Below are 70092 nucleotides of genomic sequence, written 5' to 3'. Positions count from 1 at the left end.
CCACCGGAGAATTTCAGGAATTTCCTCTGCATCTGAAAGAACAGTCACTCAAAACCAGCCTTCGTGTCACAACTGCAGGGTGTGAAAGGACCTTTGTGCTCTCGGGCGGCCATGCGCACATGTCTGCGGAGTGGGCTGTGTGCCTCTGGCTGCCCACCTGGGCCCCGGCTCCACTGGGGGTTCCGGGTTGTCAGGGGGCCAGTGAACACTCCCCCAGGAGGGCTGAGCGCCAATGTCCTGCAGTGACAGGTCAGCAGTGGTGGCTGCAGAGCCCAGACCTATGTCCCACATGCCTCTCATCACATCCACCCTTCTCGGCAGGGCCTTTCCCATGTCAGGGCCCCTGAAACCCTGTCATCCGGGACCCTCCAGATCCCCTAAATCCTCCACTCTCCAAGCTGAGCCCCACTCCCGGGGAGCCTGTCCCTCTGCCTCCCTCAGGTCGGAGGAACGCCCTTCCTGGCTTTCCTGGGCCAGGGGCTTCAGGGCGCTGGTGACTGGCTGGGCCTCCTTGCGTCCTTCCAGCCCCGACCCTGCAGTGCCCCACTGTAGGCGCTGAGGATGGGGCGCAGTGATGGGGCTGACTGTGCTGACGGCTGGTAAGTGTGACTCCACTCACCGCCCAAAGGGCTGCCCAGCCATAGGACGACTCACCAGCAAGCTGGCAGCTCCAGGACCCGCTAGTGTGGGTTCATTAAAACCCAAACGAGGGGCCTGACCCCACCAAGCAGTCTGGAAGGTGCTGAAGGCAAACATGCTGGGTGGGGGTCTGGCAGGAGGTGGGGACATGCCCCCCATGCCACGCCATCTCCAGGGCCTGTGGCGGCTGGGCGTGAGTGAACTGCCTCCCACTCGCTCAGTCTTGGGGCTTAAATGAATAGGTGTCATCTTGTAATTAAAACAAGACGAAAAACAAAGTAAAAACCACGATAGCAGATACACTGGGTGCTTTAAATGGATTTGTGTAACATACAAATAATGTCAGTGGGCTCATTTGACTAGAATGCACAGTGGAACAGGACGCGACGCCACGGGGAGGTTGGCCGTGAGTCTCCTCCCCTCCCTCACGCCAACACCTTGCACGTGGCCGAGCACGGTGACAGGTCTGTCCTCCTCGAAAACTGGGCCACGGGCTCCAGCCTGACTGCCAGGCTCCATGGGGATCACTCAGTGTGACGGCTTCTGGGCATGCTGTGGCCACTGACGCCTGAGTGTGTCCCTGGGCTGCGAATCTGCCCGACCACACTCCACAGACAACATTCTGTCAGGTGCACTGCTGGGGGCACCCACCATCGGCACCCGGAAACGGCAGAAGCTAGGGACAGGGCCATGGGCCATTTTGTAGTTGTCCCACTCGTGGGGACTGAACAGGACAGTCAGCATGTCACCGGCACCCTCTTAGCTTCGTGGTTTCCTGCCGGGTCTGAAGCCTGTGCAGAAGCCCGCGGGCACGGTCCAGCGCCCTCTGGCGCCCAGGCCAGAGCAGTGCGCAGGTCCCGGGAGCTGGGATTTGAGAACTGCTGTGACCCCCAAGGGTCTGACCTGCGCTTGCCAGCGGCTGTCGCCAGCTGCACTCAGAACTGCACTTCACCACTGTAGCTGCATATCGACAGCAGACACCTGGAAGGCAGCAAAGTTAAGCCAAACTGAACGCGAGTTCCATTATTTTCCTGAAGGGTGTGCAGACATCTGGGATACTCATCGTCCAACAGACAGAAATTCCATTCCTCCTGCGGGTCCTGCCCAGGGCGTCCCCTCCAGTCCCACGTGTGTCCATGACATCCCCTATCTGTACATACTTGCCTTCGTCTCAAAGGTTTATCCTCAAAACTCAGAAGCGTGGCAAAAAAATAACCACGGTTAGAAACGTTTACACCCGGCCCCGCTGGGAGGTTCAACATGAGGCACGCGGGGAGCTGAGGCACCTTCTCATCCGCTGGCGGCTGCGCATGGTGCTGACGCATTCAGGGCCCCATGTCCCCACAGTGAGGGGCCTCTCCTGTGCTGGCAGCTGAGGGGATGGGCCGACGCTGGAGCTGGGCTCTGAAGCCCGAGCAGCGCTCACGGCTGTGAAGAGGCTGTAAGAGGTGGCATCTGGCGGTCAGCGCGGGCTAGTGCACCCAGGAGCCCTCCCCGCGGTTCTCGTGAGACTCGTGGGACGGGAAGCTTGCAGACGAAAACTGAGGCCCTGAGATTGCCGGGGACAGGCTGCCACGCACGTCCCGGCCCATCTCTGCCCGCAGCCCTGGCACAGAGCCGCCTCAGGGCCACACGACACCGGGCAGGATGCAGGCAGGATGGCTCGCACGCAGCTCAGCGGCTGGGGCGCCCATACACCTGTGAGCCGACAAGCAGCAGCAAGGCTGTCACCCGGCTGCCTCCGTGAGACACGGCGCCGAGAGCTCAAGGTCTGGCAGAGGCTGGTGAACGCGGGCCAGCCTCCCTCAGGCCCCCGGACGCCCTCTGACCCCTCCTCATGGCCGGTCATTCCCTGCTGCTCACACTCTCACGATCCCCAGCAGGGCCCCAGCTGCGTTTCTAGGCTGAACTCGGGCTTTCACACATCAACGGTTGGACGCCTTCTCTAACGCCTGGTGGTGCTGGCTGACACTTCAGTTGTGGCGGTACTGTCATGTGTGTCTAGAGCAGGGCTCATACTATTATTTGGGTGTTTTATTTAATTTTGCTTTTCCGATGAAAATTACTGAAAAAAAACCCCAGATGTGCTGATGTTAGTGATAAGTTGAATGAGAGGATAATGGTCACAAGTGCTGACCAGGCAGGTGCCCACTGGACTTAAACTGGCCAAGTGGAAGTTCAATTGTGAAAAAACAAAAATGAAGAACGTGAAATGCTAGAAATGTGGCTTCAAATTTTGTGTCTAAAAAGCAAGGTGAGGTGATGGGAGAAACCGTGAGCTTTTAGAACTACGGACTGATAGCCCCCAGAACCAAAGCTACCGAGCGTGCCGCCTGCAGGAAGATGTGGTCAGGCTGCGTGGCCGCTGAAATGTCTCCTGGACGCTCTCCATGAAGCCTGAGGCCAGGCTGCCCTGCCGCCAGGCCCCCAAAGACACTCCATCTTCCAGTCTCATGGGCAGAGCTCAACCAGGAAGGTGGAGCCAGGACAGGTCACTGTCTGTGTCCCACAGGGGCACAGGAGGGACACTTGCCAGCTAGGCATTTATGACATTTAAATGTTTGCAGGACTGAAACCCACTTGAAACACATACGCCCACTGTGGACTTCGCATGCGTTGGTCAGCTTTCAGGACAGCAGTCATGCACCGTGCAGCTTCCACAAGCTCAGCAAGCACGTGGGGGCTCCTGCAGCCTGAGGGGGGACCCTGGGCCCACGTGACAGGAGTGTGCCTGCAGCCTTGCAAGAGCGGGAGGGGAACGTTATCCCGTCCTCCCTCTGACACGCGTGGCCCCGGTGAGGTAATGCACACATTTCTTGATACCTTTTAGGTAACTGCGACATAAGGGACTGTAATTAACCCACAAGCTTCTTTTTCAACCTGGCGTCGTCCCGACTAGTGGGGTGAAGGGGAGCACGTTGCCATCCCAGCCAAGTGTGAGCATGTTGCCCACCTGGCAGAGGAAGTCAGGACAAAATTCACCTCTGGAGACACAGTCATCGCTGAACACGGCATCACAGGTGAGTCATGAGCATCACGTGACAAACTGTGCCCCAGACGACAGATCACATGGGCGCAGGGGCCATGCCTACGAGCGGGTCTGCATGCAGGACCGTCTCAGGCCTCCTTGTAGAGCTGAGTTCAGAACGCCACCCAGCAGGCGGGTCACCAAGCTGCCACCCCGACACTGCAAGGACCTTTGCAGAATTTCAAACGTATCACATACAAGCTGCCCCCAGACCATCAGGAGAACCCTTTATTCTGTTTATTACTGCTTCGCTGCAGAGAGGAGCCACAATCACAGCTGCTGCCTGGGGTAATGGTGCTGCTGGGCCGGAGAGCCACAGACGTGGGCAGGAACCGGTCGTCTCTCCAGCGTGGCTGCCCCGAGGCTGGCGGACCCTGCAGAAGCACCGAGAGTCTTCTCAGTCACTAATGGAAAGCTCAGAAACAGTTCTCAAGAACATCTAAGCTCCGTCTGCTCGTGTCACACACATTTCAACACTTTCTCACATGTCACGTGCCCTTTCCAAGGGGACCAGCACACACTTGCCTAAGTGCTGCCTCTGCAGCAGCCCCGAGAGGCTGATGGGTGGCCTGGGTGCGGGGCCTGGACAGCCTCCAAGGCTGGGTGAGCCCCCTCCTCCTGCTCTGCCAGGTGCCTGGGGGGCCAGACTCTGGGCCGGCCCTCTGCTGGGGAGCCTAGTAAATTCAACAAACAAAATGATCAAGGCGTCAAATGACTTTGCAACATGATAAGGCAAACAAGGGGTACTTTTTAGTTTTAAAGGCCGTGTGTTGATTCCAAAAACACATTCCGAGTGCCCAGGAGTGAGGTCTTGTGCTGTGCCGGGGCTGACGGCCCCCGAGGCGGCAACTGCATGCACAGTGCCCACCAGGAGGCCTTCTCTGTAAGATGGCTGCCCACTGCCAGGCCCGGTGTCTGCTGTCAGCGGACCCTCCCCCTGGAGCATCTGTGCTGATGACGACAAAAGTCAAGAGTTACAATCAATGGGCACCAAACGGAGGGCGGGTCCCCTGGGGGTTTGAGAGCACCCAGTAGGGAGGGTCAGGTCCCCTGGAGGGTGGGGTGAGGAAAAGAATCACAGCCTTGTCATGGGAGCAAGCGGGTCGGGCAGGTGGGTGGAGGGGGACGGCCTCACGAATCAAGCAGCAGTGGGCACAGGTGTGGCTGTGGGTGAGCTGAGGAAGGACTTGAGGCCACGGGCTGGGTTGCCAGATGGCCAAGTGCGGATGTGGCGTCGGCATCGAAGCCGTAAGGGGTGTTAGGTGGGGGTAAGTGGGGAGCGTCCACCTGTAAAGAGGCCACCTGACCGCTGGTGCTCAGACAAGGGCCGTCCAGTGTGCTTCCGCAAGGGAGACCCCCATCTGCGACAGCCGCATGATCAGTGGGTCGTGGTATGCTCAGGGGTCAGCACACGGCAGCCCACGGGCCACACTGGCTGCTGCTTTTGTAATCGTTTTAGGTGGACACACATGTGCCCATTTGCTCACGGGCCACCTGCAACGTTCTGTGCACACCTGCTGCTCACAAGCAGCCTGTGGGCCCCACCCTGCGAAGAAGCGCTGAGGCTTCACGGGGCAACTGCTCAGTTCTGTGTTAGCTTCAGAAACGCAAACAGAAGGCGGTCTACACAACATCACCTCGGAACACGTGAAAACCGGTTAAAAGGCAACACATGAAGACACTCAGAGCATTACTGCTAATGAGGCAGATTGTGAGAAATTTGTTTCTCACACTTTCCACATATTTAAGAAGCTGCATGCCGGGCCTACCTGAGAGTCTGTGACACGCTAGTGTGACTTGGCGTCAGGCTGAGGTGCTGCGGGCCTCGGTGGGACACGCTGCCTGTGGGACAAGATGAAACTGATGCCCTGCTGCATTAAGAAGGCAGCCCACCTGCAGTGTCTCTTCACTCTGTGGCCCTGGCCCACTCCCCTGGCCCCGCCCACTGCCACCCTGGACCCGCCCACACCCACACCCACTCCCTACCCTGTCCCGCCCACTTCTCCCAGTCCCTGCACAGCCTTCACATTCGTCCCCCCTCCAGGAACACCCGTCCACATGGCATAAGTGTGCAGCATGCGCATCTCACAGCTCAGCCCTCTCTCTGTGCGTCCAGACCATTCAAAGCACCCTAACCAGTGAGCAACCTGATACCAAGGCCTGGGACAGGGCTGCTCAGGCCCGCTGAGTTTCATTCAGCCTGACTTCTGTGCTGTGGCCACGGGGCCTCTGCCTCCACTGGGGGTGGGCTTGGCTAGGGAGGGACACCCTGGCATGCAGAAGGTGCCCCATAAGTGCCTGGAGACCTGCACTCTTCCCTACGGACACAGAGCCTGCACTTTCTGCCTGCTGAACTCTCTTGGGTTTGTAAGAAACTTCTTTGGGGTGTGAATGGTCCCCAGTATGTTTTAGGTGCATCTGAGGGCAAATCTAGAAGACACTTCTTTTTATGCCTGAACTCCTTTGCACCCAGTTTTGCAGAATTTTAACAGAAGGCAGGAAGGAGGGGAGACAGCATTTAAGTGAGGCTCCCTCAGTGTCCTGTCGCGTCAGCCCTGTCATAGCTGAAGAACCTTGAAGAACCTGGGTCACACAGGTGAGTGCCTTCCTCCTGGCTGCACAGCACTGAGCAGCCATGGGCTGTGTGGACCCATGGGAGGCCCCTACCCGTGGGTGCACCCCTGAGCCTGCAGGTGACCCTCAGGAGAGCCAGCAGACGGCTGAGGACTCTGGAGGCAAAGCGTCAGCAGGCCGTGTGAATCCTGCTTTATACGTTCTGCACTTTAGTGTGGCTTGACATCTGGGGGCCTTGCTGATCCCAGAGACACGGTCCCCACCAGGGCTGGGGGTTTGCCTGCGGGCACAGCCGCCCAGAGCCTGTGATTCAGGCCACCTCCTCCATCCAGCGTTCACTCTGCTCGCACCACCAAGGTAGCCGTGCACCCCAACACCCCTAAACAATGCAAGCCAGCCACTGCCTTCCCAGGAGAGCCAGTCAGGGTTCTTGCCTACACCGCTCCACGCGTGCCCTGCCTCCCTGCGTGGCCACCTGCTTCCTGGTTCGAGGGCTCTGAGTAAACATGGCCGTCGTCTCCTGATCCGTGGGCCTCCCCACCCGACTCACAAACCCAGCATTGTGACACCCGGACAGGACCACACACAGCACTGTGGTATCTTCTGTTCAGCGATCACGTGCTCAGTGCTATGGGCGAGGGGGTCTGCTCAAACGGTTCCTTATTTACTCTTTACAGTAATTTGTAAGATAACTGTTGTCAACAGAGATGAGGAAACTGAGGCCTCACCAGGTCAACTCACAGGGGTCGTGTGGGCAGTGCTCTGGGGCCAGGTGTGGCCCTGGGCTCTGGCCACCCCATGGATGTCAGGCTCTCCGTCAGGGGAGGCCAAAGACGGGGGAGCCTCTGGAGAGCTCAGGGAGTCACGAAGGGGACGTCCCATATACAGGAGGCCAGAGCGGTGCTCCACGGCTGCAAGATTCCCTATGCCTGGGCCTCCGGTTTCTGCTCAGGAAAGCAATGCTACCTGATGCATGTTAGAAAAGTTTTCACCTGAAAATTAAATGAAAAACATCTGACATCTAAGAGGGTAAGTTTCGTTATCTGGAATACAGAAAACCCCACCTCCCGAAGGGCCAGGCACAGGGTCCATGGGTTGTGGATGAGGCCATGTAGCTCAGATGATTGACTGTGCCGATGGCTGAAGGACAACCCTCAGGTAAGTTCTGACGTGAGATCAGACATTTCTTCCAGGGGACGTATTGCAACACGGTTATCAATTTGGAGTCCGGTTACAGGGACTCTGACTTACCCATGCGTCCGTCTTGAGGTGGACTAATCACAGAGATTCTTGTCGGGCCGGCTGCTATCTCAGGCTAAGAACACAAAAAGAAAATGGCTGATGATGTTCCAAAGCCCATTTAGGACAGCGAGACTCACCCTGCCTACTAAGAACAGCCGCTAGTCAGCCTGACACATTTCCGGCTGACCCCGGTTTGCCTGGAACGTAGGTCTCGTGACGACGGGATGTTCCCCTACTGGGCCCCCACTGTCCCACCAGCGCCCACAGCACTGAATGGACAAAGGACTGAATGCTTTTAAAAGTTTCAGAAGCAAGAAAAAGCAAACTGAGCTCTTGGCTGATGTCAGGAAAATTAAAATCCTGAGTAAATCCTCATTTGTGCTGCAGTCTGTCACCTGGAAATTCAGACGCTGGTAACCAGCAGGGGGCGGTGTGTGCAGGGTCCTGCTCCGAGCCTCGCACACACCAGCACCAGTGTCACCTGGCAGTGTTCACAGCCCCATCCCCACCAGGGACCCCAGAGCCGGAGCAGGAGGGACAGGTCATTCAGCCCCAGCCCCCTCTGGCCCCCGGGGCCTGGGGCGGGAGACGCACACACAGGCGCTGCCCCTTTCTGGTGGTTAGGCTGCCGTCCCCTCATGTCCACAGCCTGTCCTGCCTCATTCTCAGGCCCCGCCAGGTCTCAGGGTCCCGTCCTACCTGTGCCTGCGCCCTGGCACACCCACCCCGACAATCCTGGGCCCACCCGCGGCGGCCTCACTCCAGGGCTGTCCCCTCATGATGTCCACCTGCCACGTATGTCCACTGCAGGCCAACTCTGACCAACAGGCGCAGTGCGTGAAACCTCAACGGAGAAAACTTACTTCCACGTCGTAAGAACAGAAGTAACTACTGTCAGATCAGAACCAGGAAATCGTGTGCCCCCATGCTAGCTCCTCACTTGCAGGCAGCAACAGGCTCTGTGCCTCCCACCTGCTCTTCCAGGACCCCAAGCTTGGCGCCGGGTAGCGGGGAGAAGGGACCAGCACAGGCTGCTGTCACGAGGCCTTGTGTGGCTGCCAGCTCGGTGTTCTTGCCCTTTGTCCCCAGCAGCCCACCCTGATGTGAAGCCCGCGGCTCTGGCCACTCACCTGTGACAAACTCTCTGGGGTGGGGACCCCACCAAGACCATTGAGAGAACGCTATTTCTGGGGGCCCCACAGCAGGTCAAGGACTGGGAGCCCTGGGCTCTGCTCCAACACTGCAGGCTAGTCCTGCCTGTGCCATCTGGGCAGTCTCCCGGGGACTCTGCTTGGGGCTTCCAGGACACATGGTTCATTCAGCCCATTGGGGGCTCACAGCAGCTCTCCCCAAAACATTTCTATGCACCCACTCCTGGGCAGATGGAACTCGGGAGGCAAACAACTGGCTGACGAGTTTTCCTTGAGAACCTGCGTTCTGCTCTGGCCCAGGGGTCCGCACGCCATGGCCCACACCCCATTTCTGTTAGTCAAGTTTTACTGGAACGCAGCTGCACCCACTGTTTCCACACTGTCAGCCAGAGGCGAGCGGCTGGGGCAGACATCCTGCTCCACAGAGTCTCAGCCACTCACGGTCTGGCCCTTGATACAGACACTTGCCCACTTTGGAACTGGAAGTTCATTGCATTCTGGTCCCTCAGCTGCGATTTCCAAGGAACACCAGTGACATGCAAGTCACTTCAGCCTGTCAGTCTTTAGTCTCTGAAAAGAGGCCACACGTGGGCTGAGGCTCTGGTCCAGCCTTGGGGGCACAGATGAGCCTGGAGCTCCAGGGGAGGCCCCCTCAAGAGCTGTGTGTCAGGCTTGCAGGCTAGTGGGTGAGGGCTTGGCGCAGGCACCCAGGGCCAGGAGGGCTGCGTCGCAGCCACGCCCGAGTATGGCGGGAAGTGGGTACTGGCTGGCAGACATGGTGCATGGGCACTGTGGGGAGGTGAGTGGGGCTGGGGAGGAGGCTGCCGAGGGCTGGGGGCTCCTACCCCAAGCTGCACGCTCTGCATTGCCGCCACTTCACACCAGGCTCCAGGTCCTGCAGAATCTGGTTCTAGGAAGCTGCCTGGTTGGGAGCGCCTCTCACTGGCAGGTTGCCAGGGGCTGCGGTCGTGTTTGTCAAGTGCTCGTATGAGGTGTGATCAAAATAGGTGAATATTTAAATTTAAAAAAGCCTTATTACAGTAAAAGACACATTGCCATTAATCCCCCTCGCTTCGAGCACACTCACCCCACCATTCCTGCCACTTTCTGAGGCAGTTCTGGGAGTCGTGTTTCGTGAGTGTCTTTAGCAGTGCTGTCATGGCCGCCTCGATGTCCTGAATCATTTTGACTTTGGGGGAAAAGCCAGAAGTCATACGGAGCCAGGTCCGGTGAATAAGGTGGATGAGGACACACCGTAATGTTTTTATTGGACAGAAATTGTCACACCAGAAGCGATGTGTGACACGGAGCGTTGTCACGATGGGGGATGATTTACAATTCACTTTAAAAACACACCTTCTCTCAACCGTAGCTCACACCTGACTGAGTGCACTGAACCAGTTGAAACTTGTCACACACTGTTACTAAGGTTTGACGTGCCACTTCCCATACTGATGATCCGTCTTTCCATTGGATGGCACTCGGCAGCAGCATTCACCGTATTCTGTGATCACACTTCGTAGCAGTGCTTGCAAACAACAAGCACTGAGAGGGCTCAGAGCCACGTCTCCACTAAGTCTGTCACCGGCACTGATACAGGTGGGTGCGCGGCTGCCATGGAAGCCTGCTCCCGCCCCGTACTGCCAGGTGACCGACACTGGGCTCGGCCCGAGTGCGCAATGCTGGCTGGGCCTGGCTGCCCTGCATTTTGGCCGTGGTTCCTCTGGTCTTGCTTCTCTCCAAGTTGAAGCTATTCCCTCCCATTGCTGACCCACCTTTACCTGACAGGGTTTGTCCTAGTTTCACCCAGCACCATCTCCACCGCTTGTCCAGGCCACAGGGGAGAACCGTCGTGACATGCACGGTGCTCTTCACCAGCGCTGGGACATGCTGGGTGATGCACATCCAGGAACAAGCAGCAGGCGCACTTACCCTTCTCCTCGGGGAGGGCGTGAGGTCAATGTCCATGGACTCCACTCTGTCAAGTAAAAGTGAGACACTCTGACTGGGCCTGGGCCTTCTCTGCAAGGGAACACGTGCATAGCGCCCCTGAGCAGACACCCACTCCTCTGTGGGCATGGGGCCCTGAGCTCAGAACTGCAGGCCCCATCACTGTCACTTCCCTCCCTTTTACTGAAAAACCAAACACAAACCCCCACACAGAGCACAGAGCACAGCCCCAGCTCTGGAGCCTCCGTCCCTTGAGGGCCCACACGGTCTTCTCACCCAGAGCCTCTAGTTCTGGGTTCGTCCAGCTCCTGCGACCCGCCCACAGCTGCAGCATTTCATTTACTCACCTCAACACTGCAGGCCCACGCGCTCTGCACAAACAATCCCAAGAACGGCCCACGCGCTCTGCACAAACGGCTCTGCGAACGGCCCACACACTCTGCACAAACAGTCCCAAGAACGGCCCACACGCTCTACACAAATGGCTCCACTAACGGCCCACGCGCTCTGCACAAACAGTCCCAAGAACGGCCCACGCGCTCTGCACAAACAGCTCTGAAACGTTAGTCCCTTCACTTGGTCAGTGGCTGACAGGGAAACGTGATTTGGGCGTCCCCAGAGGACAGACAGGCAGAAAGAACAAGGACAAAGGCAAGAGGAGAGTGACTCGGTCACCTTCCGAGGCATGCTGAGCACCACAGGCCGCGCTGCCAGGACTCGGGACCCACAGGCTCTCAGGCGGCCTATCACTGGCCCTTTTGTGCTGCATGTGTCCCCAATTCCCATCATTTCAAGAAAACACAAAGATGGAGGAGGGACGCACTCTAGGGGCCGTTGGCTAGGCTGGGACGGAGTCCCCAGTGGGGCCGCCAGCACAGTCACCATCTCTTGTCCTTCCCTTGAGCTGAATTTGGTCCTGAGCCACCATGACCACACATCCAGTGACACCACTGCTCCAGCCCAGTCACATGGGCACTCCCCAACCAGCCACGATGTCCACAGGGCAGGGCTGTGATTGGGCAACTGTAACGACACCCGACTCTGGGACCTCCCACAGTAAGAGCTGGGGCTAGGCATTGCCCAGCATCCAGTAAGTGCCCAGAATGTGGGGACGTGAAGAGGAGAAGGAATGGGAAGGGACTGTGTGAAGCAAAAGAAGGACTAGTGCATTATCATTGTCGCCCAAGGAGCCCCACAAACTCCCGGACCAGTCGTACGGGACGCACACACCTCTCGGAGGCCGGCGAGTTGGGGGGCAGGAGCAGGCATCTGTTTGGCTTTGCCGAAGGGGCTGTGAAACACACCTCAGAGCTCAGCATGTGGGCTGCCGCTGGCAGCACCATCTTCATATCCTTCCCCGGCAGGCACAACTCCACTTACTTGAAACTGGGTTTTTGATTGTGCTGAAAACTGTTTCTTGTGACGATCTCATACTAAACAGATGGGAAAAGGGGTTAATTAAACCATGAAAACTTACTTCCAACCAATTCATTCCAATTGAAAGTACGAGGGCCGAGACAGGCAGACGCTCTCCCTGGGCTGCGCCCGGCCCCTCACCAGCCTCATTTACCCCCCACATGCTCACTTCCCACCCTCAAAGCTCCCTGAGGACAAGCCCCAGGCCTGCCAACCCTGCTGAGGACACAGCAGGCGCTCAGTAATGACTGACCATGCTGGCAGCGCTGGGGCTCAGCTCCTCGCAAGGGCACTCGCTTCTCCTTCCAGTGACTCAGAAAAGCTGGGTGTGTAGGAGGGTAGCCCCCCAACGACACCACCATCACAGAAGCCGGCACCTGAGGACCATGAGTGGGGTTGCCTCCCGCTCCTGGGAGCAAAGCGCAGGCCACACCAGGAGTGCATGCAGTGAGTCCCCGGGAGGACCCAGTGCTGATCGCCACCACGCTAGACACACTCCACCTCGAGCAAGAGCCGAGGAAAACACGGATTTCAGGTATAGGAAATAAACTGCCCGTGAGACACAAAAACACACAGGCAGCACGGTAGTGAAAAGGACCAGGAATGTTTTAGAAGTGTAATAAAACAGCAGTCAAATCAAGGCTCGGTGGATGTGTGAGCAGCAGAGCTGAGGAGCCGGGCTGCACACTGATCTACAGGTCTGAGTGCACAGCCCTGCAGGGCTGCTGTTCGCCCAGCTGGCTGCGTGCGCACCTACCACATAGGCCCTCTGAATATTCGATATTCGGCACGTTCACAACAACAGAAATGATACTGTGTGCCCTTGACCACCGGCATGGCGGAATGCACGTGACGTGACACCGTGTTCACTGCTGTTGTCTTAGCCAGCCCGGCACAGACGGATGAGCGGCCAGGCTGCCAGCACCCCCCTTTATAACCGCTACCCCCACAGCTCTTCCCCTCACCCCAGGAATCACGGGGAGCCCACCAGGAACCATCCGTGCTTTTCCACTTTTTCTTTTTCTCCTCTGTTCTTCCCTTGGCTTCCCACCACATTTCTGCTGTGAAGGAGCTTTCTTCTGCTCCCTGGGTGTGGCCCGTGTGGGAGACGGGTGAGCAGACACCTGCATGCGAGCTGAGGGAACCCACCTGTGCAGCTGCTCCATCCGCAGCACAGACTTCCTGAGGGCGTCTTCCAGCTTAGAAATCTAGGTACAGTGAGGGGACTTCAGTTAGCACACAGGCTGTGCCAAGTGACAGTGTGAGCAAAACGTGCAGGTGCTCTCATTTCTTAGACCCTGAATCAGGACGTGGCTCACGTGGTTTGTAGTGCACGTGCATCACATGAGCCTGGCACGCAGGTCCTGCGGGAGCTGAGATGAGTGCCTGCCAGTCAACCTGGGGGGTCTGCACGAGCACCCATGAGCCTCAGCGCACCAGTCTCGGTGGCCCCGTCAGCGTATGGGCCCCAGTGCCAGCTGGCAGCTGTGAGACCTGCAGGCCCTCACCTACAATGTCTGACCCTATGTTTGCCTCTGGACAGCATGGTTACCATCTTCTTCTCTCCGGCACTGCTGTGAGGACTGACCGGTAGGTCACACAAAGGCTTGGTCAGGGGCCTGTGGACATGATCCTGGGCAGGGGTGGGGGCAGATGGCGCTGTGGCTGGGCGGGGGCGGACCGGACAGCTCTGTGGACACTGCCCACAGGGATCAGGGCTGGGCACTGATTCTGCCCCTTCAGCCGATCTCTGAGCAGACCTGCCGCCTGGAGCACATGAGGGGAGACGGAAGGAGCACCAAGCACTCAGCCGGTCAGGCCTACGGGGCAGTGCCACCCTGACACCGCAATGTCCGACACAGATGTGGTGGGGCCACAGGACTGACACCAGTGGTGGGACAGCTTCCACACTTGAGAAGGTGGCTTCAAAGCCAGCTGCTGACTTTACTTACTCCATGACCTTCGAAGGTCTTACAAAAGGACCTTTCTAGAAAACAAACACACTGGTATGTCTGAATGGAGAAGTCTAAGCTGCCTCCTGTGCTACAGGCCCTGACATCACTTCTGGCCGGGTGAGGAGGAGGGTCCGTGGGGCATGTCCTGTAGAGGGTGTCTCAGGCGTGGCCCATGAGGGGTAGGCCCTGTGGGCTGTCCCGTGGGCCGTGTCCTGTGGGGGTGTCTCCAGGGGGGTGTGGCCCCAGCCACTCTGAGCTGACCTTGCCCCTTTGCCCCCCACCTGGCTCTCCCGCCTCCTCTCCATGTCACCATCCCACCTGGAGGCCTAATCCCAGTCAGAGCTGAAGCTCCGATGAATGTCTATTTTCACTGAAGCTTTATTTTCCTTTGTTTAGTTTGGAAATCAAGGAAGGAAAATGTTTGTCAGGTAAACACCAGGCACCTTGAGCTTCCTTGTGTGAGAATCAGCCAGAGCACGTTAGTTGCTAGTCGCTGTTTATGAGGAAGTACCAGTGAGTTTGGGGGACAGCAGTGACCCCGACATAAAACTGGCTCAGTGACCAATGGCTGGGCCCAGAGCAGCAACAGGGCCGACAGGAACCGTGCAACGGGCTGAGGGCCCACAGGACAGATGTCGTCCGGCGGCCCTCCACACTGAGACACAGCATCGGGTGACAAGTCTGACAGGAAATCAAAAGGTCAACACTTGAGGCAAAAAAGGGACTGAATTTACCTTTTCTCTGTAGAAGGCTAACAGTCTCTTCCTGTGTTTTTCTTGAAATTCTGAAATCTGAGAAGATAACAGATGTCAGCTGCTAACACTGGCACATGGCCGTGCTTGCACCCCCCTGCCCGCCTTCCATGATGTGGGTGCTGCCTGTGCCCAGAACAGGCTCTAGGATCGCAGCACAGTGAATGAATGACGCAGGGAGCAGGGCCAAGATGGCAGTGCAGTGAATGGATGAGTGAATGGCACAGCAGGCGCTCTGGAAAGCAAACACAAGCTAAAGTAGCATGTTCCACGTAGTTGGCAGAGACCCGGGGGCTGCTCTGTCTCCCCTCCGTATGCCTTAGGTGGCGCTCTGGGCCCGGGCCATGGGAAGGGACACGGCCCACAAGGGTCAATCACAGTGCACTGTCCCTTTGGCAATAGTGACTGGATCACAGGATGGCCTCCTGACCAAAAAGCACCCATGAGAACACCCTGAAACGACTACACGGACCAGGGCCAGGGTGGGTGGGATGAGCCAAGGTCGACAGTGATGCCGAGAGGCTGGCTGAGCCGAGAGCTTCCGAGAGCCAGTGACCGAGCCTGGGTTCCCAGGACCAGCTGTGCCTTCCATTCATAGGAGCCCAGCTTGCACGCTGGCAGTGCATACAGGCTGGACTGGGCCGGAGAGCACGCGTGACCAAACAGTGAGCGCTGACACTTCTCATCAGGGACGTTTTCAGGCAAAGAAATGAGAAGACCCTTCCGTGGAGTAGAGAACGGCCATCCCCCATGGGTCTCCAGTACCTCTGCTATAGCCATGGCCACCTCCAGAAGGCCTGGTCAGCAGTGACCAGCGCCCTCTCCACCATGTCCCGACCTCCTGGCTGCTGTGTGTTCCTGGGATTCAGAGAGTCCATGGGCACAGGGCAGGCCCCAGGTTAAACAGTCTTGGCCTCAGGCCGGCTTTATGCTCTTGAAGTTGCTGAGGACCCCAAAGAGCTTTGTTTATGTGTGTTTCAGCTGTCAATGTTTATCTTGCTAGAAATTCACACTGAGAGAAATTTAAAATATTTATTATTTAATTAAGAAAAACAATGAACCCAATAGGTTGACAAATAATGAGCTGCTATTTCCCATGTTGTAAGGTCTGCGGAAATGGCACTTGGCACCTGTGAGATGACACGGCATGACCCAGAGGCCTGGAGGGAAGTCACTCAGCAGCACCTCACGGTCCTCTCTCTGCACACCTGCGCGGGGCACGTGGTCTCATGGGGACAGTGGGCCCTGCACAAGGCCCTGGGGGGCGCCTGCAACGCCATGTCCTTGTCCAGACATTCCAGGTGCAGGGCTGCTGGTGTTCTGAATGCCGTGGGTGAGGCTCTCCCCCAATTCTCAAACACAGCAGCTCCGGGACTGGCTCCACTGTGACCGTTGCAATGACGTCGGTCCACATTCCTGCCTGGCTCTCATCTTATGTGAATGCTGTGTTCTAGGGCATCTGTGTGTCCCCTGCGGAGCCTCCAGGACGAAGGGTTACAGCCATGGCTCCATGGGCACTGAGCCGGAGAGCAGCCTCCCAGAGGATGGACAGTCTTGGTGGGCTGGCTGACCATGGCTTCCAGACGGACCCGCCCACGGACCAAGGATGGTCCCCTCAGCCTCTGCTGGCTGCTCACCTCAGGGCCTCTTCAGGGGAGTGCAGGTGGGAGGCAGTCCGCGGCACGTTAATGGAGGAGGGAAGCAGGTGGGCAGGGCAGAGGCAGGGACCCTCCCGTTCTGGGCAGCTTCCTGGACAGCCTGGAGGATGTTCAAGTCAGCCATGGGGGGCAGGACCAGGGGTGGCACTGGGGCTGCATTCCTTCACAACCTATGAGCTGGGGTGGGGTACAGCGGGCAGAGCGCGGAGCAGGAAGGGCTCGGGGTGTGTGTGTCAAAGGCCACAGCCCGGTGACCCTCAGGAAAGAACAGCTTCACGAAGCAGCTGCTGCCCAGAATCCAGATGGGCTGACCGGGGGGCCTGTCCAAACCCGAGATTCTAAGGTCCGTCCTCGAGTCATGAGGATCAGCAGGGCATCGGACCAACGAACACCGTGTGTCAACCATGGCAAGGACAGAAACGGTAACCACAGAGCAAGCAGACAGGCCGAGCAGTGGAGACGGCACAGCACACACCTAGGTGTGAGCCCACTTACCCCGGGCCCGCGACCCCATGGCACACCAACCTGGGAGGTCTCCTTGGAGTACTTCTTGCACAGACTGTCTATACCCGCAAACAGCGCCTGGATACCCGAGTCCGTCTGGAAGAGAGAGAGAGAGGCGTCTCCATTTGCTGACTCTGACCACGCATTCACGGCCACGTGTTCTAAATTGAACTGAAGATCCGGAAGGAACCCAGGACAGGAGTGACCAGCGCGTCCCACTGTCTCCAAGAGGCACTGGGGGATGCCTGCCCCCTGGCTGCCTGGGGCTGTGGGGCGAGGGCAGTGCCACCGCCCAAAGACGGGAGGAGGCGTGGCCTGGCAGCCGGTGGAGCCTTCTGGGCCACGTGTCCTCATCTGCCAGGCAAAGGCTTGAGGCCAGGGGTGAGCGCCAAGCACCAAGGAAACACTGAGGTCACAGCGTGCCATCGTCACATGCACGGGGAGCACGAGGAGCTGAGGGGGAGAGCAGGGTTTCCGGGTGGTGTCCACCTACTTACAGACCCGGTGAGACACACACTGGCCACTGCGTCCCCAGCACTGATGTGGGAGGGAAGGATGAGGACACAGCAGGACCAAGTAAGGACACTCTGGACCCAGAAGACGCAGGACAGCCTCATGCCCCTTCCCAGTCCGGTCCTGGCTTCAGAACCACAAGTGTGACACAAGCATCAAGATGGCAATTTGGGCCCACCCATTTAACCTACTTGTGCTCCCCAAATTCCACGCAACGACAGTGAAACTAAATTTGGGGGAAGTAGCCCCGTGGTAAGGAGGAGGAAACGCGCCTGAATGGCCAGGGCCTTAGAGAGACGCCTGGAGGAGAGCAGGCGACTCTGGCTGGTGAAGCGGCTCCAGGATCCCTAGGCCGCAGGGTCCCTAGGCCCGGCCACTGAAGGCACAGGGGGTCTGGGTCTGGGGCCAGAGAGCCCTGTTCTGCACCAACTTGGCCTGCCACGCTGGGCCCTGGCTGCACCCTTTGGATCCCCCACCCCAGGTCACAGAAAATGGGAGAGCACTCCCAACAGAGCGTGGCCGCCTGGTACTCAGAGGTGGAGAGACAAGATGTCACGTGCGATGCATTACACCTACACAGACGCACCCAAAACAACATGATTAGCTCTCCATCCAGAAACAGAAGCCAATGGAAATGCTGTTGCTAATGAACCAGGTCCATGGCCTCTGTGAGGGGGAGCAAGTCATTGTGCACGTGGGAGACCCCGAGTGGGACAGAGGTGGTGTGACTTCACTCTACACTGAGAGCCACCCCGAGCGGGACAGGGCGCATGGAACAGACGGCCAAGAGTCTCCCGTCTAATAACTGACGTCACCTGAAGCCCAGCAGGTCACTACACCCTCCACAGCCAACCGGTGAGAAACCAAAGCAAATGGAGCAAATGGAGTGATACCACCCAAGACATAGAAAGCATTCATTTTCAGTAACGATTCTAACCCCGGGGAAGATATGCATTTGCAATAAAGGCAAGCAGAGCAATGCTGCAGAATTTGTCACCAACAGGCCTCACCAAAGGACCTGACAAAAAGAACTCTCTTCAGGGCAGAAAAGGACCCTCAGGGACAGCTGGGGACTCAGGGACGTGGGAGCCCTAAGGAGCATTAACTGAATGGAGCAGTAATGTCAGTGGGGTTTAGTATAGACAGAGAACAAAACACACACAGCAGTCGGAGGCCAGGTGGGAGGAGGTACGTGTGGCCAAGCACCTGGGGCCCGGCTCTGCCGGGGGGCCCCATGTACACAGCCTTGTAAAGGCCGTATGCTGCAGTCTCTCTGGTCACACACATGAGTGCTTCCTGGAGCCGAGTTACACACTTCTAATTTGTGTACTTCTGTGCACTGTACTTCAATAAAAGTCAGCAAAAATGGTAACTAAAATACCCAAATATTTCCAAACTAATCAATATATACATGGGTCACGGGTCATCAAGTAGAAATTTGAAATGATTTTGAAGTGAAGTAATGAAAATATAACACAGCTGAACATACGTAACACAGGCAAGGAGGAACAGAAGTGAAAGGTAGGACCCTACGATACACATGTTAGAAAGGAGAGGCTGAAGTGGATGCTGAGCACCATCTTACAGAACAACTAAACCAAAGGAGAAACTAAAACGATACGGACGATTAAAAAAATGGAAACAAATGTCAACTAGAGATAAACAGAGCCAAAAATTAGTTCTTTGAAAGACACTAATAAAAGTCCATAAACACTTGACAAGACTGTTCAAGAAAAGAGAGAGAAGGCACAATAACCACTAGTAAATGAAAAAAGGACCTCATTACAGACATTATGACACTCAAAACACCAGAGGACTGCAAACACGTTGATGACAAGATGCTGGAAAATTCAGATGAAGTGCACCAATTCCTAGAAAAATACAACTTACTTAAATTGATCTAAGAAGAATCAGGAATTCTGAACAATCCCATATTTTAATAAAGAAATTCAGACCCTAAAGAAGTTCAGAACCTAAAGACCTTCTAGGTTCAGACAGCATCACATGTGAATTCTCCCACACATTTTTTTCAATAAACCCCGTCTTCCAGAGAAGAGAAAATGAAGAGAATTCCCACCTCCTGTCATGAAGCCAGCACAACCCCGATTCACCAAAACTTGAAACGGGCATGAAACGGGGAAGCAGCCAGTTGTCACATGAACACAGGTGCAAAACATACAGGCTAGGCTGCCTCACAACCAGGACGTCTTTATTCTTGGAAGCTAATGTGGGTTTAAAATTCAAAATATAAGTGCAATTCACCTCATTAACAGAATAAAGTAGAAAAGTCAAATGCCAATCTCAATAGTTACAGAAAAGCTATATGATAAAAACCCTTAGCAGAAAACCTATAGTGTGCATAATACTTCACAGCAAAACACTGCAAGTTCCATCCTGAAATCAGGGAGAGACGCAGGATGTCTGCTGTCGCCACCATTTCTACCCCACCTGGTACCGGAGGTCCAGGCCAACGCAGGAAAGAGAAAAAGGCAGAAGGACAGAAGGGGAGGAATGAAGCAACTGCACATCTAGAGATGACACGACTGTGAACAGAGTCCAGAAAAACCTATAGAGGGCCGGCAGAGGGGCGCGATGGTTAAGAACTGGCTTAGGACGCCAGAGGGCCCCGGTTCGGATCCCATATGTGAGGATCAGTGACACTGCCCTCCACAGCTAAGATGCTAAACAGCAGCTCAACCTGGAGCTGGGCTGCTGTGGGCAGCCTGCGACGGAGTAGGCTGCAGCCCCTGTGGCAGTCGGTTGCCATGGGCTACCGTATGTAGCCGGCAGCCAGCATGAGCGGCCGGCAGCTGCAGTGAGCGGCCGTCCAGAAGCTGGTGACTGATCTGCCTCACCCGGGAAGAGCGCAATGATGGTGCCAACTTGGGCCAGTGAAGCAATGTCCTCCACAACTAGACTGAGAACAAAAAGGAGAGCAACTTGTCTGTTCCCCTTCCCCCAATTCCCAGCAATGTTCCCATCCCCCCAATTCCCCAATAAAAAATCTTTAAAAGAAAAGAAAAACCTATAGATACATCAACAGAAAAGTGACTTGTGCAAGGCCATCGGATGTACATGAACGAGCAAAGTCCACTGCATTTCACACACCAGCAGTAAGCGCTGAAGAGATGGACTCAAACACGCTGGCAGCACCCACTCCGGACTGTGGCTGCCTGAGGCTAATGCTGACGGCCTCCTCGCAGAAAACCGAAGTCCTTGCTGAGAAATCTGAGCGTACCTGAGTGAACGGCGGCATGCGTGTGCCATGTTCACGGGCTGGGAGAGCCAACAGCACACAGATGTCAGTTTTACCCACATTCTGACTACATGCAAGCCCAACAGAAACCCCAACAGGATTCTGTGTATAGAAGCTGCCAACTGGACTCCAAAACTTAGATGGAATGTGAAGGCTCATGTAGGCTAACGGTGTACCCGACAGCTCCCAGTCTCAGGGGCTTAGGGGGCATTTGTTCTTTCCGGAGCTTGGTGGGTGGCCTTCCACGGAGACCAGTGTCCTGTCAGCAGCTGCCCTCTGCTGGGCCTGCAGCATCCAGCTGCAGGTGGGGGAGGGCTCTTTGGGACACTGTTTTGGGGGTCAGACCCAGAGTGGCACTTCTCACGGGATGTAGGTGGGGAGACGGAGTCTCGCTGGATGTCCAGGCAAAAAGAAAGCAGGGATGAGAACAGCCCCCCAGCTGGGCCAGTCTGCCATTATAGTCACTGGTGTCCACTTCTCTCTTCCTCTACACAGGCAGGTCACCTCCCCACGGCGACCACCCCCCCAAAAATGCCCGTCACTGTGTCCACACCACAGCCCAGGGTCTTGGGTGGTCCTCTCCATCAGGTCCTGACAGGTCTGCAACCTATGAACTCTGCCCACCCCCACCATGATCAAAGTCTGACGGGGGGGACTGGGTTGGGACAAGTGAATCAACACCCCCAGTGGCAAGGGGGGAGGGGAGGACACAGTAGTCATGAGGACCCTGTAGGCGGCTGTCCTGGGCCTCCTACCTTGGAGTCATCTTGATTATAGACTGGCCTCTGCCATCCAAGGGGCCCTCCTGCCCACCCATCTGCAGCCCCTGGCTCTACCCACTGGGCGTTCTTCCTTGTCTATGGCTCCCCAAGGCCCTGTGGGAAGGGGGCTGTGATTACCGAAGGCCTCACAGTGTCATCTCACCCCTGGAGCCCAAAAGCACTGGCTGCCCATCTGTTCCTTGTGGCCGTCCCTTCCCACCTGATGGGAGAACCGGCCAGGTCCACCCACGGGCACCCCTTGGTCTGCACGTCCTGCTCTGCACCTTCACCAGAGGCTGCCTCCTGGGTCCCTGCAGGCTCCCGGTCTCAGTCTGCTCTGTTTCCTGGCCTCCCACCACCTGACAGATACGGCGGTGCAACACTGTGTGTGTGACAGTAAAGTCCAGTTTTAGTAACACACGAACTGACATATACAGGTATGTCAGGTGGTGACTGCACGGTGGGGCAAAGTGAGCGCTCTCCCATACAGCACCCTGGAAATCAGCTTGGCCTGTTGCAAGGCGTTTTTTTTTTTTTTATAAAGATTTTTATTGGGGAATTGGGGGGATGGGAACAGTGCTGGGAAATTTGGGGAAGGAGAACAGACAAGTTGCTGTCCTTTTGTTTTTCAGTCTAGTTGTGGAGGACGTTGCTTCACTGGCCCAAGTTGGCACCATCATTGCGCTCTTCCCGGGTGAGGCACATCAGTCGCCGGCTTCTGGACGGCCGCTCACTGCGGCTGCTGGCTGCTCATGCTGGCTGCTGGCTACATACGGTAGCCCGTGGCAACCCACTGCCACAGGGGCTGCAGCCTATGCCATGGCCGGAGACTCACAGTAGCCCAGCTCCAGGTTGAGCTGTTGTTCAGCATCTTAGCTATAGAGGGCAGTGTCACTGGCCCTCATATGTGGGATCTGAACTGGGGCCCTCTGGCGTCCCAAGCCAGTTCTTAACCATCGCGCCACTCGGCCGGCCCGCAAGGCCGTTTGTTTTAATGAAAGAAACTGATCAGAATAGAAGCCACCAGAGCGCTGCACTTAGCCAGGACAAGTGCTGTGTTGTGAAGCTGATTCCCTATTTGTGCACACACAGCTGCGTACATACGCAAATACCCACACACTCTGCCCTGGCAGCAATGGTCAAGGAAGCCACCGCCGTGTGGGACAGCCGCAGAAATCCGAGGGCAGTGGGCCAGGGCCAGGCTGCAGCAGGCCAGAGTTGTTGGCCTGGGGACCAGGTGGCCACCAGAGGCCGGGCCACAGAGCTACGGGCAGGAAGGGCTTGGGTTTTACACCGGGAAAGTTGGGGATCGTGACCCACATGGAGGTAGATCCCTCTGGTAGCAGGGTGAAAACAGAAGGGAGCTGCAGGTGCAGGGCTCACAATGGGGGTGGGGGGTGGGGACAGGAAGGGATGGCACCCTGAGGAGACTGCTAAAGAGCCCACAGAAGTTTCTGATGGGTTATACTGTGGGTGTGAGAGAAAGAGGAGTCAGGACCAACTTGTGCGTTTTAAACAACTTCACTCTCACACTCACAGGGAACAAAATCAAACACCCGCAGAACATGGAACAATTATGTATTAAGCTACATGAAAATCTTGGTAATTAAAAAAAAGAAACCATGTAGTCATATTTTTTTGTCACAGGGCCATAAAATTAAAACTTTGCCACAAAAAAATGATAGCAGAGATAAAATCTAACCACTTAGAAATTAAAGAATATTCTTCCAAACAATTCTTGAGTTAAAATAGAAGTAAAGAGAGAAATTAGAGACTATTTTGAAATAAGAGCAGTATTCGAAGTAATGTGGAATGGCAATGAACAGAAGGATGGTCCCAAATATATTTACTAGGAAATAAGAATGTAAATGGACTAAACATTCAACCCATGGAGGGAAAGGCTAGGGGCCCCCATCCCTCAGCTACAAGCCTGGCCAGCTGTGCTGTAATCGCTACTGAAACAGGAAGAGAGCTTAAAATGACACATTTGGAGGAAAACAAGGCATTGTCTATCAAAAATTTAAATGTTTACATCTTTGTCCTGGCTTTCCCACTTCTAGAAATTTATGCTACAGAAATATTCTTACAAGTATGCAGAGATATTAGTGAAAAATGTTCACTGTAAGATTGTTTAAAATAGTGAAAAACTGAAAAAAAAAACCCCCCAAGGTTTACCAGTAGAAAAATCCTGAAGTACTATGCAGTCATCTTTAAAGAGGGAGCATATGCCCAAAATATGTCAACTGAGAAAACACCAGTTTTGTAAGAAGATAAATTACAGTAACACAGACAGAGTGGGAACTCCACTCCTGGCTGCGGTCGTCTATGGGGACAGGGTCTGGGGGACTTTCACATCCTCCACTAATGACCTGTATCAGCCGCATTTTGGGTAAATTTGTATTATATGTGTAATTTAAAAAAGCAATCATTATAGATCAAAACACCAGATCAAATGCACACCTTGGAGCCCAAGTGTAAGGAGAACAATTATTTGTAATTAAATTGAAACCAAACAAGTTAAACTGATGTATTTTATAGAGGACAAAAGGCATTGTTTTAAGCCTACTGCAACAGTAGTCAAGTTTAAAGTTACTCTCCCCCAACCCTCTTAACTAGATATGGGCCCTTTGAAAAACTGAACCCCATCACTTTGTTAAGGAGCTTGTATTGTATGAAGAAGTCTATTCAACACATTTTCATTTCCAGGAATGCGGCACAGCAAACTTATGAACTGGCCAATCTACGGTTAAGAAAGAAAGTTGCAGGAGGTATTTGAAACCAAATCCTCATTACACACTGATTACTCAGAAATCTTGTAAGATCTTCTAGTTAACCCAACAAAGTGAATGAAAATTTCAGACACCACAAATGGCTAAAAATTAAATCTCAAGTTTAAGGGGAAACAACTGTGATCAATATTCAGATACTACACATTTCAACTTACATGTTTTGAAAGTAAAACTGTATGACAAGGAAGTTTACAAATCAAGCATTCATCCTTTTTACCTATAAAAGAAAAGTAAGTTTTATTATATTACTGTGAGTACTGTTTTTAAATATGTATAAGCGCAGGCTTTAAATTATAATGCTTCTTCAAAAAATATACAGGATTATAGCATTTACTTTTTTCACATTCAGATACTGGACGAGACTATGGGTATGGATACAGGTGAAAAAAAATTTATACAACTGACAATCCTTTTTTTCCTGCTTTGCAAATATGCCCCAAAGTAGCGGCCATAAGTATTTCTTACAATTAGATTTTACAGTGATATCTTAATTTGAAAACAGCTTCTCCCAGCCCACTCAACAGGTAAAATTTTTGTCCTGCCCGCTCAGGCTCACTTCCGCGCCACCAGGGCCTGCCCCCCGCACCCCATCCGCTCACTGGCTGAATGTTTTATCTTCACTGAGCTCCTGTTCCCTGTAAAGCAGTGCCCCTCGTGCCAGCGCCTGGCGTGGGGGCGGCAGGCCTGTGGTCCTGGGCTCTGCACCGCCGCCACCCTCCCTGCTTCGTTCCCCCCACCACCATCCCGGGGCGCTGGCCCACCTGCGAACGCGGCAGCCTCCGCACGCGTGTCCTCCGGCAGCGCCCCCGCCCCCGCCGCCTTTGTCTCCAGGCCCACGCGGCTGAGATCCAGGAGAAGCCTCAGCTGACTGAGAAGTGGCCTGAGACTCGGGGACTCTAACACCGCCGACTCTGCAGCCCGCCGGGCGCCCTCCACGCCTCTGGCGCTGCCCCATCCCCACGTGGGGGTCGGAACAAGCCCCCTCGCACCGAGGACCGGAGTCAGGGCCCTGCCCGCCCCACCACAGAGCCCAGGTCACTGTCCCTTCATCTCCGTCCTGGGGACATGCTCCTCCGGAGAGCCTGGGCCTGCGGGCTCCCCTCCCCCCCCGCCCCATCCCATCCCGTCCCGTCCCGTGACGGGCCGCCCGCCGCGCCCACCTTTGCTCAGGCAGCCGTCGCAGTACACGTGGCCGCAGCTGGTGAGGCTGAAGCACGCCGTGCGGCGTGGGGGCTGGAAGCAGCGATTACAGAACACCCAGGCGGCCATGGCGCAGGCGTCCGCCGCCTTCGTCACGACGCCCAGGCCACGCGACACCCACGTGAGACCGAGACGCGTCCTCCCGGCGCCGACCCCAGGGCGAGGAGTCTGCGCCTGCGCACGCGGCCGGCAATTCTACGCCTGCGCACCCTGAGCGCGCAGTCTCGCGCCTGCGCGCCAGAGTGCGCGCCGCTCCCGCCAAAATCTTGACTGGAAGGTGCCCTCGGCAGCCTGCTCGGCTTCTCGCCCCGCGCGTTGTTTTGGCTGCACGTCGGAGAGGAGCACGCGGGGTGGACCTGCCGTTCTTCATCCCAGCACCGCCGCCCCGTGAGTGTGCTGTCCAGGCCCCGGCGAGGGTGCCCCATCCGCGACACGGGCGCCGGGATGAGGGCCGCGGGGTGGGGTGAGGCCCTGACCGTAGTGACAGCCGGGTATGGCCGCCATGGTCTCCGTCCGGAGGTGGGTGAGGGGAGGAGGACCTGGGGGCCCAGGCGGACGGTGGTGCCCGGAGAAACAGGAAGGGGGCCGGGCAGCGGTGGCGGCGGGCAGCAGGGCACCCGGCAAACTGGCTGGACCACCGGCCTCCAACGCGCGCAGGTGAAAGGGCTCAGCTTGGGGGGCGGTTTCCCTTTTAGAAGGAATGATGGGGGGAGCTGCGGGAAGGGACGCCTTGTACTGTTCCTGCTGTAGTACCGTCATCACTTCTAAGCTTTAGTGTCAGTAAAACACACGGAAGTTACGTGTCGTGGAGTCACAGCCACGTGACGCCCTCTCCCCAGCTTGCAGGAGGAAGTGTCCGCCGTCCTGTGGAGGCGGCCACACAGTCACCGCGGCGCCGTGGGGACCTAGCGAGCAGACTCGGGTCGGGGAAGGCTTCTGGGCCAGTTACTCGTGGGGGGAGACAAGTCCTGGTCTCCAGGGGAGATGGGAGGAAACAGATTCGGGAGGAGGTTCAGGCGGGAGTGGCGCCTCCGCCGGCGCTGTGGGAGCCTCGGCGGCCACCGAGCCCGGGAGTTGTGGCTGGCCCAAATTGAGACGCGCTTTCGGTGTACAGCATACCTGGGTTTCCAAGACCGCATATCAAAAAAGGAGTGTAAGCTGCCTCGTTAATCATTTGATACTGGTTATATGTTACAGTGGTAATATTTTTGATGTGTCGGGTTAAACGTATGTCACTAGGGTTGATTTTACCCTCTTTAAAAAGCCTTTTTAATATGGCAACCAGAAAACTTAAAATTTATGTATGTAGCTCACTTTTTATTTCTATTGGACAGTGCTGATTTATACCAAGTTTGAAATACGAACTGGTTGACGTGCTTATCCTGTCAAACTCAGGAGCTGCACTGTTAAAGCAATATTGTGCCCGTTACAATGCGATAACATGAAATCATGAAAGTACAGTAAGTTCTCAGTTAACATCATCAATATGTTCTTGGAAGCTGTGACTTTAAGCAAAATGATGTATCACAAAGCTAGTTTTACCCTAGGCTTATTGATATAAACAAGAGTTACGTTTCTATGGCCACACAAAAAAATCACCAAACTTCTAAATAAAGACCCAAAACACCTTTTTTTTTTTTAAGATTTTTATTAGGGAATTGGGGGAAGGGGAACAGACAAGTTGCTGTCGTTTTGTTCTTCAGTCTAGTTGTGGAGGACGTTGCTTCACTGGCCCAAGTTGGCACCATCATTGCGCTCTTCCCAGGCGAGGCAGATCAGTCGCCGGCTTCTGGACGGCCGCTCACGGCGGCTGCTGGCCGCTCACGCTGGCTGCTGGCTACACACGGTAGCCCATGGCAACCCACTGCAGCAGGGGCTGCAGCCTACGCCATCGCCAGCGACTCACGGCAGCCCAGCTCCAGGTTGAGCTGTTGTTCAGCATCTTAGCTGTAGAGGGCAGTGTCACTGGCCCTCATATGTGGGATCCAAACCGGGGCCCTCTGGCATCCCAATCCAGCTCTTAACCAACGTGGCACTCTGCCGGCCCCCAAAACACTTCTAATATTACACATTGAAATAAATGTGAGCACTACATACATTTTATTTTATTTATTTTTTATTCATTTTTTAAAAATTATATTGCGGAAGGGGAACAGTGTTGGGGAATTGGGGAAGGGAAACAGTCAAGTTGTTGTCCTTCAATCTTAATTGTGGAGGGCGCAGCTAGCTCAGCTCCAAGTCAAGTAGCGCCACTCAGCTCAAGGTGCTGTGTTCAGTCTTAGTTGCGGGTGGGCATAGCCACTATCCCATGCGGGAGTCAAACCAGCAGCCTCATTGTTAAAAAGGGATGCTCTGTCCACTGAGCCATCCAGGCAGCAGCTCAGCTCAAGGTGCCGAGTTCAGTCTTAGTTGCGGGCGGGTGTAGCCCACCATCTCACATAGGCAACATTGTTGTTACACCAGCTGAGCCATCCTGCCACATGTTGGCAGGTCAGTGGCAGCTCAGCTCTGGCGCAGCTTACTGGCCCATGTGGGAATCGAACTGGCAATCCTGTTGTTCAGAGCTTGCACTCTTGAGCAAGCTCTTAACCAACTAAGCCACTCAGCCGGTCCTCTACATACATTTTAGAACAACTAATAAAAACAAGTGAAATAATGATTTTCCAACCTGCTTATTCCAATTCAGGGTCACAGGTGGCCAGAGTCTGTCCTGGCAGCTCAGGGCACAGGGGGGTTCCACCCTGGACAGGATGCCCTTCCATCACAAGGCCACTCACACCCACACCCAAACTTACTAACACACTGGGACAATGCAGACATGCCGTTCACCTCACATATACATCCTTGGGATGTGGGAGGAAACCGGAGGACCAGAGAAGATGAGGGGAGAAGGTGCAAACCCCACAGAGACCTGTGGCCCTGGCTGGCGATCATTTTTTTTCTCATGAAAGTTTTAACGAAACAGCGTTGAATGAAACAATGTTATTCAAAGACTTGCTGTAATACACATTTATGAATGTATTTTGATTTATTAACTCAAAGATTATGCAAATTAGCATGTAGTTGTCTCTATTAATATTTTAAACAAGCTTCTTAGCTATAAAGAAGTCTTTAAGGCACTTCATTTGGAAAATTCCAACTGAGATAAAGATTAATGTTTGTGCAAAAGCCCACCATAAAACATTGTTATTTGTGTCTTCACTGGTCGTTCGAAAATTTTCTTCACGGTCCTATGCAGAAGAGAAATAGGCAGGTTTAGTTTCTGAAAGTACTTAATACATGAATTTGAGGGAAAGGTGCTGTATGCATTTGAGATATTTTAATGTTTCCAATTATACCCAAGTACAATCTTGTACCAAAGTGAGGTCTCATTTTCTAAGCCAGGTACAGTGGTGTTAGCCTAAGACAAGGAGTAAGAATCAACCTTATAACACAAATATTTGTATTTTGGTGTAAAATATCAAGTGTTTGATCGCTTATTTTATACATTTGTCACCATTAAGCAAAGTGAACGTTACCCAACAGTGGTATTGGGTTGTCGGAAAAGTCATGACGTATTTTTTCTGTTTTTGGTTGCAAAAATATGTCATGACTTTTCTGACAACCCAATAGATTTTTGTTGTTTGAAATCTTACTTTTACTTTAAGCTGGGCACTGTGCCAAGCATGCCTACTCTTATTTTCCAGATAAGGAAGCCGAAGTCTAGAAACGACACAAGGTTAGTGAGTGGTGGAGCAGATTTGAGCCCTCATCTAACCAGAGTCTACTGAGTGCAGTGGCCTAGAAAACACAGGATGTCACAGGAACAAAATTGTGATTTAGAAAGGGGGCATACTGAGCCTCTTCAGATATGTGGGTTGTGTTTGAAAGCACTTATTTATTCATTCTGTAAGCTCACACCCCAAAGGTGAATGCGCCATGGCCCTGTATTCTAGAGGAGCTCAGGGTGCAGCAGACAGAGAAGGATTGCTTCCTCCCACATCTCGCCTGTCCACACAGGCTCCGAGGGGAAGGAAGATCGAGGGATGGGAGGTTATGCTTTCCTTGGTTCAGGGGCTTTGTCTGGAGAATTACGTTCCTGGCAGGAAGACGTAAAAATGAGCTGACTAGGCATACTGACCCTTTGATAGTTTTGTTCTTTAACTATTTGTTCAATTTGCTCAATTAGATGTTCAAGCTTGAAGCTGACTTCATTAACTTTGTCCTTCGCTTGAGTGATGGCGGCATCAAGGTCGTGTTCTCCAACCCGAATGTCTAAGTGGACCCGCTGTGCGAACAGTGAAAGGAAGAAGCATGTTTTTAAACAGCTCTGCATTCTCCATACTTTTCCCCTCTCCATGTCCTGGTCCCTCTCTCCTTCCCTTCCCTCCACTCTCCCTTATGAAGAGCAGGGCCCCGTTTTTTCTCTATCTCGCTTTCCCCTCACTGCCACTCTCTTCCCTATTGTCCTCAGTAATGTTCTTTGTAATAGTAATTCAGTAAATGGTAATCCACTGGCTCTAGGGCACTCATACTTCCTGAGTTTGCTATCAGCCAAATGCACTTGGTGCTGAGAGATTCTGGTCACTCTCCAGAAATTTCTCTTTATGGACAACTAAGTTTCTGATGCTAAAGTACAAATTCTCTTCGTTTGTTCTCAGCACATTTAGAAAATAGCCTATCACCATATACCGTGAAGAGTTTTATTTATTGGAATTCCATTGTTAATGCACCCTCAGCCTTCACTTGTTTTCAAGCCTGAGTAATCACAGTTCTTTTAACCTTCCCTCACAGTTCTTATTTTTCAAGCCCTTTAATCAACTTCGTGGAGCTCCCTTGAACCCCTTCCAAGCTCCCCAGCCCCTACCCCCACTCCCACCCCCACCCCCGTTGCTGCGCCGAGATCTAAATGCAGGACTTCAATAAGTTTGTAGCCAGTCTGAGTGTCAGGGCTCTGCATACCGAGGTCATGCCGGACCAGTGCTGACACTGCATTCATCAACAGGGACGTGCAGGCGGGTACTCACCAGCCCACTCCCTCCAAATGACACGAGCCTTGTCGAATTAGATTCTAGACAAATGATGTGTTCGCCAGGTGAATGTGAAGTAAAGTAGAATGTTCCTTGTGGGCCATATAACTTTGACAATAATACCTAAAATTGAGGATTTTCAGTTTGTTTATTGTCTACTTGCCATTCTTAAAAATAAATCTCTCCTATATAATCTAGTAAAAATTATGTAATTCCTAAAGAAGAAATCAAATGGCCAGTAACCATGAAAAGCATTCAGACTTGCTAGTAATAAAAATACAAACCACAGTAACGTATCCCTTGTTCATTACCAGGTTGGCAAAGATTTAAAAGTACCCAGGGACAGTTTTGAGCAATACTATTAATATCTCCAAACACTGTTTTGGGAATGGAAATCTAACAACCATCCTGGAGAGCAGCTTGGCAATATGTATTAAAAATTGAAATGTATATAACCATTGACCCAGCAGTTCTACTTATAGAATTTTTTTTTTAAATTGGGGAATTGGGGGAGGGGAACAGTGTTGGAGAATTGGGGAGGGGGACCAGTCAAGTTGTTGTTCTTCAATTTTTTTTTTTTTTTTAGCTGAGCCATCCTGCCACCTGTTGGCAGCTCAGCGGCAACTCAGCTCAGGCGGGGCATTGAACCGCTGTTGCTCAGAGCTCAAACTCTTGCGCAAGCTCTTAAACAACTGAGCCACTCGGCCGGCCCTTGTTCTTCAATCTTAGTTGTGGAGGGTGCCAGTTGCCACCTGACTGCCCATTGGCAGCTTGTGGCCTCTAAGCTCAAGGTGCTGTGTTACAATCTTAGTTGCGGGTGGGCGTAGCCACCATCCCATGCAAGAGTTGAACCCGGCAGCTTTGTTAAAGAGTGCATGCCCTACCCAGTGAGCCACCCAGGCAGCAGCTCAACTCAAGGTGCCGAGTTCAGTCTTAGTTGTGGGCGGGCGTAGCCCACTATTGAACATGCAGCCTTGTTGTTAGGAGCACGTGTTCTCACCAGCTGAGCCATCCTGCCACCTGTGGGCAGCTCAGGCCCATGTGGGAATCGAATCGGCGGCCCTGTTGTTCAGAGCTCGCACTCTTAAGCTATCTCTTAACCAACTGAGCCACTTGGCCGGCCCCCTCTACCTATAGAAATTTATCCTATAGAAGTGCACAAGTAGACAAAGTTATATGTAAAAGGATATTCATACTGGGGAATTGATTAAATTTAGGCAAAGCCAAATAAAGGAATATTACATGGCAGTAAAAGAGAGAATATTAAGACCCATATCTGCACTAAAGGTGTCCAGTATACCCTCTGGTAGAGCAGTCTGCATAGGACCCTCATGATTTGTAAAAGCACGCATCATACGTATGTTTCTGTATACTAAGAAGAAGATTCTGAAGAATACACACCAAACTGTTAGGCGGTATCTTTGTTGGGGAACTTTGACTTTAGTTTATTTCTATGTTGTTTGGGATTTTAAAAACAGGTATAGGACATCCAGTTGGACATATAAGGAGCTTGGAAGTTGTCACTCTGTCCTAACAACACATAAAAAGCTGAACAGAAAGAAAATCAACTCTTCTTAGATCTGTCAGACAATTGAAGCCACAGGGCAAACCTCTGCCCCAAATTGGAGAGGCATATAAGCAGATGCAAAGAACAAGCCAGAGAAGAGCTCTGTGGGAGCCAGTACTGGGTTCCTTTTACCCGGTACATCATGTCCCGCTTTCAACAACAACAACAAAAATGACAAGGCACACTAAAAGGCAAGAAAACACAGCTGGAAGAGAGAACAGCATCAATCTGATTCAGACACGCTGGGATATTGGAATTATCAGAATGGAATTTAGTAGGAAAACTATGATTACTATGCTAAGGGCTCTAATGGAAAAAGTAGACGGCATGCTAGAACAGATGGGCAATTGAGCAGAGAGATGGAAATCCTAAGAAAGAATCAAAAGGAAATGCTAGCAATAGAAGCACTGTAGCACAAATGGAGAATGCCTTTGATGAGCTCATCAGTAGCGTGGATATGCCAAAGAAAGAATCTCTGAGTTTGAGGATACGTCAACAGATACTTCCAAAACAAAATCAAAGAGAACAAAGACTGAAAATGAAGGACAGAATATCCAAGAACCATGGGACAACTACAGAAGGTGTAACAGATACATAATGGGAATTCCAAAAGGAGAAGAAAAATAGAAAGGAACAGAAGAAATATTTAAAGCAACAGTGACTGAGAACTCCCCCCAAATTAGTGTCAGACACCAAGCCAGAGACCAGGAAGCTCAGAGAACAACAAGCAGGATAAATGCTGAAATAATGACACCTAAGCATATCATGTTGAAACTGTGGCTATCAAAGATAAAAACAAAACAAAATTTAAAAACCCTTAGCTGTGGAGGAACAGAGATAAGAATGACACCAACTTCTCTTCAGAAACCAAGCAAGCAAGAGAATAGGGGATTGAAATAGTGAAAGTGTCAAGGGAAAGAACGCCAACCTAGAATTCCGTGTCATGCAAAATTCTTCAAAAGTGAAAGAGAAATCAAGATTTTCTCAGACAAGAAAAAAAAAAAACTGAGGAAATTTGTCACTGATAGACCTGTCTTGTAAGAGTGTTAAAAAGAAGTTTTTCAGAGAGAAAGGAAACAACACAGGTCAGAAACTTGGTCCCACATAAAAGAAGAGCATTAGAAGAGTAGTAAGTGAAGGTAAAATTAAAAATTTTATTTTTCTTGGGCCGGCCGAGTGGCTCAGTTGGTTAAGAGCTCGCTCAAGAGTGCGAGCTCTGAGCAACAGCAGTTCGAGTCCCAGCCTGAGCTGAGCAGCCACTGAGCTGCCAACAGGTGGCAGGATGGCTCAGCTAAAAAATAAAAAAATTAAAAAAAAATTTATTTTTCTTTACTGATTGAATACCTAACATTGTGTTCAAAATAATAGCAACAATGTATTTGATGATTATAGTTTATCTGTAAGTGAAATGAGTGACAGCAATGATGCAAGGGGTGGGAGGGAAGATCAGGAAGGCACTTGCTCTACCGCTGAAGCAGTAGGATATTGTTTGAAAGTGGACTTGCATTAGCTATAAATGTGTATTACAAACTCTAGGGCAACCACTAAAAAAATAAAAAGGAAGCATAACTGATATGCTAAGAAAGGAGATAAAATAGAACCATAAAATACTCAATTCAAACACAAAAGATAAAAAAAGAGTGGAAGAAAAAATTAGGTACAAAGAATAAGGGCAGTGAAGACGGTAACAAATGTAGATGTTAATCCAACTATGTCAACAATCACCTTGATTGTCAATGGTCTACATGCACCAATTAAAAGAGACTTGATTATATATTGTCTACAGGAAACCCACTTTAAATATAAAGACACATATAGATTAAAAGTTAAGGGATGGACAAAGATGTATGTGCTAACTTTAAGCTATCCTTAATCAGAAGAAAACTGGAGTAGCTATTTTAACTTCAGAACAAGGGAAGTCATCAGGGATAATGGCATCATGGAACATTACATAGTGATAAAGAGACTCATTCTCCAAGAAGACAAAACAATCCTTAGCATTTATGAACCTAACAACAGAGTGTCAAAACATGTGAAGCAGAAACTGATGAAGCTGCGAGGAGACGTAGAAGAGCCCACTGTTAGGCTGGAGACTCAGGGCTCCTCTGTCAGAGTGGACAGGTCCAGCAGACGGAGAGTCAGTAAGGACGTGGTTGAACTCAACCATCAACCAACTGGATAGAGTGGACATCACAGACCACTTCGTCCAGCAACAGCAGAACACACATTCTCCTCAAGCTCACGTGGAACATTCAGCACAACAGACCACACTCTCAGCCATAACACTCCTTAACACATTAAAAATAATAGAAACATACGGAGTCTGCTCTCAGACACATGGAAATAAACTAGAAATCAGTAACAGAAAGGTAGCTGAGAAATCCCCAAATATCTGGATATTAAACTACACACTTCTAAATAACTCATGGATCAAAGAAGAATTGCAAGAGAAATTTTAAAATATTTTAAATCGAAAAGGATTCTGAGAGGATGGTGGAGTAGAAAGTGCCAGGAATATGTGTCCCTACCCAGACAACAATTACAAAGACGGTCTTTCCAATAAATGGAGCTGGAACACCTGGATGGCCACATGCGAAGAAATGGATGTAGACACATACATTACACTTTTTACAAAAATTAACACAAAATGCATCATATGAGGTCAGACAATTAAGTTCGCGAACTCATCCTAGAAAAAGTGCTACATACCTCATTGCTGAATATCATTACGGTCACCTTCGAAGTACCCCCCCGCTTAGGAAGCTATGCACCGACACCAGCTCCTAGTCCACCCTTAAAAGCAATTTTGGAACTCTTTTTCTGGAATGGCCATCAGAGCTGTTTTCGTATTATCTTTGATGTCCTGAATGTCATCAAAATGTCTTCCTTTCAATATTTCCTTTATCTTTAGGTAAAGAAGGAAGTCATTGGGGACCAGATCAGGTGTGTAGGGAGGGTGTTCCAATACAGTTATTTGTTTCCTGGCTAAAAACTCCCTCACAGACAGAGCCGTGTGAGCTGGTGCATTGTAGTGATGCAAAAGCCATAAATTGTTGGTGAAAAGTTCAGGTCGTCTAATTTTTTCATGCAGCCTTTTCAGCACTTTCAAATAATAAAATTGGTTAACTGTCCAGTTGGTACAAATTCATAATGATTAATTCCTCTGGTATCAAAAAAAGGTTAGCAACATCATTGTAACAAGTTCACAAACTTAATTGTCAGACCTTGTAGATCTAAATGTAAGGTACAAAACAATAAAACTCCTAGAAGACAACATAGGAGAAAATTTAGATGACTTGCGTTTGGTTATGACCTCTTACATACAATACCAAAAGCACGATCAATGAAAGAAATAATTGAGAAGCTGGACTTGATTAAAATGAAAAACTTCTGCTCTGGAAAAGACACTATAAAGAGAATAAGAAGACAAGCCACAGACTGGGGGAAAATATTTGTAAAAGACACATTGATAAAAGACTGTTATCCGAAGTATACAAAGAACTCTGAAAATCACAATAAGAAAATGAACAAATCAGTTAAAAAATCGGAAAGCGATCTCAAGCCACCTCTTTAAAGAAGACATACAGAGGGCAAATTAACACATGAGATGATGTTCCCCATCATATGTCATTAGGAAATTCAGATTAAAAATGAACTACTATTTCCTTTTGACTTTCGGCTCAGAGGAGGCCAACGTGCAACTTTCTTCGGTTGTCCCAAATCCGGGTCCATCTGACACCAGCCACCTTCACCATACCCCAAGGAGATCCAAGTGGTGTACCTGAAGTGCACTGGTGGGGAAGTCGGCGCTACGTCTGCCCTGGCCCCCAAGATTGGCCCCCTGGGTATGTCTCCAAAAAAGGTTGGTGATGACATCGCTAAAGCAACCGGTGATTGGAAGGGTCTGAGGATAACAGTGAAGCTGACCATTCAGAACAGACAGGCCCAGACTGAGGTGGTACCTTCTGTCTCTGCCCTGATCATCAAAGAACTCAGAGAACTGCCAAGAGACAGAAGGAAGCAAAAACCATTAAGCACAGTGGAAATATCACTTTTGATGAGATTGTCAACATTGCCCAACAGATGCGGCACCCATCTTTAGCTAGAGAACTCTCTGGAACCATTAAAGAGATCTTGGGGACTGCACTGCAATGTTGATGGCCACCATTCTCATGACATCACATATGACATCAACAGTGGTGCAGTGGAATGCCCAGCTCATTAAGACTCCAAAGGAAAGTATTTCAATGAGAGATCATTTGGCAGTGTGTGTGGGGGTGGGGGAGGGGAGAGCAGAAATGAGATACCACTTCACACGTATGAGAACAACAAAAATCCAGAACACCAACACCACCAAGTGCTGGTGGGGACGTGGACAACAGGAGCTGTCACTCACTGCTGGTGCAGTGACAGAGACTGTGCAGAGACTTTGAAAGACAGTTTGGCAGTTTCAGACAAAACTCAACATACTCTTAGCATACGAGCCAGCAAATATTCCATTATTTACCCGAATAAGATGGAAAGTGATGTTCACACGAAAAACCTTAATACAGATGTTTGGCAATTTCAGAATTGCCAAAATTTAGAAGCAACCGAAGTGTCCTTCTCTAGGTGATGGATAAATACACTGTGGTCCATCCAGACAATGGAATATTATTCAGCGCTAAAAAGAAATGAACTTTCAAGCTGTGAAGAGACATGGAGGAACTACATACTGTGTGATTCCAGCTGTGTGACAGAGTGGGAAAAGCAAAACTATGGAGACAGTGAAAAGATCCATGATTGTCAGGGGTTAGGGAGGAGAGAGGAGGAATAGGGGGAGCACAGAGGATTTTTAGGGCAGTAAAGCTGCTCTGTGTGACACTAATGGAAACCCACAGGATGTACAATAGGAATGAACTTGAGTGTAAACCATGGACTTTGGGTGATGATGATGTGTCAGGGTAGGTTCATCGACTGTAACAAAGGCACCATCTGGTGCTGATAGTGGGGAAGGCTCTGTTTGCTATTAAATCATTGAAAATCAGATATCTATTACTCATAGAAAATGCAACAAATGTTCTTTTTTTTTAAGTTTCGATTTTGATTTGCAGAAAATTAGAGGATCTTGCTACGTACTTAATTCCCTTTAACAGACTGCTGATAGGGAGATTTTATTAGATTGCATTCAAGGGTCAGCTTTTTACAATTGAGTTATAATTTTGAATGAATAACAAAACTCCTCTCTGAAAAAATATGCAGTGTTTGCTCAGTACCTATTAAATTCAATTTCTGAGCTTTAGTTTCATATCAAATTTCTGCAAGTCTACTTCCAGGGAATATTCAAGTCAGCAAACATGTTTTGAATGCCTACTAGTTTGGTGTATTGGAAAAAAATGTACTTGAATTTAAATCTCAGTGTTTCACTTGCTCATGAAGAGATCTTGTGTGTCGTTTAACCTCTCAGAACTACAGTTTTTCTTCTACAAAATGGGATAGGAATATTGGACATGGAATAAGTGCAAATGGAAAGCAAGACGCGTATTTGTGTGATACGTGTGTATTGTTGATACGGTCTGCCCTGCCCACCCTGCCAACCATGTTGTTGCCTTGGGCTGTCAGTCACGATTGGTGGGGGGCAACGTAGAGTACCCCATGTCCCTAGACACACTGGCTCAAGTAGGAACAGTCTGACAGGGACCTTAAAGGGGTCTCAGCTTGTTAGGAATGTTGAAACTAGAACTGTTTCATCTTCCAAATGGAGAGGGCCTTCCTGAAAATAAGGCCTGTGGCGAGAGGTGTGTCTCTCCTATGCCAAGAGGAGGGCTGGGTATGTATTAGGCCCATGATAAGATTTGTTGGATGTTTGCAAAATGAATGAAAATATTTCTCCTCTCTTTTAGAAGGGGGTAGGTACTGTTTCAGGCAATTGTACTTTGGGAGAACAAACCTTCTTTGCCTTAAAAACAGTGAACAGGTTTTTCTGTGACAGTTTTTAGCCCAACTAAAATTTGGGTCCTGGGCTTACTAAACTATGGAGACATTTGAAAGGCTGCTGGGGAAGAACCAGAGACCTGGGCTTTGGGGTCTCTGAGAAGAAACACAGGAAGCGGGGGCGTGTAGGGTAGCTGTGCTGACCAGTGATTCAAGTTGGAGAAAGAGTTCCAGTGGACCTGTTGTCAGGGAGGTGCCAAGTGCACCAAGAGAGGACTGTGACAACAGGCGACAATCAAGAGCCCAGTGGTCCAGTTGCAATGGCGTCCCCAGTGACCCAGCTCCGGTCTCCACGTGAGTGGGGGTGTCAGATGTCTGCCCTGAGCTCAGGTCAATGTAGCATTCAGTCTTCGCGAGAATGGGAATGCTGGCCTGTCTGCATTAAGAGCCTTCTTTGACCAGAGGAGAAGCCTGTTCTGTTCTGCAAGGCTTTGCCCCACCATCATCCTGCCACCCGGTGAGCACGTCCCAGGACGACTATTTGTCCAAAGGGAAGTAGTTCCCATGACTGTGTGTGAGTTACTGGGCCCAGCAGGTCAGAGTATTGAGCCGGCGTGGTTGGAATGGATGCCTGTTACATCCACTGTACAGACAGGAAAAATGGAGGATCGGAGCAGGCAACAGACCTGCTCAGGACCCAGTGTGTAGAGGACAGCCTGCATGTGAACTTGGTTCTGCTCGCAAACTCACGTTCTTTCCACCTGCTTGTGGTGCCTCCTCTCCTTTGCTGGCTCCCAGAGAGACCAGACAGTCCCAGAGGCTGCCTCATACTAGAGGAAGTCCCCGACAGGACAGGAGGGGGCCTGTCTGGCCCTGGCACTGGCGCGGGTCTGGGAGTGTGGGCTGTGACCCCTGCAGAGCCGGAGGGACGCCTTGGCTCTGTGGGCCCCTCTGCCCAGCAAGATCTGTGAACCTCAGTTTGTGTTGTTTTTAAACTTCCCATGTCCAGCATCTCTGCTTTCAGCTGGGTGAGGCACATGGAAGGCAGGCGCCTTCTGCATCACTTCGCGGTGCTCTGCACACTGATGATTGTAGGTGCTGATTACTGAGTGCTCAGCGCAGACCTGAGGGCTTGTGGGGATATGTGACACATGAATTGTAGCAACAAACGTAAAAGAATGATTTACCTCATCGTCGTAAGTTGTAACAGTCACAAACAGCCCCAAACCAGGAGCAGAATCCAGGAAATCATGTCTGCTCACGTCCCACTGCTGTAGCTTGAAATTCCCTGTTTCAAAAATATAAGACATTTGTTATAAAGTAAAGTTATATGTGACCACTGACTAAGGAATTTTTATTTTTCAATGTATCCAAATCACAAAATATGGCTGCTTTGTGCAGCTTACTCTGGTGGTTAGGTCACATAGCGAGCTGGCAGACTGGGATAGGCAGGAAGAGTTGGGCTCTTGGTCCCGTCTTTCACTGGTCTACAAGTTACCTCGTCACTCTGAGCCTCAGCTCCCTATTCAGAAAAGTGGGGACAGGACATATCTCTCCAAAGTCTGAGAGCTGCGAGGACTGTGGAAGAAATGGAGCAAGCCCGTGAAGCCTTTCCACCCAGAGCATAACGTCGCGTGGGCCAGGGCTGAGCCCTTCTCCGACAGTGCTTCTCCTGCCTTCTGTTTCTCCCTCCTGTGACTCATCCTGAGCGCTTCCTTCCGCGTAATTCCTTCCTAAAGCTCGGGTGTGTCTTGGCGAATCCTTCCTTGCGTTGTCTCCAGAGGCTCCTGCTGCCGTTTGGGTGGCCGGAACGGCTCCCGCTTTCTCCCATTAGGACATGATACGCATCATATGGCTCAGCTTACCCCTTGTGCTTTTCAAGGTGTGACACGGTGGAAAAAACAGCTAACATTTATTGAAACATATGGTAAACAGCTAACAGTCCCTTCAGTGCGCCAGGTACTGTGTAAAGCACGTGACAGGCACCACCTCATTTATTCTCAAAGTGGCTCTTAGGGCAGCACTTCCATTCACTCATTCACCCAGTCATTTGTCACTGAGCCCCTCCACGGCGGCAGCACAGAAGTGGACAAAAACAGACGATGGCTTTATCTCCGTGGAGCTTTCCTACAGACAGAAACTGACAACAAGCAAACCAATATATAATGTCGAAGGTGTTAGTGCCTGAAGAAGCAGGCGACAGGGATAGGTAACGCTAGGGGACTCGAGGACGGGGGCGGTCGGGAGCTTTGCGGACATTGGAGCAAAGACCTGAAGGAAGAGAGGAGTAAAACATGTACAATTTTGTAATATTTATACTTGTGTGTTATAAATATATATAAATTATATCCATATATCACATTCAGTGCTAATTATGTGCCAAGCACGAGTCTAAGGAAATTACATATATAATCTGAATTTTAAAGACAACATTATGTAGGTAGATACTGTTTTTAGAACGATTTTACATATGATGAAACCAAAGCATAGAAAAGGTCATTTGCCCAAGATCACATACCTAGCAAGTGGCAGAGTCAAGATTCAAACCCGGGCAGTGTGCCTTTTCCTTCAGCACCACGTGATGCTGTGTTGGTCTGGTGAAGGGCCATTCTGTGAGGGAGCATGTGCAGAGACCCTGGGGCAGGTGCCACTCGGGTATTCAAGGAACAGCAGAGTGGCTGGAATGAGGTTAGCAGGGAGAGAGCGGTGGATGAGGTTGAAGGCCTCACACAGGCCAGATCAGAGGGGGCCTACCAGTCTGCTGTAAGGATTTGGAAAGCGGTTGGAGGAGTGAAATGATGTGGTTTTTATTTTGAAATTTGTATTGTATGGAGAAAAGAATAAAGAATGATTAAGAGTGGAAGCAGATGCTATTGTCATGATCGAGGTGCTTGGACCAAGTGCTAGTGGTGGAGGCTGTAAAAAGTGTTGGATCCTGTTTTAGAAGTTCGGAACTGAGTCTCAGAGAGGGAAAGCCACAGCCCAAAGTGATCTGGGAGTAAGTTGTAGAGGCAGACTTGGCGCCGAAGTCACCTGCTTCTGAAGCCCAGAACTACAGCCAGTGCACACTGCCTCCCTGGGAGGCAAGGGGAGAGCCGTCCCCGACAGGGACCTGAGACGGAAGCTTCATCCAGCCTCTGGCACGTGAGGGATTCTGAGGACAATGAGAGAGCATTTCCTGGAACAGAAGGCCGCGACAAAGTGTCAAGCCTGCCTGCACTCTGGGGTGACTGCAGCCTTAGCCATCTTGTGAATGGACCTGGTCTCTGCCTTCCAGAAGTTTGTGAATTATATATAATGTATATTCTATGCTTTTTAGACTGGTCCATCTGAAGAAGGGCTTTTAAAAAGTGTCATTGAGGGCTGGCTGAGTGGCTCAGTTGGTTAAGAGCTCGCTAAAGAGTGCAAGCTCTGAGCAACAGCGGTTTGATGCCTGGCCTGAGCTGAGCTGCTGCTGAGCTGCCAAAAGATGGCAGGATGGCTCAGCTAAAAAAAAAAAAAAGTGTCATTGATGAAAAGATGGAGCAAGTGCACTCCACCCTATTCCTCCTAATTTCAACTAAAAATGTTGGGCAACTGTCAGAAGACGGAGAGGCGGAGAAAGAAGGTGGCTGGCTGAGGACCTCATGACTCAGCGTGACTGAGCAGTGAGGTCCTGCTTGCCTCCCGCACCCTGGTGTCCTCGCCTGGCAGCTGCAGCAGTCGTGACCACAGGTGAAATTGAGAGAGACAGAGACAAAAAAAAAGAGCGAGGAAACCTGCTCAAGGAAAACCTCTCTCTAGCCAAAGGATCAGGAACAGGGTGATCCTGCGGGATGGAGCGCCTTTGAGCACACCTGCCCTGCTCCAGATGAAAGAAATGGCACCCCTCACCATCAGACGCTTCTGATGTGGAGGTGGTGGGTCCCAGTGGAGATGCACACCCCACTCTGAGGATAATAAAGAGGCTGCACCCCTCTTCTAGCTAGAGAGCTGAGGGAGGATCACAGAGAGGAGGGGGCTGGAGAAAGGGGTTGTTGGGACTGTGCCTGGAGGCCTGGACACACTCCTGAGCAGCCTGTATGCAGTGGCAAAAGCTTTGAGGACCCACGTGTGGTGTGGAATGCGGCCCGGGTTTCAGACTGGCCTCCGCGTAGCCCACGGGCAGGGCAGACCAGAGCAGTGGTGCAGAGCCTCAGAACACTGAATTCACTTGGGCTGTGTTCTGAATCTAACGCATTGGCGGCCTGCTGAAATAGGATCCTGAAATACTCAAAATGTCCAGGAGACATTACAGATTTACTCACCATACCAAGAATCAGGAAAATCTCAACTTGAGTGAGAAAAGACAGTTAACAGACACCAACACCAAAATGAATAGACATTGGAATTATCTGACAAGAATTTTAAAGCAACCATCATAAAGGGGCATCAACAAGAAGGTGAAACCCCCTTAAAATAATGGCAAAATAGGAAGCCTCAGCAAAAGGGTACAAGGAATAAAAAGAAAAAATGGATACATTAGAACAGGAAAATACAATATTTGAAGTTGAAAACTCACCAAATAGACTCAATAAAAGAATGGAGACAGAAGAGTCAGTGAACTTGAAATTAGGTCAATAGAAATAGTCAAATGTATTCAATGGAAAGAAAATAGATTGGAGAAAAACAGCCTCGTGAACCTGTGAGACAATAATCGAAAGTGTACAGTTTGCGAGTCCCAGGGGGAGGAGGAGGTACAGTCGTGTATCAGACATGTTGAGGGTTTGGCTCCAGACCACCGCAATAAAGCAAACATCGCAATAAAGCGAGTCACACGAATATTTTTGGTTTCCCAGTGCATGCAAAAGTTATGTGCACTATAGTGTAGTCTGTTAGGTGTGCGTTAGCATTATGTCCAAAACACAGTGCACATTCCTTAATTAAAAATACTTTATTGCTAAAAAATGCTAACCATCATCTTAGCCTTCAGCAAGTTGCAATCTTTTTGCTGGTGGAGGGTCTTACCTTCAATTTGTAAAAAATGAAACATCTGTGAAGTACAGTAAAGCAAAGCTCAATAAAACGAGGTCTGCCTGTCTAGGGCTGAGTAAACATTAGAAGACATGAGGGCTGAAAACCTCCCAAATTTGTTGAAAGAGGAAAAACCTACAGAGTCAAGAAACTGTGAACTCCAAACAGGATAAACTCCCCCTAATCAATCATCAGATACATTATGATCAAATTTCTCAAAACTAAAGACAAAAAATTATATATATATATGTATGTATATACATATATACATATATATGGAAAACAGAGCAAAACAATGCATTACTGTTAGGAGAAGCAATTTGAATGACAGTAGGGTTCTCATGGAGACCAGAAGGAAGTGGCACATTTTTCAAGTGTTGAAAGAAAAGAATTGTGAAACAGAATTCTGTATCCACCAAACAATCCTTAAGAATAAAGGCAAAATATTCTTGGATTAAGGGAACTAAGAATTTTCCACCAGAATGCCTGCTTTAAAATAATGGTTGAAGGAAGCTCTTCAAACAGAGAGAGAAAATGGTAACAAGGAAACTTGCAGTTTCAGTAATGAGGAGAGAACAATGGACAGGGTGATGATCTGGGGGAACTGCAGTAGAGTATTCTTTGTTTTTTTTTTAAAGTTGTTTGATTGTTTTTAAATGTTGGACAGTTGAAGCAAATATAACGTTTTGTTGTGTTTTTTTAGCTGAGCCATCCTGCCACCTGTTGGCAGCTCAGTGGCAACTCAGCTCGGGCCAGGCATTGAACTGCTGTTGCTCAGAGCTCAAACTCTTGAGCGAGCTCTTAACCAACTGAGCCACTTGGCTGGCCCAGCAAATATAACGTTCCTGCAGTATGTAGATATACTATTTAAGACAACTATATTATAAAGGGTGGGTGGCAAAGAAATTTATGTGGTGGTAAGGTTTCTACATTCCTCTTGAAATGGTTAAATATCGATCCTCCTAGACTGTGGTAAGTCAGGTATGTGTATTGTAATCCCGAGGGCAGCTACTAATAACTATACAAAGGGAGAGGGTGAAAAATACTATAGATAACGCAAAATGGAATGTTACAAAATATTCAAGTGATCCTCAGGAATGTAGGGGATGGAAAATAGGAACTAAAACAGAGGCAGCAAAAAGAAAACAAATAGTCAACTACCAGACCTAAATCCTGACTATCAATAATTACATGTAAATAGTCTAAACAGAGGTTAAACAAAGATGGTCAGAATGGGTTTTTAAAAAGTGACCCAGGTATTACTTATGTGTAGTCCACAAGAAAATCACTTTGGATATAATGCTATAGGTAGGTTAAAAGTAAAGGGATAAAAAAGTGGCTTTACAAATATCCAGTAAAGTAGACGTCAGAGAAAACTACCAAGGACAGAAGGTCCTCACATAATGATAAAGGCGTCAGTTCATCATCTCAGATGCATCAAACAACAGATTCAAAACATGAAGTGAAACAGCTGAAAGGAGAATCAGACAAACCCACTACAACGGTGGTTGGAACGTCAACCCTCCCCAGCAGTTGCTAGAACCACTAGACAGAGCGGGGAGAGAGGAAGGAGCAACCCATCGACGGACCTCGGTTGACGTGACATTTTAGGACACCCAACTTCGGCAGAACACGTGGAATGCTGGCTCGCTCACCAACTCAACCGATCAGGCGCCTTTGCCGAAGCAGCTGAATGTTGTGGAGAAAAGCACACAGCCATGGGGACCAGGCACTTCGCAAGCATGTGACCACCTAGAAGTGTGTTGTGTGTTCCCCGTCCCAGATAGAAACCTCGTGCTGTGCCCCCTCCATCTCTCACCACCACCTCTCAGATGGTCACATTGCCCCCTAGGGGGACAGTCAGCATCTTTCCACCCCTGAGTCCTAAACCCGCCTGCCTCTGGTTGGGGTGGTTGGGTGTCCCTTTCCTGCCAGTAGCCACCCTCCCACGTCTCTGGGACTGAGCTCTTGTCACTCTCCCACACTTGCCCACACTGGGCTCTTGTCAGCATGCCGGCTATTCTGGGGTTGATGCCCTGTCTGCACTTTGTACGGTGCTGGAGTACAGGGGACATGCTGTGTCCTCTTCCGTGGGCCACTGGGGCCTGGCCGTAAGCCCAGGGCGGTGTTTGGCTCCACGGTAGTGGCTCCTGAAGGATGTGTGGGGCGAGTGGAAGTACCCCCAGTATGTGTTCAGTAAAGGGTTTTGAATAAGTGATGCCAGGGGGCCCATTGTTAAGGTGCTATGATCCAAGGCCCTGAGCAGGCCGCCCGCCCTAGGTGGGAGGGGAGCATGGAAGGAGGTGTCATGCCACACGGCCACCACCAGATGGCAGAAGAGAAGCACTGCTCGGAGTACCGCCTGGGAGAGCGTGTGCTGGGTGAGGACGGAACAGTCCAGGGGACCCAGCAGGGACAGGCTGCCTATCTGCTGCTCACCGCGTGGTGAGAGAGTAGCAGGGTTTTCTGGCTAGGAACAGGGTCACTTGGGCAAGACACTGAACTGCTGTGTGCCTCAGTTTCCCCATTGGTAAAAGCAGGAGAGTAAAGGTATGAGGAAAAAGTGCATTGTATTTGTGAACTACTTCTCACAGAACTTAGCAGATTGTAAGCGCAATGTAAGCCCTTGAGAAATGACTCCTGACGCTATCAGGGGCTTTCAGTATGCGGTGTTTTCTACCAGTCCCCCCTGACCCCCACAACTTCAAAGAGTGGGTAGAACAATACCCACATTCACAGATGGGGGGCTCAGTGACTTGTCTGGACCCCCCCAGACAATAAAGGCTGAGTGGGGTGAAAACTTAGCTCTCTTCTCAAATCGAGGGCCACGCGCCCTACCACAACCCCTCGGCTCACCCCACAGCCAGGGACCCTGCGTGTGCTTCAAACCAACATGGTTCCGACCAGCTTGCTGCCAGCCTTGCCTCCGAATCACCCCTTGTCCCTGTGGGACACCGGCTGACAGCTGGGCCAGCTGCCCCACTCACGCCCTGCCCTGGGGGCCTGATCCTGGGACCATGGGCCATTTCAGTTGGTATTAAAAAAATAAAACGTTGGGCCGGCCGAGTGGCGCGTTGGTTAAGAACTGGCTTGGGATGCCAGAGGGCCCCGGTTCGGATCCCACATATGAGGGCCAGTGACACTGCCCTCTGCAGGTAAGATGGTGGACAGCAGCTCGACCTGGGGCTGGGCTGGGATGGCGTAGGCTGCAGCCCCTGCTGCAGTGGGTTGCCATGGGCTACCGTGTGGAGCTGGCAGCCAGCGTGAGCGGCCAGTAGCCACCGTGAGCGGCCGTCCAGAAACTGGCGACTGATCTGCCTCGCCCGGTAAGAGTGCAATGATGGTGCCAACTTGGGCCGGTGAAGCAACATCCTCCACAACTAGACTGAAGAACAAAACAACAGCAACTTGTCTGTTCCCCTTCCTCCAATTCCCCAATAAAAATCTTTAAAAAAAAAAAGTAATAAAAAAATAAAACGCATTCATTGTGGAAATTTTAGGAAGTAAAAATCCCCTCTAGAAGTTTTCTGTGTTGGGTACTATCTCTCTAGCCTTTCCTCGTAAGTACATACTACGTATTTCATAAGAAATGAACACATACTGTACACGCTGTCTGTAACTTGATTTTCTCACTCAGTGTACTGTGACTATCACATGTCCTTAGGCATTTCTTCTGTAACCTCAGTTGAGGTCTGTTCAGAGAACTGGAGAAAGGTCCAGTGCTGAGCGCAGAGCTCTGCAGACATGGATTGGGCACCCAGTGTTTGAGGAATGAGTGAAGGAGCGATGGCCGGGGGCCTGCAGTGTGGTGGTTCAGAGCCCAGCTGTCTGGTTGACCCCCGGTGGAGCCTAGGTACAGAAAGCAGTTGCTTTCGAGTAGCTATGAATGGAGAGTGACCTCTTCTAGAATGCTCCAGGTTCCCTCAGGACCCCTGGCTTCCCTGCAACCTGGGAACCTTCTTGAGAGTCCACGCAGGGGGAGGGCAGAGAGGTGATGTGTGACTGACAGGCAATGCAGCACGTAGTACACCCCACACGCACTGTCACCGTTTAGTTGTCACAGCCGGGTCAAAGCACAGTCGGCACGCCAGCGTGCCTGTGCCACTCACCACCTGCCCAAAGGTGCCACCCCTCCGATTTCTGGAGACATCGTTCTGTCTGTCTCTGAACTTCAGGTGAGGGTGTGCCTTCATGTCGGCTTCTGATCGCTGTGTTCCCGAGGCCCCTCTGTGCTGTCATGTGAAAGTGTAGCTCAGACATTGTCATTACCACTCACTGTCTCACTGCGGAGATGACATTTCTTTTTTTTTCTTTTTTTTTTTTAGCTGAGCCATCCTGCCACCTGTTGGCAGCTCAGCGGCAGCTCAGCTCGGGCCGTGAATCAAACCGGGGACCCTGTTGCTCAGAGCTCAAACTCTTGAGCGAGCTCTTAACCAACTGAACCACTCAGCCAGCCCAGGAGGTGACTTATTTTACATGGTCTTCCGATGGACCCTGGGCAGGGCCCAGTTTCCAGCCCACAGATAGTACTGCCATGAAGATGCTTGTGCACATGGACCCAGGTCTGTGGTTCTGTTGGGATTTGCCATCTACCTGGGTGGCGGGGGTGCCTGTGCTCTGCTCCAGTAGCTGCCACTTGGTGGCGAAGCCGGCCCAAGCGTGCGAGGGCTGCATGTGTGCTTGCACGCCTGCTGTTCTATGTTTCATTCTGCATTTGCTGGGTGTGTGCACCTGCTGGGCTTTACTTTGTGTCCCGGATGACTGACAAACTCAGCGTCTTTCCACCCACTTCCTCCTGGCTCCTCAGGCCTCCTCTGCTGAGGCCTCTGCTAACATCTGCCCATTTTCATATCATGGGGCAGCCCTCTGTGCTGGTGTCCTTCCACATTCATTCTTGGGGACTCGTGTTCTCATGAGGACAAGTGACGGGAAGTGCAGACGCTTGTCCCAAAGCGCCGGCCTTGGAAACCGGCAAGGCATCGGGAGACATGAGCAGCCCTCCACACGCAGAAGCACTTTCTGTGGCCAGGGAGAAACAGCTGCCATGATGTGGTCACACAGCCATGGGGGACGCTGTGGAGGTCGCACATTGCCGGCTTTACTGTGACCTGTGACCTGCTGGCCTGAAGCCAGCCAAAGATGAGGGGACAAACGCCCAGCTCCTTTGCCTGGAGGTAGGACAAACCCTGAAGGCATCTCATCCAAATATTTTGTTAAATGTCTTTAAATATGTGTAACATATACGGTAAAATATATGTAACAAAATTGAACCACTTTCAGCGTGCAGTTCAGGCGCATTAAGTGCATTCACATAGTTGTGCCATCACCACCATTACCCCAAACTAACTCTGCCCCACTGACATGACACCGCCCAGCCCCTGCCCCAGCCCCTGGCAAGGTCTGGTCTACCTTTTGCTTTTTAAATTTGCCCCTTCTGGGGACCTCCTGTAAGTGGAACCATGCCACATGCCACATTTGTCCTTTGGTGACCGGCTGCCTTCACTGAGCACAGCGTCCTCCAGGTTCACCTGTGTGGTAGCGTGTGTCAGGAGTTCCTTCTGTTTGGGGGCTGACTAATCCACAACCGTATGTAGAGGGCACTGTGTCCAGCCATCCATCCATCTGTCGATGGGCACTGGGCTGCCCCCACCTTTGAACTGTTATGAACGCCGCTGCCATGGACCTGGGGTGCAGACACCCGAGTCCTCACTCACTTCTGGGCCTCCGCTCAGAAGCAGAGGTGCTAGTCGTGTGTCTGCAGTGTTACCACATGTTCCTGAGTCTGGCTTCACCGCAGTCCCGCCTCTCCTGGCTGCTTTTCCCCACTCCTGGAGCCCCTTCATGCATCACTGACAGTTGAATCCTGGGGTCAGGGCTGCTCCAGAGGACACCAGTCTTTTACACCCAGGTGTGGTGCAGCCTTCCCCGACGACACTCATTTAACTTTCCCTGTTTCCTAGTCTTAATAAGTTTTGTAGTCTGAAGAAAAACAACAACCCTGGTACTTGGCAGAGTGCAAGGGTCATATCTGGGAACCTTTGGAAGGAGGAGACCAGGAGCAAACTCCCACTGGTTCCAAATTCTAATGACCCTTTTAACGAGTAGTCTCCCTCATACGACCCTGTGCTCCGGGGCACCGCCCCCTTTCTCTCGGTGTCACCTCTTATGATGGACTAACAGCCCTGTTTTAAAAATGTCTCCAAGGACAGCAAGTAGTTTTAAAACCTACCAGGCCCTCCAGAATCCCCTTTCCGCCCCCACTGGGCACCGGGCACTTCTCTGCTTCTTGGGCAATTTCCAACCTCTGGGGTGGGGTTGAGCCAGAGTCATTGCCACACCTGGTGTTTTAGGGCAGACTGGGAGGCTGGAGGACAAGGTGGGAAGTTACCTTGCAGAACACCTGCAGGTGACAGCAGTGCCAAGTGTGGGTGGGGCAGGTGTAGCTCCAGTCTACAGATAAGGGAACAGCTCAGAGTCACCAGCTACTGGGCAACAAAGCCAACTGGCACTTGAATCCTTGTGTCAGGGCCATTCCAGGGGGCATTAACCTCCCACACCCCGGGCCTTCCCTGAACGCCCCGTCAACTCCAAGGCGGCCTCTGTCCTGTGGCACTCTGAGCTGCCTCCTCGTGAGGGAAGGAGGAAGACCGAGTCCTCGAATTCCTTGCAGTCTATTTTTAGTCCCAGTAAGCAAAATCATATTTTAGGTAGACTTTTATGACTGGAACTGATGTCTCACTCTGGAACTTCCTAGATGGGTGTATTTCATTGGACACCTGCTGCCTCAGAGCTGTGAAGAGACGAGACAGCTGATGTGTGCTCTTCCTGGACTAGGGATATCAGACATGGTCTCAGGTCCCCACAGATACCCAGGAAAACTTAAAATTTGCTTTTCCGTTTAGTGGTGATGAAAAAATTAAGTGCAAACGTATTTTTGAACAGCCCTTCTTAACCAGGTAGTTCACGATCAAGGTCAGGGACTTCATGGGCAGCGTGGGCTTTGCAACGGGTCAGTGACACAGGGTGGAAACATGAGTCACATCCTCGCACGGGTGTGCAGAGCTCCTGGCCCAAAGTCCGGCATCAGGTATGAGGCTAGCAGCACAGAATGTGCATGAGAGCATACCACAGGTCGGGAATGAAACTCTTGCATAAAAGGGATGTTTAAGAAATATTTAAGGGCCGGCTGAGTGGCGCGTTGATTAAGAGCTGGTTTGGGACACCAGCTCTGAGCAGCAGGGCCCCGGTTCGGATCCCACATGAGGGCCAGTGACACTGCCCTCTACAGCTAAGATGGTGAACAACAGCTTAACCCGGAACTGGGATGCCATGAGGCGATGGCGTAGGCTGCAGCCCCTGCTGCAGTGGGCTGCCATGGGCTACCATGTGTGGCCAGCAGCCAGCGTGAGCGGCCAGCAGCTGGTGTGAGCTGCCAAGAGCTGCTGTGAGCGGCTGTGCAGAGGCCGGTGACCGATCTACCTCTCCCAGGAAGAGCGCAATGATAATACCAACATGGCTCAGTGAGGTGACGTCCTCCACAACTAGACTGACGAACCAAAGAACAGAAACTTGTTTGCTCCCCTTCCCCGATTCCCCAATAAAATCTTTGGGGAAAAAAAAAGTTCATAAAAGTTGAGTAGGAAACATGTCTAAACTAAACCCAACCTCAGTGATTTGTGTCTCTTTAACTAGTGATAATTTATTTTCTGAAAGTATACATCAGCTTTCCTTTGGTTCCTATTTACATGGCATGTCTTTCCATTCTTTTACTTTCACCTTGCCTTCAGGTGTTTTGTTTGGAAACAGCCTATAGTTGCTTTGTTTTTTAAATCCAGTCAGTCTTTGTCGTTTTGTTGGAGTTTTGTCCATTTACACTTACTGTAATATAAAATGTAGTTGGATTTAAGCCTACCATCTGGCTATTTGTTTTCCGTTTGTCCTGTTTGTTCCTTGTTTCTTTATCCCTTCTTTCTTGCCTTTTCCCATTTTTTCTCTGTAACATATTATACATTCTGGGACTGTAGGACCACATTCTTCTTTAAATAAAAATTAAAACGTGTGATCTGACATGTTTCCAAATTTCCCTGGTAGTTACGTAGACTTCAGAAGCCGCTCTGACCCTAAGTAACTGTAAGAGGGTGAGGATTGTGGACACTGCACAGTGTGGACATCAGGGACGGAGGCTTGAGAAGGCAGGGATGGGGGCAGTTGGGGAAGGGCAGGGCCAGATCAGGACAAGGAAGGGGTGGGCTGCAGTGTCCATGGGGGTGAGGACTGAAAGAGGCTGCCAACAGGTGGGGGGCCACCCAGACTCAGGCCCGCCCTCCACACCTCTACAGATCACCAGGCAGCGGTGTTTGCCTCCTGCCTCAGACCCTGCAGGGGGTCATTCTCCATTGAGTCTATCCAGCTTGTGGGGTGGGCAGACGGCTCTTGTCTCTCTTTCTCCTCCTGTAGCCCTTCAAATGCAGGTTGAAAAAGCCACAGGTTACGAGAACAATGGCCACCTGCCACAGAGCAGCTCACCCTGGACTCAGAGCATCCCTGGGATGCGGGGGTTGGGGTCCGGGGACACGAGCAAACACAGTGCGTTCTGTATGTCTGGCTGAGTCCTACAGTTGACAAATATTAACTCAGTCGTCATCAGAACCAAAAGACATAGGTGTCACGATTATTTTTATCCTGCTTTACTGACAATGCAGAGAGGCTAAGTCGCTTGCCCAAGGGCACACAGTTATTAGGTGGCAGAGCTGGGACCTGGCTGTGAGCCACCTGTTCACACGCCACAGTCCCAAACACAGCTTCCCACAGTAACCATGACAGCAGTGAGGGCTCTGACACCACCCAGCTTTTCTCTGTGCCTTCGCCATCCTACTTGTCCCAAACCTCGTCTCACGTCACACTCCCTCTCTCTGCCTCCGTGCTCGCTGCATTGTTTGACTTTCTGCAGGATGGACATTAGTCTTTGCAACAGAACACTCTCAATGTGACAGCCAAGATCAACTGAGAGGAGATTCAACACGATTCAACGGAAGCTTGAACTGGATGTAAGAATACATGTTTGGCACTGATAAAGAGACTCTTAGGTTTACATCCTGCTCCTCTTTTCTTTTTTGCATTAAAATCAGGGAATTTGATGTGGATTCTGACTTGGCTGCTGAACATCACTCTGGATTTTCAAGACAGTTCTGGGACCCTGGCGCTTGCTTCTTACTCTGCTGGCCAGTGAAGCTCACTGTGTGGGGCGTACTTGGTGGCAGAAACCTCCGCGATGGCTGATATCGCGGGCAGCAGCCTCTGGTTTGCACGTGCACGCTCCCAGCACCCTCCCTGTGGGAGGCGGATGTTCAGAGGACACGTCAGCGTGTGCTGCTTTGTCCATTTCACTGGGCCCACCCAGAGCCCCGACATAGCCTCTGAGAATTCAGCCACAGCTAGCACGATTAATGGCATCTGATTCTTTTACTGAAGGAAACCTGACAACTGGAAAAACAAATCAAGCTTGGAGTCTGTGGTGTTGTCTCTGGGTTTCCTGTTTATGAATTATGCAATTCATTTGAAAGGCTCGCTTCACATTGGTCTGCATGACTTGATAAAGTATCTCAAGAGAAAACCATACAGCATGATACTCACTGCCACACCATATACACACCAAGAGGTTAGCATAACACCACAAAGGACCTCCTGAGTTCAGCATTCAGCAGAGCATGTTTTACCTGTTATCAGTGTTTCACTTGGAATGTCTTCTATGATGCATTTCTCCTCTTGTTCCCCCACGTGGAAATAAAAAGCAGTTGAAAGTGAAGCACAGAAACTCAAAAGAAATGTTAACGTTTGCATTCCTGTTGCTTTAGCCGCTCCTGGTAATGCTTTCTTTGAAATGGTCGATTGCAAGTGATACTGCTGATGGAGTGTTTGTGCTGCACTGGAAAAGTTGGTCAATTGATTTTTGTGAGAAGTGACACATGGTGGTTACACTGGGCAGGTGATTGCAGCAAGTCCCAGGGAACAAGATGTCTCAACCTTGGGGCCTTTCCAAGCCTGATGACATCAGAATGCCTTCTGATCTGTTACTTTTTAAGGATTTCAAAGTGTTCCAAAGGAATGAAAGACAGTGTGGGGCCTAGAGGGAACCACAAAGCGCCAAGTCCAGCAGATGCCCAGTGACCAAACCAAACTGGCCATTTTCTGGTGGTCTCTACTGCTAGGCAGGAGGTAGGGGAAGGGGAAGTGAAGACTGTCCTGGGGGAGAGAAGTGAGAGGAGAGGAGTGCAGAGGAGGGAGACAGCTGGGAAGAGGAGCCAGGAGTGTGGCCGGAGGAGGACGCAGGTGGCCGAGATGAGAGCACTGGATGGAAGCCTGGAGCACCTGAGTTTAACAGAGCCTTCACCCTGAACAAGACTGGCATCTCAGTTTCCTCATAAAAAGGGGGTTAAGGGCCAGCCGAGTGGCGCATTGGTTAAGAGCTGGCTTGGGATGCCAGCTCTGAGCAGCAGGGCCCCGGTTCGGACCCCACATGAGGGCCAGTGACACTGCCCTCTACAGCTAAGATGCTGAACAACAGCTCAACTTGGAGATGGGCTGCCATGGGTCGCCAGCAGTGTGGGTTGCAGTCCCCTGCTGCAGTGGGCTGCCATAAGCTACCGTGAGTGGCCAGCAGCTGGCATGAGCTGCCAAGAGCCGCCATGAGCGGCCGTCCAGAGGCCAGCGACCGATCTGCCTCACCCGGGAAGAGCACAATGATGATACCAACATGGGCCAGTGAAGCGATGTCCTCCACAACTAGACTGAAGAACAAAAGGACAGCAACTTGTCTGTTTCCCTTCCCCGATTCCCTAGTGCTGATCCCCTCCCCCAATTCCCCAATAAAATCTTAAAAAAAAAAAGGAGGGTGGTTAAAACCATCCAGTGTGATTTAGTGGTCCTTTCAGTTCTGGCATCCAGTGTATTTTTTTAAACTTTTTATTTTGACATATTTATAGACTCATCAAGTTGCAGAAACAGTTAGAGAGAGGTCCCATGTGCCCATCACCTAGCTCCCCCCACTGATGACATCTCACATTAAGTGCATCGTGGAAACAGAACTGGACGTTGCCCTATTTCTTTGAGCATCTTTTAAAGAATCTGGCTAGTAGATCTGCCAATAGGTTGTTTTCAGGTACAGTTTCTGTTGATTTGTTTCACCTTTGAATGGTCCACACTTCCTGTGTCTTTGTAGCCTTGTGATTATTTGTTGAACACTGGACATTTGGATCTAATAATGGGGTCACTCTGGAAATTAGATTGTCCCTGTTTCCCTGGGTTTGCTGTTCTGTGATTGCTGTAGGTGGCCTCTGTGTCGAGGGCCACATAAGATGTAAACTTAAGGACTTTTCAGGTCTTTTCTGAGATGTTCCCTGGCAGGCGCTTCTATTTTTCTTGTATGTGCAGTTGTTTTTCAGTGTCTTTGTCTTTAATATCAATGTCCTTGTCTTTATCTGGCTTCTGTCCTTTATCTGGCTCCTTCCTGAAAGGAGAAAAAGTGAAAAATGAGTGGGGGTAAAAAAGGGGGCACAGGCCCTTTAAATCCCCTGGCAGTCCCTTCCGCTGGAAGGGGAGGGGCTTACAACAAGGGGGGAGGGGCAACAACAGTGGCTCCCTACCTGTTTGTCTGCACCTGTTATTAGAAGCAGCAATCACCCATCAGCTGCAGAGCCCTGGTATTTGGAGGACGAGGCCCTCTTTGCCCACCTGGGCTCCTGCAAGCGGCATGGAGGCTGCTCCAGGAACCGTGCACAGCTGCCTGCCCCGTGGCTGGGGGGGCAGGAGCTGCTGTTTGGCTGAAACTGACCAAAATTAACTGCAATTTACCGGCCAAGTCTTCCCCTGGAAGTTGCAAGCCTTCAGTAGACTCCAGAGTTCCAAAAGAATTACCCCAGACGGATTCTGCCCCTGTGATTGCTGTCCAAGTGGGGAAATAGATTCTCATATACCCGGTGCTGCCTGCTCCGCATCTCCTTGTCTTTTGGCTCCTTTAATGTGAAAGCATTGTGTAAAGGGTGTTGCTGTCTGCTGGGCTGTCACTGCCTGTAAGCTTTTTCAGAGACAGAGCTGTGAGATACTTTGTGCTGAACCACATCCTCTAGAAGTTCCTTCAGTACAGTTCTCTTGGTATTAAACTCTCTCGGTTTTTGTAATCTGAAAATGTGTAAAAGCCTTCTGCTTGGAAGACGGTGTTGAGTTCACAACTCTGGATTGACAGCTTCTCTCAACATGGTCAGTGTCATTCGACTGCTTTCTGACCCCCTTGGCTGCTGTTGCGAAATCGCTGTCATTCCAATAGATGCTCCGTTATGGGTGATCCGTCCTCTTCCTCTGGGTGCTTTGAAGGTCCTGTCTGGTGTCTGTGCTCTGGTTTCATGTTGCGTGCATGGGCATGGGTGGCTTTTACCTGTCCTGTTTGGGATACATTGTGCTTTTTGGATCTGAAGATACCTTCTTATTTTAGCGAGTTCTGTAACTTTGGCACTATTTTCTCTTTAAATAGTCTCTTCTCCATTATCCCCATTATGTCCTTCAAAGTGTCAGATTTAAAACATTGTGAAACTTCTCATTTTATCTTCCATCTCTGTCTCTGTCTCTGTGCTGCATTCTGGGTGATGTCCTCAGTGACGTTTTCTAGTTCACTAACTCTTCCTCCAGCTGTGCCTGGATTAGCTTGAATCTATTGACTGAGGCCTGTCAGTCCACACAGCCTTTTATTTCCAAACATATCTGTTTGTTTCTAATCATCCCTTGTTGATTGGTCATTTTGTACCTGTTCTATGTTCTGTTTCTGCCAATTTCATTATCTTGGGTGTCTGAATCTATTGGATATTTTCCTGCTGACTTTCAGTCAATCCCAGTGACTTGTTTTCTTGTTTAACTGGTGACTGGGGTTGGTGGGAGCCTGAGATCCACACTGGCAGTTAGGAAAGCTTCCTCTAGAGAGAATTGCTTCTGCTCTTCTCTGATATCAAGGGACACTGCTGTCCTGGAGGGCCCCACTCAGCAGCAGCCCTCAGGGAGCCCTGCCTTTCCCAGCTGCTCACTTAGTTTGGCCTAACCCCAGTTCCCCTTTGCTCCAGCCCCAGTTCCAATTTTTTGTTTACTTATTTTTGAAAGTGAGAGGAGGAAGTGAGAGTTCTCTTCTACCTCTTATGAGAAGGGCAGTGTCTCAGGTGGTGTTTCCATCCAGAGTTTAGGGTCTAGTTGGACTGTGTTGTGGAGGATGTCCCCTCAGAGCACCTGAGCATACCTAATGCCGGCACCTGCGCTATGTCCTCTAACATCCTTTTCTATAGCTTTGGTGGAGTTTGGGCAGAAGCGGGGTTAGATATGAGAGTTCTGTCCACCATCTCTGCCAGGAGGCCCCCTCCCATCGCTTATCAGTGTCCTGCCCTCTGCCTTCTTCCCCCCAATGCCGACTTCTCAGCCACTGCCCCCGTCACCTCCTTGGTATTGCTGAGCACAGTGGGCCAGTCCCATGATCCTGCCCTCCTCCAGCAGTTGGCACTGCTGACCACTTCCACCGCCTCCTCAACACCCTGGCTCTGGGTCCTGCCACCCGGTGGGCCCAGCCTGCAGCCCTCCTGAAGCCCAGCGTACACATTTCTAGCCTGTGTGAGGGGCCTGCAGGTATCAGTGTGGATGCTGGGACAGTGTCCCTCACTTGTTCAGTAAATGACAGTATCACAGAACCCACAGCAGTAAACGTGTCCTCACTCACTCCCTCCCTCTCCCTGGGCTGACCTAACTGGGCCAAAACCATTCTGAACTAAATGCTGTGAACAGGGTCGACTGAGACATCTCCGCAGTCATGTTAGTCGCCAGTCTGTGAGTATCTGTTGCTTTTACATCAAAATAAACCCAGAATTCATCCATTTTTTACCTCTTCCCCCATATCTCTGTGGCCAAACCTCCCTCTTCTGTGTGTTGGTGCACTAACTTCTAACCCATTACCTTTTCCTGCCCTCCTGTACTCTGCTCTCAAAATGACCAGATGAGTCTTCACACCATACACTGATGAGTTGTTATTTTTCACTCAAAGCTTTGCCATGACACCCCACCCCTCTCCTCACCTCACTAGGAGCAGGAGCTCACAACCCATCTGACCAGGCCTCCCGCCAGGCTGCCCCCACTCTCTATACCAGCCACACCGGCCTCCTGGCTGTTTCCCTAACACAGTGAGGCCTTTGCTTCTGGCTGTTTGTCTGCTTTGGACACCCATCATCAGATAGAGACTTCTTCCTTTTCTCCTTCAGAGCTCTGCTCAGAGATGGGCTCATCAGTGAGAGTGTCTCCATCTACCTTCCTGAAAGAGTGTTCTGCACCACTCGCACCACCACCATCACCACCAGAACCATTATCACCATTTCCACCACCACCAGCACTACCACTACCGTGGTCAACACTCCAGCACCTGCACCACCATTATCACCACCATCACCACCACCACCACCACCACCACCATCATCACCTTTATCATTACCATCACTGCCATTATCACCTCCAGCACCAGCACCATCACCACCACCACCAGCACCACCATCACTGCCATCACTGCCATTATCACCACCAGCACTATCACCACTACTAGCACCATCACGATCACCATCATCACCACTAACACCATCATCACTACCATCACCAGCACCACCATCTGCCAGGGACTGAGAGGCCCATCCGGAGCTGTAAAGGAGAGGCTGGTGCAAGGCACACTCTCTGGCTGCATCCTTAGCAAGGCTGGCACAGCCCCTCAGTATACGGAGGAGGTTTCCGGCACCACAGGTGGATTCAATACATTGGGTACTAAACATCTTGGGTCCGATGCATTGGTTGCTAACAATCTGCAGCTGATGCCCAGGAAGTTCCCTGCCCAGGGCTATCTCCTCCCCTTTCCTGCCCCTGCATAAGCAGGACTATATAAGTAAAGCATGGCTGTTAGTCTGGGTCACTGTTCTCCCATCAGGAGACAGCTGTTCACCTAGCCCCCTCTTTCAAGTATTTCTTTGTCTGTCTTTCTTAATCCTCCGTTGCTCCAACTCCGGCCCATTCGACTGGCCGCGCTGGACGTGGCACCCATCACCACCTGTACTGGAAGCAGTGTTCTATCCCCTCTTCTCCAGAGCCTGAGCGTTGCCTAACACAGGAGTCTTTTACTGGCTTACTTCCATCATCTGTCTCCCTCAAATCTCAATGCCTTAACACAACAAAGATGGTTTTGAAGTTGATCGCAGGTCCCAGGTCCTCTCCAGGGTGGGCATCCTCAGTGTGCTGGGCCCAGGTGGCTTCTGTAAAGGCACCTCCATGTTGACATACACTTTGGGGTCTGGAGCACCTCACATAAGCAGTAAATGTTCTGGCCCCAAATGATACTTGTCATTTCTTTCCCTGCCCAGGGCCCCACTCATGCCTTGCTTCTGGAAGCGGGGGAGCAGACATGGGAGTCCACAGGGGTCTCTACCACAGTATCTTCGCCCAGCTTTTTAGTGTCTTACAAGGTTTTCCATGTCCTGTAGGTTGCACATGGGTGTGGGGTCCAGTCTGCCTCCATCTCTTCAGGTTTAAGCCTATCATTGTGTTGTGTGCTTAGTTCCATGGAGTCCTTGGAGTTTTGCACTTAGGCTTGGGTAACACAGTCAACATGTTTAATCACATCCTATACATGGTGATCCCAGCACAGCGGCTTTGTGGGTCTGACTTTGCAGTTTGTTGTTGCCTCTGATTTAGGAGGTTCCTGCTGGTTTTCCCGTGTGTCTCGTGGGCTTTGATTGTGAGCTCAAGTTACGGTGGGAATTCTTTGAGTCCTGAGTCCACAGTGGGGTCTCTAGGGAGGATTTGTGTTCATTGTTTTTAGGCTCCTCAGAGTGTTACCAGCCCAGGAATTTTAAAAACTTTTTTAACTAGGATTTTTCAGATCGCATGCCCATGTGAGCAAGGGCTTATATTCAGGAATTTTCAAGAGAATTGTTTCTTCTCTGTGCAGAGCCAAGTGCAAGAGAGGCTGTTCCCTGGTAGGACCACCTGTTTGCTCCCTCCCACACTGGCAGTGGGGTCTGCGAGAGCTTTGGATACCCCAGGCTGAAGGTGCCAAAGGTCAGCAGGGTGTCTAGGTGGAGTGCGGCCCCTGCACACCACTTAGCCAGTGACTGCTTGCTGTTTTGGCCTTTCCTACCTTCTACCACTCATCAGTGCATTATTATTTATTTTTAAGTATCTCATTTTGTCTAGTATTTTGGGTGCTCAGTATCAAGACTCTTGGCAAAGCAAATGAAGTGAATTGAATTCCTCACTCATTCAGCAGGCGTGTGCCGTGTCTGCCATGTGCCTGAGCTACACCATGTGGCTGTCACCATATGCGTGCCCTTCACCCCAAAGCCACTCACTGGTAAGACTGCGAGGCCAGCCACTGCAGGGTAGGGGTGTCTGTGAGCAGACAGACTCAGTGTAGTGCTTTGCCGCAGTGCAGGGGCCCCCACTCGGCCTGTGCCCCTCCCTGGAGAGTGCTGTGTCCTGAAGCATCTCTGAGTTGTACCCGACATGGTGTGCCCAGAACTTTCTGCAGAAAGCCCCTCCAGTCAGCAAAGCCGCCAGTCTGTGTAGCAGCAGGTGTCCAGGCACTAGCTGGGCTTCCACCCTGCTGGGGTGACATAGGTCCCAGGCAGCAGCTTTCTCTCCTTCTTTCCCAAGGTCAAGGGTCAAGGGGAGCTTGGGAATCTGAATTTGCTCTGGAGAGGACTGAGCCCAAGGAGGTGAAGTCAGTAGAGAATGGAGGGGTGTCGGGGGGAAAGAGGCATCACCCGGCAAGTGGGGAGATGGGGTAGGGGTCTGGGGGCCAAAACAGTGTGATGTGTCAAGGGGGTGCTGAACACCTGTTCCTGAGAGGCCTAAGGATCAGGCAACGGGACCTGGCGGGAAGGAGAGGCCAAGAGAAATGCCCTTTAAGAGAGAAGTAGCACGTTGGCTGCTGAGAATGATTGAGTGGGGACACACAGAGGGCAGATTGTTACAGGGATGTCACTGAATGAACGTGCCAAGGCTGGTGTGGGGTCCTGGGCAGCTGCTTCTGACTGGAACGTGGACAGTTCACTGTGGTGATTGGTGGGAGGGCAGAGCCTGTGGGGAGCCAGGACTGCCAGTCAGAGTGAGGTCGGAGGAGTGGCAGTCAGATGGAAGGTGTGATCCTGAGATGGAAGGTGAGGTGAGCAGTCTCCAGGAGGAGGAGAAAGTGTCCACGAATCAGCAGGAGCAGCCTGTGGAGGACAGTGGGCGGGGTGCTGGTGGGGGGGACAGTGGGCGGGGCGCTTGTGTGTGGGGGAAGTGGGCAGGGCGCTTGTGTGTGGGGGACAGTGGGCGGAGCGCTTGTGTGTGGGGGACAGTGGGCGGGACGCTGGTGAGGGGTGGATGCTGGTGGGGGGGGACCATGGGTGGGGCGCTGGTGAGGGGACAGTGGAGGGGGTGCTGGTGAGCAGGAGGTGGGAGTGGGGAGAGGAGGGCAGTGGGATCTGATCTTGCAGACGTCCAGCAGGAGGGAGACGGTTTGACAGTGCACTTTATCGGGTGCAGGCCTTCCCGCCTCCATCCATCTTTTGAGGGCCCAGCCTAGCCTTGGCTCAGAACCCTTGAAGCATGCGTGCTGATAGCATGAGGTCAGATGAGGGCCAGGGTGATAAGCACTGAAAATTTGGGGACTCTCTCAAGGTCAGGGGCCTTGGTGGTCTGGGGCCTGGGGGAGGAAGTGTCCCCTCTCCTCTGCACTCCTGGTATTGCTGTGTGTGCTGGGTGTGTGATGCGTCCAAACACTGTTTTTACACTATTCCGACACTGCCATGTGTTCTGTGAAGACTGGGGCATGGCCCCTGTTTGGGGGAGACCCTCCTCCAGGGGTGAGTGGATGAGTGGGTGGCCTGTGTCTACTCGTTCTGCCCTTGCCCAGTGCCCGTCTGGGAAATGCCACCGATGTCAAGAAACAGTCTTTATTCAAGTGCACAGATCAGTACTGTGACAATGCCAGGTGAGGGGTCCCAGCCTGCCTGCCCTTCACTTATCTCCCGCACGTCACCTGCTTGGGTGCCTGGAGCAGCAAACACCGGTGGCAGCCTTGCCCCAAGGAGCAGGTGTAGCTGCCGGGCTCCTGTGCCAGCGGCTGCCTGGGCACCAGGTCCAAGCTATTTCACAGCGTGTGGGTTCCTGGCCTGGGGCGCCCTGCTCTCCTGCAGTGCACCTGCACGGGCGTCGAGTGTACACCCTTCCCATGGAAGACAGTGGCCACACATGGTAGACATACCGGACGTGACTTTGAGCAGACTTGTGAGCCTCCACCAGAGGGAGCCGACCTCTGATGTGGGGCTGCAGGGAGAACTTGCAGAGAGGAGGTGCCTGTTCACAGGGTCCCCTCCGGCCCAGGCACGTCTGTGTGGAGGGATCAGTCAGCAGTGGGGCTCAGAGAGGCGGTGACACTGCCGGCTTGGCCCCGACCCAGCTGCCATGGGGTCAAGGGGCTCACACACAGTTGTCAGGGATGCATTCTGCCTCCTCTTCCAGCTCCGGGCAGGGTGCCCCATGGTTGGCGGGCTGCACACGGACGTAGCGGGTCCTGCTCTTGGCTCCCAGCTTCCCGCAGGGACCTGTGCACAGCCCCCAGGAGGACCACAGGGAGATCTCGCAGTCCAGCGGCGTTTCTGGAACTGGAGCAAGCACAGGGAGACCTTGAGTGCAGGGTCAAGGGGACCCAGGGTGGTTCGGGGTGGGCAGGGTTCAGAGTCAGCTGCGAGAAGATGCCACCAAACGCACCTCATAGGAAACCACGACTTAATATTTCTCTGCTAAGAGCCGATGCCATGCTCAGGTCTCCACTGTCTGGAGCTTTGGGGACCGACTGGCATCGTGGTGGCAGGGGGGGACTTTTAGCTGTGTTCACGGTCCCTGGTGTGAGTGTGGGGACCGCTCCCGTTGTGAAACGTGCTGCAGGGACACGTGCTGCTGAGGGTGTCAACCTTCTGCTACGAATCTAATCACTGATGCGTTTTGGAGCTGACCACAGAGGGAGTGCGGTCCCATGCTCGCCCAGCACCTGGCACACAGGCCCCCACCCCCGGTGGGCAGTGCCCCCTCCACTAACACTCCCACTGCGCCCTTTGCAGGGGAAGGCACAGAGGGATCCACTTAATGACGTGTCCTTTCTGTCAGCTGTGACATGGGCCAGGTGGGCTCACCTGACAGGGGATTGGGCTTCCATCCCTCACTTCTGGGCTGTGGATGCGTAAAACGCTTTCACTTACAGAGACGGGCAAGAGTTTAGTCTTCAGTTTAGAGTGTGAATCAACCAACTATCAAACCTCTCAGAACTCATGTCACCCTCACCAAATGCTCTGAACCCCCAAACGACATCATCCTTCCCACATGTTCTGAATCCCAGGACCCGTGTGGTCTTGTACCGAACGCCCGGATCCTCAGACCCGCATCTTGTACTGAGTGCTCCTACCCCGTTTTGAAGTTGCTCAGAGATCCGTGTGATTCTCTGAGCGTGGCACCCTGGGCCATCTGAGCACAGTAGCCTTGCCCTGATTTGACTCCCTTCCTGGCACCCCTGGTGGTTTCGGTGGGCACGTCACACCCAAGAGCCTAGCCCACAGTTGGGGACCTCAGTTGCAAGTTGGGGCTGCTTCAGGGGAATGTCATGAGGGTGGGCGACATGGCCTGGGCCCCGGACCATTGCGCCTCATGGGGTCACATGTGGGCGACAGGCTTGGCCTCAGGGGAGAGCTGGGTGTCAGTGCCATCACTGCCACTTCACAGACAGCCCCTCCTGGGTGTGTCTGGCCTCTGGGTGCCACTTTGTCTCCAAGAGGTGGACACTCACTCTCCCGGTTCTTCTAAGGGTGAGCGGGGAGAGCCTGGCACAGGGGCTCGGGATCCGTGAGGGCGGAGCAAGGCCCCATGTGACACAAACCTGAGAGCTGCGCTGCCCCCCACGTGCCAGTGCTGGACACGGCAGCTCCCCCGAGCCTGAGTGCTTGGCTCCAGGGCCACGACCGCTGAGGGCAGGGAACGAGGCGGTGATCCCGGCAGTGGGGCAGGAGCCACGTACCTGAGAGGCCGTCCGTGATCTCGTTGCCCCTGCCTGCCAGGTCCAGGGTGGGCGGGACGAAGGCCCTGGGGCTCTGCCGGAGCCGCGTGAGGGTCGCCCTGGCGATGGGGGGCAGGGCCTTCAGCCGAGGGTAGTAGAAGGAGCTTGCCGGGTGGCTGGGCGAGGAGGACGTTATCTGGGGGGGGAGGGAGTGGGGGGACGGGGTCAGCAGGGGCCAAGAGCCCAGAGTCCACCTGCACCTGCCGTGTGGCCCCGGGCGAGAGCCGGTGCCGGGTCCAGGGGGCACCTGGGCCTCCTCTGGGCAGCCTGGCCCGGGCGGCCTCCGTGGCTCGTAGGGTGCGGGGCTTATGGCCTGGAGAACGGACAGGCGGGAAGGCCTAGCCTCCAGGACCCTCCTCTGTCCCCCATCCTTCAGCGCATCAGGCTCCCCCAAGGCAGGGCTGCACCCCTGCTCACAGAGACCCTGTGGACAGGGGTGCCTTCTCAACAAGGGACCAAGCTGGGCAACGGGAGTCTCCCTGAGTGGCCGGTGCTGTCACACCCTCCCCGAGGGCTTTCGTCCTCTCACCTCTGTCACCGTGTCCTGCGGGATGGTTGCGAAGTTCGGGGAGGAGAAGGTGAAGCCACTGTCTGTCCCGGCATCGTGTGGGTAAAGGTCCACAGTGACCCGTTCCCTCCATCGGTCCCCGTCACACAGATCCAGACTGTTGATGCCCACAAACCAGTCGGGGCTAGGGATGATGCGGACCACAAAGGACACCTGGGGACGGTGTGCTCAGTGAGGCGCCACCGCGGCTCTCGCCCCTGCCCTCCCTCTGACCGCCCAGCACTTACAAGCGAGTGCCTGGCGTGGACCTCGAGCTCTGCGGAGGTCTGGCCCGTGCCACTGGGCACGGCGGGCGCCGAGAACACTTCGTGCACACTCTGCAGCTGCTCTCCGGCCGCCTGCAGCTCCCTCATCAGGACCCAGGCCTCGCCGCGCTCCGCAAAGTCCCTCAGCCCGTGGCTGGCGTACTGGCTCTCCCTCCACATGCTGTAGTCAGAGCTGTGCGCTGCCCCTGCAGGTCCCCGCGTGAGCAGTGCCCTCGGCACGGCCCCCTTCCCGCCGTTATGTGGGTGCCCTGCAGCCTTACGCTGCCCAGGCGCCTCGCGGGTGGTGGGGTCAGGGTCCCTCTGGCCCTCCCCACGGCTGGCCATCCTGCCTCACCCCGTCCCCAGAGCCCAGGTTGTCACCGGCCGGCATGCAGTCGGCGCTCTGAGCATTCCCTGCACTGAACTGAACTGGATGAGAGCGCCCTCCAAACTAAAGTGTGGTGAGCTGTCGGGTGACTGCTGCCTCAGGGGGGGTGGCACGCGGGGGGAGTGGGGGTAGGGCTGCACTTACCCAGCAGGGAGGACCACTGTGCAGGGGGCCGGAACAGAGGGTACTGCTTGGGAAATGCCGTCTGGCTCCACTTGCCCGTGAAGGTGAGGCTGTACTTGGCTAGGGGGCGCGCCGTGCACACGGGGTCTCCCCCCAAAGGCTGACCGGCCGCAGAGCCAAGTGTGGCCAGGAGGAGAGCCCAGAGGGCCCTGCCCTGGGCAGCGGCCGGGGTTGGGGCGTCCATCACCTGGGGGAGGAGGGAGAGCACCACAGCTGCCACTGCTGGTCCCCAGCCGCCCGGACAGGGACCTGAACGTTCCTCAGTGCTCCCCTGCTGGGCTCAGGCGTGGCCCGACCCTGTTCTTTCACTGGGGAGAGCGAAGCCGGGCAGGTTACAGCTGGGTCCGCAGGTGTGTCTGCAGGACCCCAGGGTGCCCAGCAGGCAAGCAGCGCTGGCACCGCGAGCTTGCAGCCCCGCTCTCTGGGCTGCAGCGTCCCTGGTTACTCACGCTGGCGCTGCCCTCCGAGGGGACCGGCACCCTGCAGGGTGAGTTGCGCCCGGGACTCCACAGCCCACTCGGGCTTCCCTCTGCGGTGCTGCAGGCTCTGGGGACCGGGCGCACACGGTACTCACACAGCAGGAGCGGCAGCAGGCAGGCGGCCGGCTGTGGCAGCGGTCCCAGCAAGAGCCCAGAGCTCCTTTAGGCCGAGGCTGGCGCCGGGTGGCCCGCAAGGCGCAGGTTTCCCACCGCTGCGGCAGCGCACCACAGATAGGACGCTGGAGCGGGGACTGCGGTGCCCTGGAGCTGCCAGCTGTCCTCGCTCTGACGGGGAGCAGAGGCTTCTCCAGTGCTGAGGTCACTCTCCTCCCTGGGGCGGGCGCCTGCCCCTTGCCGCACCCCTTCCTTTGTCTCTCCCTCCCGCCCTTCCCCTCCCCCTCCCGCCCTCCTGCTGTCTGCTTTCCCATCAAGCCCTTCCTAATGTCTCCTTGAAGGTGGTGCCATAGCCAGCGGCTGGGAGATCAGCAGGGGCAGCCAGTGTGTCACAGCCAGTCACAGCCTGACCTGACGTTAGTGTGAGCTTTGGAGCTGGGCTGGGAGTGGGGCCTTGGGGCGCTGGGCTCTGCAGACACGGCCGCCTCCTCTTGTCCCAGCTGCATAGGCCGTGCTGTCCAAACTGATGGCCCCTTGGGGGGACTCAGCCTCTGGGACAGTGCCTGCCCTCAGGACCTGGCGGTACCAGGACCCGGCCAGATTGTGAGGTTTCTCCGCTGGCCATCAGGAAAACGTTTCTAGAACAAGAGTCCTGAGGTCTGGGAACAGGATGGCCCTGCTCCTTGCAACCACCCGGGAGCTTTAAGCTGAAACAGAAAGCGGGCTGATTGTTGGAGCCATGTTAACATTTCACATGTTCAGAGAGAGACAGAGAGAATACATGGAATCAACAGGAATAGATGCAAACAAGACGAGTGGCCTCACAGCACTGAAGTGACAGGAGCTCAGAGCAGAGGTCATGAGCACCGCCCTGGGGTTCTCGGGCTGGGGACAGTCCCTTGCACGGTTCTCAGTCCACTACCAGGACCCTCACACTCAAAGAGCTTGTGTATGAGTTATGCAGAGGCGTTCAGAATACTCAACTCACTTAAAAATAGCACGTAAACCTCCTGCACATTACAGAAGGAGAAGGTTGTATGAAAAGCAGCACTGTGTTTCAAAAAGAAAAGCTCTGTGAGGAAAGTGCCCATATTTCTGGGCCGGCTCCCACGCCCATCCCATCGGTGTTTTGTGCTGGTGCCGTCTAAGGGGCCCTCGCGGATGCAGCTGCAGAGGACAATGCTCTCGTGGCTCGTGGACCCGCGTGGACAGACCCACACACTCAAGGGAGCATGAGCGGACGGCCGATGGCGTCTTCCAGCTCTTCTGTCTGCTCTCCTTAGAGAAGTGGCCCCTCCTGAGTTTGAGGACAGGAGTAGGACATGGCCTGGGGCCTCTTCTCAGGCTCATCTGCTGCCCTGAGGTTTACTCAGGCACAATGCAGTCCTCGCCCCTCCTCCCCCGTCCAGCGCCTGGCGGTGCCTCAGGGCTCACCCTATTTTACAAGAGGCCCGGGAATGTTGAAACGCAGCCCAGTGTCATCAGGGAGAGCTCCACCTGGGACGCGTGGCTAGTGGGGACCAGAGTCCAGGAGACGTCCGGGCAAGGCCAGGCCTGGTCCACGAAGGGCCCAGGAGGCACTTACTTTGGAGGCGGAGCGCCCACCTCAAGATCATTCCTCAGGGGGTTCTTGGGACACAGTGGGACATGGGAGGGGGCCCCATTCTTCGTCATGCTCAGAGAGGAGCACAGAGAGAGGTCCAGGGAAGCTGACCTGTGGCCCTTGGTCTGGGCTTGGCCTCGGCGGGGAGCCCAGCCGGCAGGGAGTCCTGGACTCTGCTGCACCTGGCCCCCTGCCTCGGGTCAAGGGAATCAGCGATAGGGAAACACCGCAAGGTGACCCCTTACGAGCAGAGGGCTCCCTGTGCATGCTGGTGGGCACCCACCCACCCGCCTGCCCGCCCACGGTTAGCTTGTCCGTTTGTTAACACGTGTCCAGAACCTCTGGGGCTCAACGCTGTGGACATGGAAGTGCCCTCGTAGACAAAGCCCTGCTCCCCAAGGCTGTGGAGGAGGGGCTGGGGACAGCACATCTTGTAAATTGAATTCTGTTTAGTGAGTGCTTGCTTAACTGGTGGACATTAATTCCGGGGTCCCTTCCTGTAAGTCACTCTGTGGTTAGTTTTAGGGGAACGAGGCTCAGGAGTGAGGCTACAGGCCAGTACTCTGAACCCCCTGCTCCCTGTGTGCACCCCCTCATTTCCATCCCCATGCTTCATGTCTGTACCCCCTCATTTGCACCCCCACACTCCCTGTCTGCACCCCCATTTGCACCCCCATGTCCCTGTCTGCACCCCTCCATTTGCACCCCCTGCTCCGTCTGCACCCCCATTTACACCCCCATGTCCCTGTCTGTACCCGCTATTTGTACCCCCACACTCTCTGCACCCCCCATCTGAACCCCACACTCCCTGTCTGCACCCCCCTACCCCCGTGACTAACAGCTGCATCCTCTTATCCCCTGACCCCTGACCTCAGTGCCTGAATTAACACTCAAGTTCGCATTCTTCGTACAGAATGAACGCTGATGGGCCCGACTTCCCAGGCTGTTTGCGACTTTAAGAGGTGTTTTTAACCCCAGCATGGGCTTTGGGCAGCTGTGAAGTCCTTCCCGACTGGAGGTGGGGTTTCTAGGAGTCTGAGTTGGAGCTGCTGAGGGCAGGCCTGGCACGTCGGGTGTGCTGGGTGAGCTCCCTGGCCGTGGCCCTGCCATGGGACCCAGAACCAGGCTGTCCCGGGTGCTGGGCTTCCAGCTGGACGGGAAAGGCCTTGGTCCCTCTCCATGGGTTCTGGCCGAGGGCCCTCCAGGCCGGGCGTAACAAGGGCTCCTTCAGGGCCCTCCCTGGGCGTGGCACAGGCAGGCCCCGGGCTGGGGGACAGGCCGTCTCCTCCAGAGCAGCCTGGTGTCTGGCTCCCCAGGGGGACGCTGCCAGTCACACAGGCACTCATTTGTCTCTCACTCCCCAGACATTTACCAACGGCCACTCCTGCCAGACCCCACAGCCTCTGCTCACACAGCTTTCCAGGGCTGCTCCGGGCCTGGAGGCTGACCGCTCCCAGCCACAGGCCAGGCAGTCCACGGCCCCCTTGCCCGCTGGCCGTTGTCTAGGCACCTCCTCCGACGGCTGGGCTCTCCCAGCTTGCTCCACGCCCACCCTGGTCACACCCGTCCCACCTGCCTTTGTTTTCTGTCAGGTCTCCTGCAGACAGAAGCCTGACTCATAGGCGGACAGGATTCACCTCCTGTGTGAAGCCACTTAAGAGTCGTTAGACAGGTTGCAGAGATGGGGCTGAGCTCCAGGACTTCCAGAGCCAAGCTGCTGCTGGCCCACCAGCAGACCTCCCCACACTGGGCTACACTCTGGGCTCAGGTTCCCGAGTACCTCTGAAGGGTGATCAGGGGGTCCTGAGTCCAGGAAGGCAGTAGGAGCCCCTGGAGCTAATGCCCAGTGGGGGCCTTGCCTGCTGGGTCACCCTGTAAGCAGGACCCCTGCAACCATGCCTGGCTAGCCGGGGCAGCGAAAACCCAGGACTCTGGCCAGGCATCGCCGAGACCTCCAGCCCTGCTCTCTGAGGAGACCGGGCCTTGCTGTGCATGCAGACTCGTCCACCCCTGAGCCACAGCTGGCCTCCCGTGAACACAGGCCTGTGTTCAGGCGCATCTACCACGTCTCATCCAAACTGAGAAGCTTAGCAGACATGGAGAAGCAGAGACCTCAGAAGACGCCTCCTTCGAAAAAGCCGTGAGAAAACAGGCAAAAATGGTCGGAACAGACTTTTTCAGTGCAGTCAGCCCTCACTTAACGTCCTTGATCGGTTCTGGGACTCTAAGGAAACCAACTGTCCCACAGTGGATGCAAACAAGGGTCAATGTTATAACAAAACGACTTGAACGAAAGGACCAGATGCAGGACCTGCTGTGCTGGGACTTAAGCAAAGGCTTGCAGCAATCTCTGCAGAGGTTCTCAGCTTGTTTTAAGGGAATTGTCTGAATCTTGCTAAGAACAGACATCAAGTTATGACACGTTTTTGTTTGTGGGTGTGTTTTGGCCATCCTAACCCTTTTCAAGTGCACAGGCTCAGTGGTGTCAGGCACATCCATCGTGCAGCCATCAGCACCTTCCATCCCCAGCTCTGCTCCTCTTGTCACCCTGACACTGTCCCCTTCACACAGGACTCCCCAGCCCCGCCCCCAGCCCCTGGCGACCACCATCCGCTTTGTATGAATATGCTGACTAGGGGCTTGTGTAAGTGGAATTACCCAGCATTTGTCCTTCTGTGACTTGAGAACTTACAATAATGTCCCCAAGGTCCACCCGTGGTGTAGCGTGTGCCAGAATTTCCCACTTTTTTAAGTCTGAGGAGTGTCCCACGGCGTGGATGGACCACCTTTGCTTCCCACCATCTGCTCGCGGACATGCAGGCGGCTCCCACGTTTTTGCTGTAGTGAGCGATGCTGCTGTGAACACGGGTGTGCACATGTCTCTTCGAGACCCTTTGCACTCTTGGGTGTGTGCCCAGAAGTGGATTGCTGGGTCACAGGGAAGTTCTCTGTTTAATTTCTGAGGGCCCCACAGGGTCCCCCAGCGGCCGCACCACTTTGCGTTCCTGCCGACGGCTCAGGGCTCCCTTCCCCGCGTCCTCGCAGGGCTATGAGGTGTTTGAACTTGCCGTAGGCTCACCCCCGCTGCCCAACTGTAGTAGCCTTGAAAGTTACCAGCCCGCATCATGGTGGAAACCAATATCCCGCCAGCCGCGGCATGGAACACTGGGCTGGATCGTTCTCAGAGCAGCCGTCCCAGAAAGGAGTCACTATCTGACCTGTCTGTGGCTTCTGGGAAGAAACGACTTGCACGGCTGCCTGTATTTGACTTGGTTCAGAGCTCCCCCAGTTTGAAGTCCTTCCCAGGAGAATGCCAGCGGGCCACAGGGGCCACGTCCAAGATGGGGCCCTGGGGAGGGGGCAGCCACGCCCTCCCACTCTTCACCCCCCTGTGGGCTGGACGGGGGTGGGGGGGTGGGGGGTGTTCCACACCCCTGGAGGTGCAGTGGTGCCCGGAGCTGTGGGAGCAGAGCAGCTCACGGCCCACCCGCCAT

The 70092-nt window shown here is 52.7% G+C and overlaps 2 protein-coding genes and 1 long non-coding RNA gene across 4 annotated transcripts; all 3 read right to left on the bottom strand.

Moving 5' to 3' along the window:
• Nucleotides 1-3937: 3937 nt before the first annotated feature.
• Nucleotides 3938-25457, bottom strand: RNF212 (ring finger protein 212). The gene is made up of 12 exons (XM_019657950.1): nucleotides 25349-25457; nucleotides 24344-24405; nucleotides 16891-16965; nucleotides 14690-14746; nucleotides 13150-13208; nucleotides 11965-12017; nucleotides 11813-11875; nucleotides 10567-10610; nucleotides 7493-7556; nucleotides 5437-5509; nucleotides 4536-4618; nucleotides 3938-4041 (listed from the first exon to the last, which is right to left on the bottom strand). The coding sequence occupies exons 1-12, from the start codon at nucleotides 25455-25457 to the stop codon at nucleotides 3938-3940; spliced, it is 846 nt and encodes a 281-aa protein (XP_019513495.1).
• Nucleotides 25458-28392: 2935 nt separating this feature from the next.
• Nucleotides 28393-52749, bottom strand: LOC109390920 (uncharacterized). The gene is made up of 5 exons (XR_002125677.1): nucleotides 52586-52749; nucleotides 39065-39165; nucleotides 30395-30520; nucleotides 29509-29655; nucleotides 28393-28618 (listed from the first exon to the last, which is right to left on the bottom strand). It is a non-coding gene; the product is annotated as an uncharacterized LOC109390920 (long non-coding RNA).
• An 8119-nt stretch (nucleotides 52750-60868) lies between these two features.
• On the bottom strand, nucleotides 60869-65232 carry SPON2 (spondin 2). Of its 2 annotated transcripts, none has more exons than XM_019657944.1 (6): nucleotides 64977-65232; nucleotides 64364-64589; nucleotides 63814-64037; nucleotides 63548-63739; nucleotides 62980-63154; nucleotides 60869-61576 (listed from the first exon to the last, which is right to left on the bottom strand). In XM_019657944.1, the coding sequence occupies exons 2-6, from the start codon at nucleotides 64584-64586 to the stop codon at nucleotides 61392-61394; spliced, it is 999 nt and encodes a 332-aa protein (XP_019513489.1). In that variant the 5' UTR covers nucleotides 64587-64589; nucleotides 64977-65232; the 3' UTR covers nucleotides 60869-61391. The 2 variants fall into 2 exon arrangements, with proteins under 2 accessions (XP_019513489.1, XP_019513490.1); XM_019657945.1 differs by lacking the exon at nucleotides 64977-65232 and adding an exon at nucleotides 64852-64918.
• Between the last annotated feature and the right edge of the window lie 4860 nt (nucleotides 65233-70092).

Source organism: Hipposideros armiger, unplaced genomic scaffold (assembly GCF_001890085.2).
Source record: "Hipposideros armiger isolate ML-2016 unplaced genomic scaffold, ASM189008v1 scaffold_282, whole genome shotgun sequence".
Classification (NCBI taxonomy): Eukaryota; Metazoa; Chordata; class Mammalia; order Chiroptera; family Hipposideridae; genus Hipposideros; species Hipposideros armiger.
Note: the sequence above shows the minus strand (reverse complement) of the source record. Positions and strands in the feature narration are given on the sequence as shown.

Coding starts and splice junctions, on each gene's coding strand:
- RNF212 (XM_019657950.1), bottom strand. CDS start 25,457: ATGGCCGCCTGGGTGTTCTGTAATCGCTGCTTCCAGCCCCCACGCCGC. Junction 13,209..14,689: donor TAGCCTTCTACAGAGAAAAG/GTAAATTCAGTC, acceptor CACTGTACCTAG/ATTTCTAAGCTGGAAGACGC. Junction 4,619..5,436: donor AGCGTGTCACAGACTCTCAG/GTAGGCCCGGCA, acceptor TGTCGTCATCAG/CACAGATGCTCCAGGGGGAG.
- SPON2 (XM_019657944.1), bottom strand. CDS start 64,586: ATGGACGCCCCAACCCCGGCCGCTGCCCAGGGCAGGGCCCTCTGGGCT. Junction 63,155..63,547: donor CGCAGGACACGGTGACAGAG/GTGAGAGGACGA, acceptor CTCCCCCCCCAG/ATAACGTCCTCCTCGCCCAG. Junction 61,577..62,979: donor GATCACGGACGGCCTCTCAG/GTACGTGGCTCC, acceptor TGCTTGCTCCAG/TTCCAGAAACGCCGCTGGAC.